This window comes from Trachemys scripta, chromosome 1 (assembly GCF_013100865.1).
Source record: "Trachemys scripta elegans isolate TJP31775 chromosome 1, CAS_Tse_1.0, whole genome shotgun sequence".
NCBI lineage: Eukaryota > Metazoa > Chordata > Testudines > Emydidae > Trachemys > Trachemys scripta.
In genome coordinates this window covers 292,081,733-292,153,391 of record NC_048298.1, presented here as the reverse complement: position 1 = coordinate 292,153,391, position 71,659 = coordinate 292,081,733, and the positions used below count along the sequence as shown (strand labels likewise).

At 46.1% G+C, this 71,659-nt stretch overlaps 2 protein-coding genes across 3 annotated transcripts in view; one reads left to right on the top strand and one right to left on the bottom strand.

Annotated features, from left to right (window-relative positions):
• VPS36 (vacuolar protein sorting 36 homolog) overlaps positions 1-11,334 on the bottom strand; it is a 26,093-nt gene extending 14,759 nt beyond the window's left edge. Inside the window, exons 1-5 of the mRNA XM_034758552.1 lie at positions 10,981-11,334; positions 9,986-10,054; positions 4,347-4,417; positions 2,328-2,442; positions 1,295-1,384 (exon numbers count right to left, since the gene is read on the bottom strand). Of these exons, the coding sequence (XP_034614443.1) occupies positions 1,295-1,384; positions 2,328-2,442; positions 4,347-4,417; positions 9,986-10,054; positions 10,981-11,076 (441 nt within the window). The 5' untranslated portion in view covers positions 11,077-11,334. The remainder of the gene's footprint in view (positions 1-1,294; positions 1,385-2,327; positions 2,443-4,346; positions 4,418-9,985; positions 10,055-10,980) is intronic.
• Positions 11,335-44,895: 33,561 nt separating this feature from the next.
• On the top strand, positions 44,896-65,567 carry CKAP2 (cytoskeleton associated protein 2). 2 transcript variants are annotated; one of them, XM_034758551.1, is made up of 9 exons: positions 44,896-45,041; positions 49,913-50,000; positions 51,470-51,539; positions 53,418-54,280; positions 55,566-55,785; positions 56,281-56,448; positions 59,689-59,761; positions 63,401-63,749; positions 64,625-65,567. In XM_034758551.1, exons 1-9 carry the CDS (start codon positions 44,981-44,983, stop codon positions 64,875-64,877), a joined length of 2,145 nt encoding a protein of 714 aa, XP_034614442.1. In that variant the 5' UTR covers positions 44,896-44,980; the 3' UTR covers positions 64,878-65,567. The 2 variants fall into 2 exon arrangements, with proteins under 2 accessions (XP_034614442.1, XP_034614441.1); XM_034758550.1 differs by having other exon boundaries at positions 51,461-51,539.
• Positions 65,568-71,659: the final 6,092 nt, after the last annotated feature.

Below are 71,659 nucleotides of genomic sequence, written 5' to 3'. Positions count from 1 at the left end.
TGATATCCTTTTACTAAATTGGAGAGTCATATGAAATTTATCAGCCTCTTCCTGGCCTAGCCTCCAGGTCTCTAACTCCACCCTCATTCTTCTTGTCCTCCCCATTGATTTTGACACTCAATAGTACTTTCCTTAAAACCTTGCAAACCCTTGAGTTTCCATCCTCTCCTGGTTCTCTCACCATCTCTCTGCTCATTCTTTTAGATTCTCCAACTCTCTGTGTCCCAGAAGTCTCAGTCCTTGATCCCCTCCTTTTCTTGGTCTACATCTTTTCTTTGGGCAATCTCAGCCGCACACGTGGCTTCAACTACCACCTTTACATAGATATGTGCAAATCTACCATTCCATTCCTGACCTATTTCCATCCAATCTGTATTTCAGCCAGTCTCAACATCTTCTCATAGATGTCTCATGGGCAACTTAAACTTAACATTGTCAAATTCAACTCTCTCTGTCCCCTCCTATTCTCTGTCACCTTTGAAAACAGCATCATCCTCCCTGCTGTAACTCATTTATATGATGGCTGTACCCAAAATGTCACCAGCAGTTTCCAAATACAGATATTCCCAAAGAGTTTATAATTTCAAAATACAGAAACAGATGAAGGAAAGCAATTAATAGGCACACATCTTGAAGATATTCCCAATAATCAAAACTGTCCATTTAAATCATAGCTACTCACACATATGACGCACACAGGCTCCAAACAACTATATTAAAGCAATGTCAAGAGTCTAGAACCCACCAAACCAAGAAAGGGTAAAATTAAGGCTGAAACTCCATCCTTCATCTTCCTTGTGTGTCTCATATTGTAGAAGTTTCTACACAAAATGTGATTATTTTACATCATGAGTTTCAATACATAGGCATAATTAAAAGACTACAAATGGCACATCAAACCAAACATCATACTCACTCATAAATTAGAATTTCCTCGCTTCTGTGCCATTCCAAGAATACCATTAACTCTATTTTGAATGCATTTAACTACATAATCTAAGGGGCAGGTTCCCAATTGTGTTGGAGCTCTTCTCAGATGCAGTGAGGACACCCAGCTACTCAGCCCCAGCACAAGGGAGAACTGCAGGAGAACAGCTCCAGCTTATGCCAGTGGAAAAGCAGCCATGGTGGAGTTCCACTCTGCCATGCCCCCTTTCTGACCTCAGAATGCCAGAGGTGGGGGGGAGCTGATGTAGGCGATGGCTATGTTGACAGCACAAAATGGACACAATAGACTGGAGATCTGAGCCTAAGTCTAACATACAGAAAAGAGTATCAAGGATTTAATAAGTACCTGTGGACCTCTGTTAATTTGAATGGTCTGAGACACAGGCATGTTCTCCCATCTCCTCTGTGTCATTTCTTCCGACAACCGTCTATAGAACTGCATATGTTTTAAAAAAAGTCAATCTAAGTTTTGTAGAATATTTTTGAGTATTTTTAATATCAGTGATCAACAAAACAAATTCCACTGAATATCAAATGCCATAACGTCACATTTATGCTGGACTTTTCATTTTTTAGGATAAAAAATGTTACAGACCATGCAATCATATACATTTCAATGGTAGCTGTAACAATTGTTAGTTAAACGTGCATGATTACTTATTTCCATTCTAAACACATTTCCAGACAGTCATAACGTTCCAAAACTTTCACTTAATGAGGCTGAAATTTCCAGGCTCAGTATCTGTCCAAAGGTGATTTTTTAAAAATAAATTTGAGCAATCCAGTTATTATAGATAATCTCATGATAACAGTTATTTACTGTTATCATGAGATTTTGTTAATCCAGCCAGGTGGTTGGAATTGCAATGGAGTAATTCCATTAATTTAGTTTGGGTTAATGCTAGCTGGTTGTGATGGTTTATTACACGGGTAGGCAACCTATGGCACGGGTGCCGAAGGCAACACGCGAGCTGATTTTCAGTGGCACTCACACTGCCCGGGTCCTGGCCACCAGTCCGGGGGGCTCTGCATTTTAATTTAATTTTAAATGAAGCTTCTTAAACATTTTAAAAACCTTATTTACTTTACATACAACAATAGTTTAGTTATATATTATAGACTTATAGAAAGAGACCTTCTAAAAACATTAAAATGTATTATTGGCACGCGAAACCTTAAATTAGAATGAATAAATGAAGACTCAGCACACCGCTTCTGAAAGGTTGCCGACTCCTGGTTTATTAATTGACAACAGGGCCTCCTACACACACAGTTCCACAGCAAATACTGCAAGTTTAATAGTATCACTAATACAGGGAGAGCAGAAATATTTGTGACAAAACATCACACCTATATGGTTGCACTGTATGTACACATACCTCAATCTGACCATGTTCTTTGAAAGAAAGTTTGATGTAGGAATATTTGCTGCTCTGGAACGGGCCAGGCTCTTTGTTTGAAGGAGCTGGATGAAGATGAACCACTATTTTGGCACTAAGGAAAGGTGTAGGGAGAGAGCAAGGAGGAGAAAAAAAGATATATCCCTTATTTATAAAATAATATTTCTTAATTGAGCAAGTCAGGTTTAAAAGCTTAACCTAGTTCTATATTACCTAAGCCCCCAGAAAACTAATGGTTATTTTACATTCAGAACATTTCAGATAATCCTTCAGGATTTTCATAAAAGTCAAGTACGTTAAATAATGTTAATGATAGAATAATATAATATAAAAGAGAATATTTTATCTCTATACTAGAATTTTCATATTAAAAATACTGTAACCCATAAAAAATGTAAAACCGCACTAATAATAAAACACAGGTACAATCAACTCTCAGAAAGGTGATCTAGCATAAATATTAGAAGTTCAAACAAAGATTTCTGAAAAATAAATTGAACTACAAACTGTCAGGTGGTACCTTTGATTAAGGCTTCCAACCTGCAACATAACCCCCAAAGGCTTTACAGTGATTCATAGCTGCTGCCCAAACACACTACCTTTCTCATGGAAATAAAAAGGTCTCGATATTATGTTTAACCTATCTCACCATCAGAGGGGTAGCCGTATTAGTCTGAATCTGTAAAAAGCAACAGAGGGTCCCGTGGCACAGGACCCTCTGTTGCTATCTCACCATGTGTGCCAGCAGAAGAATTTGCATATGAATTCATCCAAAACCAACATCCTAGGCTAACATATGCATGAAAGCAACATGGTCTAAAATGAAGCCCAACAGCAAAACAACTCATGAACGAGCACAGTTTCAGCAAATATAATAGCCCATCTCACTTCATCACAATAATGCTATTATTCTTGTCCAGCTTTAATAATATATCTATTTTGTCAATACTCTTATTTAGTCACATCCTCTAGCACGAGATCTCGCAAGCCCCAGTGTATGGTTCTACTGGGATAATGTCTCCCCGCAGGCTGCAGCAATTTGATCTGCTTATAACATCCAGGACACAGACATAAGCAGATATAGACCAGACAAACTTCTTCATAAAAGCTTTATTTTTCCTTCCGTGTTAACTTCTCTCTTATTGCATACGTATCATACAGCTCTAATTATCTGTCAAGTGAGAGGGCCCCAGTTATTGGTCTCTCCTTCAGTATCAATTAGATGGTGGTGTAAGTTACATCTGCTGAGAACTGAGCAGTATGGTCCTCTGCTGGGTTCCTATCCCCAACCAGCCTTGCAGAGCACGAGACCTGGTCTGAGACCTAAATTTGAACATTAGCCTATCACCACGGCACTGCTGATTAAGTGAGATAAAACCAATTATTCATTGCTACGAAGCAGAAGACTGAATCACAAACTTAATCACAGGGTAATTATTTAGCAAATCAAGTAACACATATACAATTTTTCATAATGACCCTCTCCCCTATTTCAGTGTTTCCCAAACTTGGGATGCCACTTGTGTAGGAAAGCCCCTGGCGGGCCAGGCCAGTTTGTTTACCTGCCGCGTCCGCAGGTCCAGCCGATCGCGGCTCCCACTGGCCGTGGTTCGCTGCTCCAGGCCAATGGGAGCTGCTAAAAGCAGCAGTCAGTACGTCCCTCGTCCCATGCCGCTTCCAGCAGCTCCCATTGGCCTGGAGCAGCGAACCGCGGCCAGTGGGAGCCGCGATCGGCCAGACCTGTGGACGCGGCAGGTAAAGAAACCGGCCCAGCCTGTCAGGGGCTTTCCCTACACAAGCGGCGTCCCAAGTGTGGGAAACACTGCCCTATTTGATCCTTGTATCTTATTGTAAGAGAGGAAGAATGGTCTCATGGATTGTGAATCAGGACATCTATGTTACATTCCTGGGCTCTACCACAGACTTCTTGTGTGATCTTGAGAACGGCACATAACCTATGTGCCTAAGCTTCCAAAGTGATAGAGACACACACCTTACCTTTTTCCTATCCCAGCTGCTTGCTCTTCAATGAAGACAATCTGCGAAAGAGGGATAGCAATGCAGCATTCCTAGAATAAGCAACACAAAATAACTGGAAATTAAAAGCTATTTTCTTGAATGGTTTGTTAAAAAACAAACCAAAAACACATTTTTGTCCTCTTAATAAATAACAAAAGTCAACAGTGCTAATTTTTGTAGGAGGTTCTCCCAAAAGCCATTTCATATAGAAGATGATGCTGGTTGCAATAGAAAATTATCCTTACACTACTATTTAAAAAGGAATTTAAACTGAAAACTAAAAAGTGAACATGAAGTTATAATTGTTAAATAATCAGACAAGAAAGGGACTTAGGACTGACACAATGTCCTTATCTTAGCCACTGGGTTTCTAGGCATTTTAGGTAGTATACAAATTGATTATTATTTGTAGAGTGGTCAGAAAGAATTAGATGCTTCACATACAGGTAAGTCAAGGACCCAACTACAAAGATCTTACACACTGGCATCATGCAGACAAAGACAATGACAAAAGGTAACAATTGCTTCTTGTAGATAACCCATTTTTTAACTTCCTAAATCCAAAAACAGTTGAACTGACTAGAAGTGTAAAGGTCTCCTTGCAGGTTACACCCCACTGATAAGATATTCTGATAAAGAAGCAAAAGGAGGCGATACAGACAGACAGCTGGGTTAAGCATGCAGTGGGAGTCTGAGATCACAGAATTTATTTGTACTTATTTTCTAATGCCCAACATTCTCATTAACACCAGCTTAGAACAACACAGCTATGCACCAAACTAGGAAGAATTCAGTATTTAGTATTTTGGAAATCACAGCGTTTTCCTGTACTGACCAAATACATATGGTACGTGACCATATAGCAGCTATAAAATGCTGCTGCTGTTTGTCACAGTTTTGTTTTCACAGAAGATGCAGTATCTAAAAATAATGATCAGTGGGGATATTACTAAAGTAGCCTGACATTTCCCATTATGAGACCCTGTTTTCTGCTTATAACTTTGCCAAACTTTAACCATTTGGGCTGAAATGTTCTGTGCTGTCTCACTCAGGTTGAATTACTTTGGAAAATTTCAGCCAAAACAGTTTAGCTGTTTCTTAAAACAAGGTTATGGAAAAAATATATTGTTTTGCCCATGTTAAAAAATTCTGGAACCTTTCCTTTAAACAGCTCTAGGACCCCTATCTTTTGGAACAGGGACTTGAAATTTGGGTCGGAGATATGCCGTTTGCCATCCTTGTGAAAATCCACCCATACTTAGTTAAGTTACAAGCTTTTGAAGAATCGCAGTTTGCAGATGCTTAGTAGAGACTGTGGAAAAAATAGTATGTCATCATGTATTTAAAGACTATCATAATGCATACCCACAAGGGGGTCAAATTAAGATTGCACAGACAACCTTAATTCTGGCTTTCCTAACTGAGTGCTTGACTTTGTAACCTTAATAATGTTCTTTTGACAGTTATTTTTGTGGGTAATACTTGTATAAATTTTACAAGTAACATTACTTTGATACCATGTGAAAAAGAACCAACAGAGATAGGGCATGAACAGAACTCAGGACTTCATCAGCTCTGTTTAACTTTCATTTCTGTCAGCATTTTGACTAGTTTTAGGGAGTTTTGTTGCTCCATCCCCCATTGTTCTCATGCTTTTTAAGGTGAGAAAAAGGAAATGGGAAAGGAATTTATGGCATAAGATCCCCTTCCTTGGTAATACCCTGTTCTCAGGGACATTTCAAGGCTGTGACCCAAAGCCTTGCAAACTTGTATGGTTTACAACAGAATTCTAGTCACAACTCCAAAATAAGGATTTTTTTTTTTGGTGGCCTCAAAACTTCTTGTTATCCTGTCTTTTAGGGCTTTGTTAAAGAAGATGCTTGCAGTGACAATGGGCTTTTGGGACAGGGATTTCCATCATGATGTTTCTGTTTGATTTTGATCTTCAGGAGTTGTGGATTTCTACTAACTTGAACAATTGGGGATCAGTCTCAAGGATAACAGTTTCTAGTACACAGCCTCAGATTCTCTCTTGCTTTGTATGCTGGGGAAGAGAATAAATCTTACTACCCATCCTTGCCCTTTTCAGCCGTGAGTGTTGATAGTAGAAAAGCAGAATGTGCTTGAACAATAAGAGTAAAGCAGTTGGTATATACCACCGACCAGGATGGTGATTGTGAAATGCTCAGGGAGAAAACACAATAATAATGAGAGATTTCAACTATCCCCATACTGACTGGGTGGGTATATGGCACCTCAGAAAATGATACAGATATAAAATTGCTAGAAACATTAAATGACTGCATCTTGGAGTAGCTTGTCCTGAAACCCACAAGGGAAGAGGAAATTCTTGATTTAGTCCTAAGTTGGAATGCAGGATTTGGTCTAAGAGGTGAAGACAGCTGAACCGCTCAGTAATAGCGACCAAAACGTAATTGAATTTAACATTTTTGTAGGGGGGAAAATGCCAAAGAAACCCAACTTCTAAAAGGGGAACTACACAAAAATGAGGAATCTAGTCAAACAGAAATGAAAAGGAACAGTCACAAGAGGGAAATGCCTGCAACCAGCATGGAGACTATTAAAACACCATAATAGAGGCTCAAACTAAATGTACACAGCAAATCAATAAAATAGAGAGACCAAAAAATGCCACCATGGCTAAACATCAGAGTAAAAAAAGGTGGTTAGAGGCAAAAAGGAGTCCTTTAACAACTGGAAGTCAAATCCTAATGAGGAAAATAGAAAGGAGCATAAACTATGGTAACTCAAGTATAAAAGTATAATAAAACAGGCCAAGAAAGAATTTGAAGAGCAGATAGCTAAGTTACTAAGTGGGCTATGAACATGTTGGTAAATTATCTTAAAATTTCCAACCCCAGTTAATCATACAGTGGAGTCGCATCATACGCGCATTTAACTTACACGAATTCAACTATACGCACTCGGCAAAAAAAGAAAAGAAAAATAACAACTTAAATACAGTAGTGCAGGCGATTCCACCCACCATTCCACTCAATGAGCGTATGCCCCGGAATGAGCATGAGATGGGAGACGTGAATCTGCTGTTCCCTCAGTCACTCTCAGTTCCTGCATGCCTCTCATAGTGTGAGCATCTCGCCGCGCTGAGTGTGATTCTAGTGTTTAAAGATAGGTATTTTTCGTACAACATGGCCCCTATACGCAAGCCAACTACTTCATCTGGTGCTCAACTGAAGAAACAGCGATCTGTTCCAGTGCTGGAGAAAAAATTGGCTATGTTGGATTTATTGAGAGACGGTATATCGGTCTCCAACGTGGCGCGTAAATATGGCCGCAATGAATCTAGCATCCGTGCCATCAAGATTCGAGAGAGAGAAATTCGTCAAGCCATGGCATCAATTGCTCCAATAACTGCTAAGGTGACGAGCCAGGTGCGTGATAAGACTTTAGTGAAGACTGAAAAGGCATTAAACTTATGGCTAGAAGACAATGGCAACACGTTGCGAGAAAAGGCTCTTAGCCTACGCGCTGTTCAAACCTCCTGTTGAAGAGGGACAGCCTGATGATGAGAAGGAATTCAAAGCCAGCCAAGGTTGGCTTAACGGTTTTAGGAACCGCTTCAACCTCAAAAACACGCAGACTACTGGTGAAGCTGCATCTGCCAATGAAGAGGCAGCAAAAGCCTACCCTGAACAATTAAAGAAAATCACAGAAGAAAAGGGCTATCTTCCGGAACAAGTTTTTAATGCTGACGAGACTGGGCTCTTCTGGAAAAAAATGCCCAACCGCACTTACACTTCGAAACCAGAAAGACAAGCCCCTGGCTTCAAAGCAGCTAAAGACCATGTGATTGTGTTGTTTTGTGGCAATGCGTATGGGCATTTATAAAGCCAGGCTTGCTCTACAGGGCTGCAAATCCCCGTGCCCTAAAAGGCAAGAACAAAAATCTCCTGCCTGTGTTCCACCAATCAAATAAAAAGGCTTGAGTGACGACAGCCTTATTTCTGGATTGGTTCCACAAGTGTTTCATTCCGAAGGTCAAGCGGTACCTAGAAGAGAAAGGAATTGACTTTAAAGCGTTGCTGATCGTAAACAATGCTCCTTGCCACCCTGAGGCACTCTGGTTTGTGCATAACAATGTTGAAGTCGTCTTTCTCCCTCGCAATACTACCTCCATCCTCCAACCTCTCAACCAAGGCGTGATTCGCTGTTTCAAGGCCACATACACGAGGCTTACATTCTCATGGATACGTAGCACTATGGATGCTGATCCCAATCTTAATGTGATGGAGTGTTGGAAGTCCTTTAACATTGCCGATTGCATCACTTATATTAAACAGGCAATGGATGCAATCAAGCCTGAAACAGACAATGCATGTTGGCAAAACCTATGGAAAGAATGTGTGAATGATTTTAAGGGTTTCCTGACCATTGACAAAGAAGTGACACGCGTTGTTCTGGTGGCTAGGCAAGTGGGCGGTGATGGCTTCGTCGACATCCTTGAGGAAGAAATTGAAGAATTAATTGAGGGCCATAGAGAAACATTGACTAACGAAGAGTTAGAGGAACTGATAAAATTGTCTACAGAAGACAAAGATGATGACGACGAACAGGAAGAGCCAGCAAGTTGAAAGCTTCATAAATTTGCTGAAGTGTTCCAAGCAGCGAAACTCTTGAATGATTTAATTTCTGAATACGATTCCTCTATGGAACGAAGCCTCAAAATCACACACAGTATTATGAACAATTTGAGACCATAACAAGAAATGTTTGAGCAGGTCAAGAGACAACAGCGACAGTTGCCGATCACTATGTTTTTCAAGAAAAAACAACCAACAGCAGATGAGCCTACACAATCAACTTCTCGAGCTGAACCAGAGCCAACCACTTCGTCTACGACTCACTCTCCGTCATCCAAGCTCTCCATCACCTCCATCTCCTGGATCAACATCAAGCCCTGACGACCCCCCCCAATAGTGTTGTCAGGGGAAAAGGAAGACTAGTCATTGGAGTGTGTACAGTGCCCATCTTCATCGTCTCATCGTTCATTATACAGGCGCTGTACTAATCATCATCGTTATCATTCATCGTCATCGCATCACCATTGTCATAGTCGTCATATCACCATGATCATTGTCGTCGTAGACTAGCAAGAATATCCAGGATGAATGGTTAGGTTTACTGTTTTTCTTTTTTATTCTTTCATTTTTTCCGTTTCTCTCTCTTTTATGTAATTAAAAATACTGTAAAATTATATTTTGCATATGTACTCTTTATTATATGCTGTACATTACTGTATACATTTATACATATTACTGTACAGAGTTGTATACACAAAACCATGTACAGTATACTGTACTTTATGGGCAATTTAAGGGATTTTCAAGGGTAATTTTGACTATACATGATTTTCGGCTTATGCGCTGACTTTAGAACCTAACCCCCGCGTAAGATGCGACTCCCCTGTATTATATTGCCTCTCCATGTTGTGAGCATAAGGCGCTTACACAGGGAGGAAAAAAGTTTAGTCTCGGAAAAATTAGTTCTTTCTTGCACAGTCGCATCACTAAAAGTTACCTATGGTTTATTATGGAATTTATAGCCAACCCATGTACAAGAACGGATTGGGTACTTACATGATTTTTCAGATCTCTCCAGATCAGTCGGTGTGTGCTAAGTAGCAATACCCCAGTATCAAACTTTACCTAGACCAGAAAAAACAGATACTAAATTAACAACAAATTTAACAAACAAGCTGGGTAAACATTGATGTTTGAAGCATTACACATTGTCATAATATATCACCCTGATTAATCAAATATTTTTTTGATATTTTATTACCCTGTTTTTGCTGGTAGCACAGCGAGCCAAGTTGATGAAGCAACAAAAAGAATTATTACAAAAGGATAACACAGATATGGACAAACTTCCTTTTCAGCTGTATAAACTCTCCCCCAGGAAACCCGGCAGGATCCTCCCTTCCCTATGGTACCAACGCCCTAGAATATCATTACGTTTCTAACAAGGTTATTGGAGTTTCAGGGTTTTTTGCCCCGCTGGGAGTGCAGACATGCAGCATGCGACAGAGGACTAACGTGGGGTCCCTTCCTGCCCTACATTTCTGTGATTAGGGAAAGGAGTTAAAAACTAAAGCAGCACGTTGTGTGTCCAGTCCGAACCCCTCCCTGACCCACCAGGTGGTTCCATTTCGTCTAGGCACTTTACAGGCTAAAGGAAGAGGGGTTTTGTTCCTGGTCTACCACAAAGCAACCCTCGCATCAAAAACACCCGGCAGGACCTAGCTTCCTGCCCGTAAAAGCGGGGCAGGTACCGCCAGCTTCATCCACTGAGCCGCTGGGGCTGGAAAGGGGGCAGGCGCTGACAGCCCGACCGGCAGAGAGAAGCACCGGGGTGTCCAGGGCTGGCTCCGGGGCACTCAGCTGGGGGACTCGGCCCATCCCAGAGGCCCTGCGCAGCCAGCGCCAGAGCGGCGCCCAGCTGAGCGGCGGGGGCTCCTGGGCGGGGTGCCCCGGCTGCCCCTCCCCGGGGTACCGGTGGTGATCGCTGGGCCGGGGGGAGGAGGTCAGGATCTCGCCGCCGCCGTTAGGCCCGAGCCGGGCGCTCCCTTTACCTTCTCCTCCCCGTCGTAGAGCCGCACCCCGCGCTGCTGGATCACCAGGGTCTCGTTCATCTCCAGCAGGCCGCTGGCCCACGCGAACCGGTCCATGGCGGCGCCTCACAGTGGCCGGGGACCCCCCGCCACCACCAGGCCACAGCCGCCGCCTCCCCGCCCTCTAGTCCGGCTGCAGCTTCCTCCGGAGTCCTAACCCAGCGCGCTGCGCCCTCTGCTGGCCACCATCTGCCCCGCCAGGCCTCGGCGTGTGGGGCCCCAAACCACCCTGTCGCCCCCGCGGCCCAGTGCGGGTGTGACTGTCAGAGCCGCCCCCGAGAGCGCCGGGCAGCGAGGCGACCGCGGGAGAGATGGGCCCGGGAGCCAAGCCGGGCCCCGCAACGGGATAGGCACTTCCCTAATGCGGGGGAGGGAGTCACCCCCACACACACTCTTGAGAGAGGCTGGATGCCACAGTGCCTCTCTGGGTCTGAATGTGCCCAAAATTCAGGCACTTGGGCTCCAGGGTCCTGGCTCAATTTCTAGTGCAAGAGCTGTAGATATTAATTAGAGATTGGGCCAAACCAGCCACTTGGAGTCAGAATCTGATATCCTAAAGAAGTTCAGACCCAGATCCAAATTATTCAGCTGGGCAGATTCTCCATCACACTCCCTCAACTGTGTAGAAATCAACATACAGTAACTCCTTGCTTAACGTTGTAGTTATGTTCCTGAAAAATGCTACTTTAAGCAAAACGATGTTAAGCGAATCCAATTGCCCCATAAGAGTTAATGTAAATAGCGGGGGTTAGGTTCCAGGGACATTTTTTTCGCCAGACAAAAGACTCTATACACACACACATATATATATATATATATATATATACACACACACACACGCAGTTTTAAACATATATGTTTTAAACACATATATGTTTTAAACAATTTAATACTGTACACAGCAATGATGATTGTGTAGCTTAGTTGAGGTGGTGGAGTCAGAGGGTGGAATATTTCCCAGGGAATGCCTTACTGCTAAATGATGAATTAGCACTCAGCTGAGCCCTCCAGGGTTAACACGTTGTTAATGTAGCCTCACACTCTACAAGGCAGCACGAATGGAGGGAGGGGAGACAGCATGGCAGACAGAGACAGAGCCACACACATTAACCGGGACGACTTTAAGTGAGGAGTTACTGTACAAATCCAAACTTAGCAGCTGGTGAATGGAATGGACCAACCATTGAAGCAGCTGCTGGACACCTGAAACTCTGGGGAAGATCAAACCTAGGTCCAGGTCTATTTTATAAGAAAATGATATGTATGGATACATGAATGAATATGTATGAATAATATATAAGGTATTAAATAACACCAGCAGATCGTGGTGAGTAGTAGGGCATAGATGTGGAGCATAAATGGGTGTTTTTTCCCACAAACAGTTCATATTGCCCATTTCATCTCCAAAGCATTTTACAATAAATAAATATAATCCAACTGTGGCATTGTGATCTGTATATGCAGACTACTGTGCCTATATACCACCCTGGGAAAGACAATGGGGTTGCATGTGGGCACAGCAGTTTGCAGAATTGGAACCTATCAGATAAACATTCCATATGACCCTGATCCTGCAAACACTTATGCCATGCTTAAACTTGCTCCTGTGACTACTCAGGGTAGTAAAATTAAGCACACATGTAGGTGTTTGCATTGGGGCCTCTCATTCCAATCCAATCCCCAGTGTGAAAGTGTCCACAGAATTGTCACAGTGTGAACGGTCCTTTTTAAAGGGAAATAGGACCAGCCCCATCTCTGCCATAATTAGTTAGTATGAACACTTGGACCTCATCACAAAAGAACTGAAGTGCTCAGCTGATGGAGTAGAATGACAGGGAATGGGGATGCAGGCTTGTTCCTGTGGAAGGTATTAGATTGAGATTTGCTTACTCAGAAAATGAGTCTAACAAATCTTTATTACAAGGCAAAATACTCAGCAAGCAGGGCCGGTGCAAGGAAGTTTCGTGCCCTAGGCGAAACTTCCACCTTGCACCCCACCCCCCCCCCTCTGCCCTGAGGCGCCCCCCCGCGGCAACTTCCCCCCGTGCCCTGAGCCCCCCACGGCAGCTCCCCCCTCCAGGGAGCCGTGCGGCAGCTCCCCAACCCAGCTCACTTCTGCTCTGCCTCCTCCCCGAGCACGCCGCCCCCGCTCTAATTCTCCTCCCAGGCTTGCGGATTGGCGCCGCAAGCCTGGGAGGCGGGAGAAGTGGAGCAGCGACGGCGTGCTTGGGGAGGGGGCGTAGGAACGCTGTAAAAAAAATTGGGGACACTGCTTTTTGGCGCCCGAAATCTTGGCGCCCTAGGCAACCGCCTAGTTCGCCTTAATGGTAGCACCGGCCCTGTCAGCAAGTAGTGATGAATTACACACAAATGGAAAACTCATCTGGACAATCTCATCATAGTCGCCTCCAGCGCTGGACAATACAACTTCAACCTCCCTTCATTACACAAACTTATTTACAATTGCTGTAGGAAACTTTGCCGTGCCAAGTGGCAATTACTTCTGCAGAGACCAAAGCGACACCCAGGAGAGCTGCATACAGACCCAGTCTGAAGCCACTCGCATGCAGGAGATGCAGCCTTGCATCTTGAGTTAACCTCAGGAGTGAGATATCAGGTTCAATTACCCCCAGCCTGTGGAAAAGGGTGCCAACATTCAGAATACCATCCTTAGGTGCATGTAGTGACCCTCTTTGCAAACCACCCAGACCCTGTGTCTCTTCTTACCCATCCTCCCTTCCCAGCTCCCCCACCCCACCGCTCTCACCCTATTTGGGACTCTTACCTAGCTATATGCTAGCAAAGGGATAGTGAGAAAGAGGTGTATGTGACTTTTGTGATTCATGGCTTTGAGTGCACTCAATACTGTCTCAGTTCATTGTTTCTTTGGTTTATGCAGATGTGTCCTTAAGGACCAACCTCTACACACTGGCAGAGCACTTCTGTCAGATAAGGAGGCGAACCAGGAGGATATGTTTAGAGAAGTGTTGCAATCAATAGATGCAGCACATAGCTAAACAAGAGCATAGAGGGAGACAATTAATGAAAAACTCAGGCTGGATGGCCTGGAAAGGAGACATGGGCAGGAGTGGATGATAAAGCTACTGGAGGGACAGCTAGAGATGCTCAAGTCCCTCATAGAGCTGCAGTCTAAGCATGTGTGCATGATTCCCACTGCAGCCCATACCGAATGCTGTTCCATGCCTTCCCCAAACTCCCCCAACACATTCCTCACCTGTTCCCACCCCTTTCAATCCACCCCAGAGACCAGTTTTCATCATGAAACCAGCATTATACACAGCTGTGAGAGCGTGAACCAAGAGACTGCTCCTCGTTTCCATGTCCCCCTTTTTTTTGGGGGGGGGGGGAGTGTTTTTTTCTTTAGTTAAAGTCTGGTATTTGAAACAAAATGAGTCTTTATTTGTGTCATGCATATGGTAGTTGCTGAACAGTGGCTAGAGACAGGAACTTTTGCTCACTACAATTAAAACTCAGGAAGCAAGCATTACAGGGTCATTTAAGGCGGCAAGTAAACATTGCCTGACCAAATGCATCAGATAAAGATGCATTACCAGTGCTCGTTATCAAAATGCTCCTTCAGACCCTCCCTGATTCCAATAGCCTCCCACTGAGCCACTCTAATTGCCCTGGTATCTGGCTGTTCAAAAATCAGCAACCAGATGACCCACCTCAGCGCTCCACCCCTGCGGAAACTTTTCACCCTTCACTTCACAAGTGTTTTTCAGAGCACTACAGCCTGCCATGACCATTGGAATATTTTCCTCATTGAGGTCAAAAAGGCAGTGACAGTGACCTATTAATCTGCCAAAGGCACATTCAACAGTCATTTGGCACCTGCTGAGCCTGTTGTTGAACCACTCCTTGCTGCTGTCTAGGTTCCCAGTGTAAGACTTCATGAGCTACAGGAGGATGGGGAAGGGGTAGGGGACTCCCAGGATCATTATGGGCATTTGCACATCCCCACTGGAATCTTCTGGTCTGGAAAGAAAGTCCCAGCATGCAGCTTTCTGTACAGTCCAGTGTTCTGAAAGATGCATGCATCATGAACTTTCTTTGACCAACCCGCATTGATGTCAGTGAAACGGCCCTGGTGATCCACCAGCACCTGCAAGACTATGGAAAAGTAGCCCTTTTGGTTGATGTATTCTGTTGCAAGATGGTCTAGGGCCAAAATTGGGATATTCATTCCATCTATTGCCCTGCCATAGTTCGGGAATCCCATTGCTGCAAAACCATCCTGCACCTTACCCAGAGTCACAATCCTTCATAGCAGGAGGCAATTAATGGCCCTGCACACTTGCGTCACTGCAACCCCCACAGTGGACTTTCCAACTCCAAACTGATTTACGACTAACTGGTAGTGTTCTGGATTTGCCAGTTTCTACACAGCAATCTCCACTCGCTTTTTCACAGTGAGGACAGCTCTCCTTCTGGTGTCCTTGCACCTCAGAGCAACGGCAAGCTCTGCACACAGTTCTAGGAAGATGGTTTTGCACTTCCGAAAGTTCTGCAGCCACTGTTCATCTTCCATATATGCATCACAATGCAATCCCATCACTCAGTGCTTGTTTCCCTAGCCCAGTACCAACCACCCACCATGTGCAGCTGTTCCATGAATGCCAGCAGCAATCTTTCATTGTTTCTTTCCATTGCACACAGCAGGGCAGGCACCGCAGATTCAGTTTCTGCTTCCTAGCTCACGAAATACTGCAGGACCAGCCGTGTTGTGTTCCTAAGGCTCATCCACAGACTGGTCAGCAGTTCAGGATCCCTGCTTTAAGGCAGAGATGGTGGGCACACAGTTTAGAAGGGCACAAAAAAAAACAGCACAAAATGAAGTCAGAAACCCATGGAATGATGGGACAGAAAGAACTGCATCATGGGATAGTGATCATAGTGATGTGCTCACCATGATCCATTCCCAGATCTCCCAGCAGCAGAAGGTGGTGAGTTGCACAGTGGGCTAGTTACCCATGATGCTTTCTCTGTGGATGCAAAAGCACCAACTGTGGATGTGCTTTGCCGACACTAGGAGCATTGTATGGACATGCATAAGCAATGTAATTAAAAAGAACAGGAGTACTTGTGTGCCCCTTAGAGACTAACAAATTTATTTGAGCATAAGCTTTCATGAGCTACAGCCCACTTCATCAGATGCATAGAACGGAACATATAGTAAGAAGATATATACACATACAGAGAACATGAAAAGGTGGAAGTTGCCATACCAACTCTAAGAGGCTAATTAATTGAGATGAGCTATTATCAGCAGGAGAAAAAAAAACTTTTGTAGTGATAATCAAGATGGCCCATTCCAGACAGTTGACAAGAAGGTGTGAGGATACTTAACATGGGGAAATAGATTCAATTTGTGCAATGACCCAGCCACTCCCAGTCTCTATTCAAGCCCAAGTTAATGGTATCTAGTTTGCAAATTAATTCTAGTTCAGCAGTTTCTCGTTGGAGTCTGTTTTTGAAGCTTTTCTGTTGCAAAATTGCCACCTTTAAGTCTGTCACTCAGTGACCAGAGAGGTTGATGTATTCTCCTACTGGTTGGCTGACATGCTCCTGAAACAGTCTAAGGCCTTGGCTACACTTGCGAGTTACAGCGCAATAAAGCAGCCCTGGGCGCACTAGCTCATTCCCCGTCCACGTTGGCAAGGCACGTAGAGCACTCTGACTCTGCAGCTACAGCACTGCTGGTACTCTTCCTTGGCGAGTGGAATAATGTTTGTGTGCCCCCGCTGGAACGCCGCAGCGCCAGTGTGAATGAGGTGTTGCGTTACTGCGCTGTGATCAGCTTCCAGAAACGTCCCATAATTCCCTTAAGTCAAGTGGCCACTCTTGTCATTGTTGTGAAATCGGCTGCAGGAATGAGGAAATGCCCTTTCAAAGCTCCTGTTTCGGAGAAGCCGGCTGCTTATCAGCTCACAGAAAAAGCAAACATTTACTGTTTGTTTTGAGTGAGTGAGAGAGAGGGGGTGGAGGGAGAGGAGGGGTCTGAACTTACAAGACAGCATGCTGACACACTCAGCACCCCAAAAACCCACTCTCCCCCCACATACACACAACACACTCCCTGCTGGGATAGCTGCCCATAATGCACCGCTCCCAATGCCGCTTCAAGTGCCGCAAATGTGGCCACTCCAGTGCGCTTGAAGCTGTCAAGGTGGACAGACTGTAGCGCTTTCCCTACTGTGCTTTACGAAGGCTGGTTTAGCTCACAGCGCTCTACATTTGCAAGTTAGCCATGCCCTAAGTAAAGGGGGAAATTAGCAGTCTCTGGCTCCAACCCTTCGGCAGGGTAGAGCCATGAATAGTTCAGGGGCCCAGACCCTTAGCCAGGGCAGGGAACCAGACAGTCTAAGACTTTAACCCTCAGGCACAGTAGCCACAAGTAGTTCAGGGGCCCAGGCCCTCAGCCAGGGCAGGGCACCCAGCAAACAGTCTAGGGGGCTCAGGCAGGGGTTGAGCACCCAGCAAACAGTCTAGCATCCCAGCTCAGTGGGTGGTAGACTCACACAGGCCTCCTGGACAAAGGTGGGGAAGCTACCACCCCAGGGGTGGAGTGGCAGGGGATAGTGAGACACAGGCCTACCCAATTCCACCACATCCCAGCCCAGGGCCTTAACAGTGGCAGAGTGTTCTGCCACTGGGTCAGCAGGCAGGGGCGGCTCTATGTTTTTTGCTGCCCCAAGCATGGCAGTCAGGTGGCCTTTTGTGGCATGCCTGCGGGCGGTCCGCGGTCATGCGGATTCGGCGGTGTTTCTGTGGGTGATCTGCCAGTCACACGGCTTCGGCATACCCACCGCCAAATTGCCGCTGAAACCGCAGGACCGGCTGACCTCCTGCAGGCATGCCGCCGAAGGCTACCTGACTGCTGCCCTCACAGTGACCGGCAGGCCGCCCCTCACGGCTTACCACCCAAGGCACACACTTGTTGTGCTGGTGCCTGGAGCTGCCCCTGTCAGCAGGGATCCAACCACAACACACTGACCCAGACTCAGGCAGCAACCCAGCCAGATTGTAGTCAGCTGTCCCTGGGCCACTTCCTACCCTTGCCTGGGGTTGTACCTGGATCTCAGGGTTGTCCTCCATCTCCCCTGGGTACACTGCAAGCACTAGAGCCCTTTTAAAATATTGGCATTACATTAGCTATCTTCCAGTTGTTGGGCACAGAAGCCGATTTAAAGGACAGGTTACAAACCCTAGTTAATAGTTCTGCAATTTCACATTTGACTTCTTTCAGAACTCCTGGGTAAATGCCATCTGGTCCCGGTGACTTGTTAATATTAAGTTTATCAATTAATTCCAAAACCTCCTCTAGTGACACTTCAATCTGTGACAGTTCCTCAGATTTGTCACCTACAAAAGCCGGCTCAGGTTTGGGAATCTCCCCAACATCCTCAGCTGTGAAGACTGAAGCAAAGAATTAGTGTAGTTTCTCCGCAATGACTTTATCATCTTTACGCGCTCCTTTTCTAGCTCGATCATTGAGGGGCCCCACTGGTTGTTTACAGGCTTCCTGCTTCTGATGTACTTAAACATATTACCACCTTTTGAATTTTTGGCTAGCCGTTCTTCAAACTCCTCTTTCGCTTTTCTTATTATATTTTTACACCTAATTTGACAGTGTTTATGCTCCTTTCTATTTACCTCGCTAGGATTTGACTTCCACTTTTTAAAGGAAGTCTTTCTCTCTCACTGCTTCTTTTACATGGTTGTTAAGCCATGGTGGCTCTTTTTTAGTTTTTACTGTGTTTCTTAATTTGGGGTATACATTTAAGTTGGGCCTCTATTATGGTGTCTTTGAAAAGTGTCCATGCAGTTTGCAGGGATTTCACTTCAGTCACTGTACCTTTTAATTTCTGTTTAACTAACTCCCTCATTTTTGCATAGTTCCCCTTTTTGAAATTAAATGCCACAGTGTTGGGCTGTTGAGATGTTCTTCCCACCAAATGGATGTAAAATGTTATTACATTATGGTCACTATTTCCAAACGGTCCTGTTATAGTCACCTCTTGGACCAACTCCTGCGTTCCACTCAGCACTAAATTTAGAGTTGCCTCTCCCCATGTGGGTTCCCGTACCAGCTGCTCCAAGAAGCAGTGATTTCGTCCCAAGGTGACATGTTCCCAGTCAATATGGGGATAATTGAAATCCCCCACTATTATTGAGTTCTTTATTTTCATAGCCTCTCTAATTTCCCTAAGCATTTCATCATCACTATCATGGTCAGTTAAATTCTTATTAGAGCATGAAATTACTGTCCATAGAGATTCTATGGAACATGTGGATTCACTTAAAATTTTTACTTCATTTGATTCTACATTTTCTTTCACATATAGTGCCACTCCCCCCCCCCCCACGTACAATCTGTTCTGTCCTTCCGATATATTTTGTACCCCATAATGATTGTGTCCCATTGATTGTCCTCAGTCCACCAGGTTTCTGAGATAACTATTATATCAATATCCTCCTTTATCACGAGGCACTCTAGTTCACCCATCTTATTATTTAGACTTCTAGCATTTGTGTACAAGCACTTTAAAAACTTGTCACTGTTTATTTGTTTGCCCTTTTCTGATGTGTCCGATTCTTTATGTGAATGTTTCTCGTCTGATCTGGCCCTTGCATTATCCTTTTCCATCCTCGGCTCCTGACTAGAACCTAGAGAATCTCTATCAATAGACTCTCCTCTAAGAGAAGTCTCTGTCCGATCCACATGCTCCTCTGCAGCAGTTGGCTTTCCCCGTCTCCTAGTTTAAAAACTGCTCTACAACCTTTTTAATGTTAAGTGCCAGCAGTCTGATTCCACTTTGGTTTAGGTGGAGCCCATCCTTCCTGTATAGGCTCCCCCTATCCCTAAAGTTTCCCCAATTCCTAATGAATCTAAACCCCCTCCTCTCTACACCCTCGTCTCATCCACGCATTAAGATTCTGAAGCTCTGCCTGCCTACCTGGCCCTGCTCGTGGAACTAGGAGCATTTCTGAGAATACCACCATCAAGGTCCTGGATTTCAGCCTCTTCCCTAGCAGCCTAAATTGGGCCTCCAGGATGTCTCTCCTACCCTTCCCTATGTCATTGGTACCTACCTGTGCCACAACCACCGGCTCCTCCCCAGTATTACACAAGTCTATCCAGATGCCCCGAGAGATCCGCAACCTTCACACCAGGCAGGCAAGTCACCATACGGTTCTCCCGGTCATCACAAATCCAGCTATCTATGTTTCTAATGTTCGAATCTCCCATTACTAACACCTGCTTTTTCCTAGTGACTGGAGTTCCCTTCCCTGGAGAGGTAGCCTCAGTGCGAGAGGATACCCTAACACCATCTGGAAGGAGGGTCCCAACTATGGGAAGGTTTCCCTCTGCTCCCGTTGACTGCTCTGCTTCCCTGGGTCTTTCATCCTTCTCAACAACGTAGGGGCTGTCTGACCGGAGGTGGGACAATTCTACAGTGTCCCGGAAAGCCTCATCAACATACCTCTCTGCCTCCCTTAGCTCCTCCAGTTACACCACTCTGGCCTCCAAAGCCCGTACGCGGTCTGAGGGCCAGGAGCTCCTTGCACCAAATGCACACATACGCCACCTGCCCACAGGGCAGGTAATCATACATGCTGCACTCAGCGCAATAAATTGGATAGCCCCCACTCTGCTGCTGGGCTTTTTCCAGGAGAAGCTGGGGCGGGTGTCAAACTAGGAAACAAAGGACTCCCGCCTTATGCAAATACTATTTAAGGGTGGAGAGTGAGGTAATCCAGGTTGTGAGTTCTCCCCTGCTACCCCACCCAAGATGACTGCTGGAAACAATAAGGCTGAACTAGGGGAAAGAGCTGGACCCAGGCTGGAAGGGCAGCTGGCCTGTGAAGAAGATTATTAGAACCACATTTAAGGTGAGAACTTACATGTAACCAGTTTCTTTTGTGTATTAAGATTAGTTTGCATGCTCTGTTTTATTTTCTTAGTAATCTGCTTTGTTCTGTCTGCTACCTCCTTAAAATACACCTGTTATAATTAATACATTTATAATATAACCCAGTTTGTGTGATTTCTAACTGAGGGGCTGAGAAGTTGTGTACACCCTCCTCCACATTGAGGGAAGAGGTGAATTTCATATAATTTTGGGTTTGTACCCCCAATGGGGGTGGATATCTGGGTGCTGTGGCAAGCCCATTAAGCTGAGCCTTCCCAGAGTGGATCTCTGTCTCTCTGTGCAGCTGGGTGTGGCCCTGTGTGTGCTTGGCTGGAAAAGGCTGGGGAGCCGAGCACAGCAAGACCAGGTAAAAGGGGTCCCAGGCTGGCAGAATAGTCTTGTTGGGGTCCACTAGGCATAGCTACCAGGTAACTCGGGAGAGTGGAAGGCCACAAGTGCCGATGAAGCTCATTTGCTCTGGGTCTGTGAACCACAGTGACTCCATCTTGGGAACTCTCACCTACTTCTAGGCTAACTGCTTACATGCTCTGAAGTAGGTTGAAGCAGAAATGTAATGTCAGCTTTTTAGCAGATGGCTGCAGTTTCACTCACACTAGCAGAAATAATAGAGATAAGAAGCAGGGTAGTTAGTTTGCAGGCGTCTAACTCAAGGTCGCAAAGACTGAGAAAGTTTTCTCACAAGCTTATGTAGAGCTTATTGTAACAGTTGTCTGGAAGGGAGGGGTAAGGGGGAACAGCCAGACAAAGAGATGTATGCAAACAGTTGGGAGTATAAAAGGTAAAATTTGTTTGTATTTGTTGCACTGGATTTGAGACATGCTGGTCTCCTAGTGCCATTTCAGAGCTCTGAAATAAACTTGGCTTGCTTTCTCCCCTCGGTGTCTTTATTGGTGCCAAGCATACCGGGCGACGGACCATTGTTGTCCCCTTGAGCCTTTAGGGCGGGCAACAGTCTGACTCAGTGGCATCCCAGCACACCAGGTGACATTCCAGGGGTCCAGCCCATCACAGTTGGTTAGCCATTACCATCCCATTTAAACACCCTGCATCCTCTAGGTCCTCCAGTCCAAGTCCTGGCTCCTGAGAGTTTCTTGTGTTGCAGGATCCTCCCCCTTAGCTGTGGTCCATCAGCACCAGAACACTATAGGCTTTCCTGCATGATTATCCAGGAACCATAAGGGTTGGGTGGCATTCTCCCCCTCATGGGCACCGTCACTGCTGCCTCACCAATTTCATGGATCCTGGTGCAATTAATTTTATGCCTCCCACAGTGATCAACATCTGAAAGAAAACAAATATTCTCACTCCCCTCTTTTTGAATCATACTCTGCTAGGAGCTCATTAGGTTTCTGCTTAACAGCTAAGACAACGTGATTACTGCATCAGACACGAATAAAATTCAGATAATCTCTGAACACAGGAACTGCCACTGTCCACGACTTCTATAGCTCTATGGAACACACAGCCAAACCCCAGAGCCAATTCCTTCCTGCAAAAGTCTCTCCCAGTCTCTTCTAGTCAGATCACAAAATTAAACCTGCTCTCTAGATTTCATAAGCCACTTTAACATTTCCTCTACACCCCTGCCTCTGAGACAAGGACCTATTTCTTTCATTATGGCTGATAGATCCTCTGGTGAAAGATTAACCTTCACCTGTGTATAGGGTGACCAGACAGCAAGTGAGAAAAATTGGGACGGGGTGGGGGGTAATAGGAGCCTGTATAAGAAAAACTGGGACTGTTCCTATAAAATCGGGACATCTGGTCACCCTACCTGTGTATGTGTACCACCCTGATTGTTTTGGACTGTGGATGTGATTATAGGCTCCACAGGGAGACGAACCATAGGGGCAGTTTTAGAATCCAGATTGGTCAAGGAAAGAAAAAGAGGATTATAAGGAGGTGGAGCCTCCTACAACACTGTCCAGATTAATCAGACAGTGAAACTTTTGGAAGGAGAAAGCATTAAAGTGCCTGTTCGTTCTGTATTCTCCAATTACACTGCTTCTAGCTGGGCTTGTAGAATGCTGTTCTGCTGCTTAAAAGGCTCACATTCCTGGGCGCGCTCAGTCAAAGCCTCAGAACTTGTAACAGGCTGTGCCTGTAGCTCAGTGACCTTGTCTCTCAGTTCTTGTATCTCACCCTTCTGCATTTCTTTAACATGAGTTACATATTTTCTGCATTCCAGTTTCAAATGCTTCATTTTGTTTCACAAAAGCTCTGGTTGTCATTATTAAATCCTGAACAACCGCAGCGTTTACCCTTTTCTTGTTGCCCAAAAAGTTGGTTTCCAGAAGTTCCACTGCTTTAAGCAGATTCTGGCTTATGAGGATGCCCACCTCCTTAAGGTGACCCCCACCATGTCTGGCCAGATACCTATTTACATATCTCCCCAACAACTCCATTAAAAATGCCTTATATCCCTCAATATCCTTTGGTTGTAGTCCCTGGGATACTGGCAGCTGGCCCAATCTGCAAACTGCCTGGTTTACCAGAATGCTGGATTGAGAATCACTTGTTTAGCAGATGGGTCTAATTTTTATTAAGGCAGAACACTCAGCAAATTACTCATGAATAGAAAGATCATGAGGATGATCTCATCAGTCGCCTCCAGCATCAAACAATGCAGCTTCAACCTCCCTTTGTAATACAAAGATATTTATCATTTTTAAATCTTTTCCTATACATAAGTATTAGTCTCATTTCCATGTTAACTCTCCTCCCATCATTACATGTTTAGTGTTAGCTCAACATTTTTCTAGCTTTTTGTTTATCTTTTATTTTTCTCACATGCATGATTACTCTGCAATTTCTTACACATATTGTACACCAGGGGTAGGCAACCTATGGCACCCATGCTAAAGCTGGCACGCAAGCTGATTTTCAGTGGCACTCACACTGCCCGGGTCCTGGCCACCGGCCCAGGGGGGCTCTGCATTTTAATTTAATTTTAAATGAAGTTTCTTAAACATTTAAAAAACCTTATTTACTTTACATACAACAATAATTTAGTTATGCATTATAGACTTATAGAACAAGACCTTCTAAAAACGTTAAAATGTATGACTGGCACGCGAAGCCTTAAATTAGAGTGAATAAACGAAGATTCGGCACACCACTTCTGAAAGGTTGCCGACCCGTGCTGTACACAGTTCTACTTATGCTGTTAAATGTTATCAGGGCAAAGTATAGTTTGTGTCCTGGCCACTTGGAGCTTCACAGCAGCAGGGGGGCTAACCCTCGGATGTAGAGCAAGGTGAGAATTTCTTGATGAAAGGAAAATGCGGATTTGTGGAAACCGAAATTGTTCATAGGAAAAGAATGGTTGTGACAAATTTCCTGCTTCAACAAAAAAAATTAAAAAAATATTTTCAAAATTATCATAAGACCCTCCTCTACTTTCAACATTTTCTAAACACAGAAGCTGTAATTTTTTGGAGTTGATGCAACTTTGGTTTGAAATTTAAGTTAATTTATAGTAAAAAAAAATGATTAATTGTTTACATTCAATTTCCTGTTTTACAATGAAGCCCATCATAGAGGTGTCTAAACTCCAGAATCCTTCGCTTCTCTGGCTGGCCTGAAATCCATTCCAGACATAACCAAGGGATCTTCAGAACGCTGATAAATGCCTTACCATAGGATTAACCTTTATACTAGGCTCTTCTTATACAAAGAACCTCTTGGAAAGGTCTGATCAGGTTATGATATAATAAGGCTGTCCTTAATGCCTATAGGACCTGCACCAATGCTCCCTCCAAGACCCTGCACCCCCCCCTGCACCCCAACCCCCTGTTCCAGCCCTGAGCCCCCTCCTGCACTCCAACTCCCACCCAAAGCCTGCACCCCAACCCCGCTGTCCTGTTCCTGCCCCCCCAGAATCCCCTTGAGCTGGAGCTGCACCCCCTCCCACATCCCAATCCCCTGCTCCAGCCCTGAGCCCACTTCCCAACTCCAAACCTCCAGGGGCCCCACAAAATCTAATAGCCCCGGGAGAGTTAATCCAGCCCCGCAGAGTAGTCAGTAGCATTGTTTTCCATCTCTTCCAAAAAGCTGCATGTCCAGCAGCACCCTGCTGGGATGTTGATTCCCAACTGACTCAAACAGAAGTGCTTCCTACTAAAACATCCACAGTACTCCCAACAGCACACTGTTTTCTTTAGAGGTCACTTATCGATGCACCAACCAACCCTGACGCTGCTAATCTTGTGAAATATTAGAACACTTTTCTATGAATGCAGACAACATGTAATGGCTTTTCCAGTGCTAAATATATGCACCCCTCTCTGAGGTTGTTCATTAATAAAGATAATCTGTGTGTATCTGCTACTAACTCACCCTGTCTCTCACACGCTCTTTATATATCTCTGCCTGTTTCTACACTGTATTACTGCAAATTACTGGTAGCTTGTTAGAAGAGAGAGTGGGGGAGGAGGTGGGAAAGGAGGCAAGATAAAACATGCTCAGAGAAGGAAGAAGGCTAATTTGGAGTTATGGATTGGGAGCTGTAACAGGGTTCATGACCCACCCCTCCTCCTGGAGCTCACTTGCCCTCCCCAAAAAGGCTCACAGGCTTCAGGGTTGTGCAACACCCATGTCAATGTAAGGGGACTGTTGCCCCTTACTAACATTCAGTGGGGGTGTTTTGGTTGGCTAGCTCCCAGCACTAAAAGGGGAGGGGTCGATGGGAAATCACGCCCCTGAGACTGACAGTCCCCAGCAACAATGGCAAGAGGCCAATGCTCCAGGTCAGCCTGATTAGCTTGCCCGCCCTGTCAATCAGCATGACAGGAGGCCAGGGTGGGTCCCGTCCTCCGTGTGAGTTGGAATTGCCTGGGTCAGATTGAGTGGGGCCGAGCTAAGGAGAAAGCAGGGGCCCAGGCTGAGCTGGAGAGCAGAGCTGCAGCCACAGAGCCAGAGACGCAGCCCAGGGAGAGCAGATCCTGTGCTAGGAGCAGAGCTGCAGCCACAGAGCCAGGTGTCGTGAGCAAGTGGGGCCAGCCAAGGGGGGACCTTGGGCAAAGGGCCCAGCACAGACCATGACCAAAACTGGAAGGACTCTCGTGATTCTCGGACAGTAGAGCTCAACGTTTGCAGGTCTTTAACAACTGAGGACAAATTAGGAGAAATAGAAGGCAAAGAAATGCAGCATTTATCAGCAAAGTCGGGATATACCTCAGCAAATTTAGTACAAAATGAGGAAGATTGTAACAAATATTGAATCATTAATCTATTTTGAATACTATACTGAACAAGGGAATTTAACTGCTGATTAATTAAGGAGAGGCCCTTGCCCTTAGTATTAGCAAGCATTTCAATAACAAGGGATTGAAACAGCACTTGGTCACGTAACATCATATAACCAACAGGATTAAAACTAACAATAGAGGAGGCGAGGGAGGAAGCTGCTGTTTGCAAACGAGTCCAAAAAGAGTGGGTACTACGATGGTGTTGGTGGCTAGATGGCAAGGTATAAATACCTCCGCCCTGTAGATACAGGGTGCCAATGGTGCATATACCCCGGGGATTGGGAGGAAGCACAGCAAATGCACCATTACCGCAAATCCAAAAATGACCAGGTCTGAAGGAAGAAACTGTGGTATGGCTCCACCCATTATTGGTTACAGAATAAAAGCTGGATGCACGACTGATACATGCAGCCTCAGCATGATGCATATGCTGGGCATGAAACAGATACGTATGTGTTATGGAGGTATAGAAGGTTCCAAAAAAAATATTATAATTAAGACAATAAGAACAATTAATGGGAGGGGGATAGGTAAAATTAAGAGTGGGTTTAGTTAGGGAGGTATTAGCATAAGAGAAACTCCACATAGAACAATTAGAATAAGTATCAACCCAAGTAGGAGCTGGGGTTAAACTATTACCAACAAAAACCCAACAATGAGATGCTGGAACTCTAATACTCTCAATTAAAGGAAAGCTATGATCACTTCGACCTGAAGCATTAAGAACAGGAAACACATAAGAATTAAATTGTGAAGAACAATTATTCCAAACACTAGAAGCAGCCCACTGCACATAGGGGGAAGGACAATTCACACTAGAAATATTAAATGAAGAAAAATTATAAACTATTGGTACAAATTGAAAGGGTAATGGATATTTAGGTGAGAACTGAGTGGAGCAAACAAGACAATCTTCTGGACTCAGCGCTGACAGGGACTGGTTTCCGCTGACCTCCTGCACCCAGTAGGCAGCGAACCAGGTTTGTAGTCCACCTTCTCCTAAGGGCTCCGTGGGCAAAGATGTTGTGAGGGAGAGCAGCATAACCTGTAAAACGGGCTGCTACTCTGAAACCTGTAAAACAGAATAATACGAGCCCTGCTCAGGGGCATTAGTTTGTTTATTAAGAACTACATTTGCTGAGCCAGTTATGATGAACTAGCTTGTCACCGGGGGTACCTGTAGCCACTAAGTAGGTGCTAGGGTACTTGCCGACCCAGAGAATGGTGGCTTTTATAGGTTCTCGATGGCCGGAGGCTTGGGGTTCTGTAAGCCAAACCAGTTGGCCGGTGTTAAACATGGGGGACCAAGGCGGCTTAGTTGTAGGTGAAATGTGAGGCCAGCGAGAGTAACTTTTGTTGAGTGCGATAAGTACCTGGGGTAAAAATGAGCTCCAGTTTTAAAATCAGGGTTGGGGTTTGCTGTTCGCAGCATAGTCTTAAGGACTGCGATTTTTCACTCCACCACACCATTGCTTTGAGGATGATATTTAGTATGGATGTGAAGGGAAGCCCCCCATCCAAAAATGAGCTGTCCAATGCTTTTGCTGGTAAAGGGTGGCCCACCATCTGCTGTTGAACAGTTAAATTAAGTGGGTCTTGTAGTGGATCCCACAGGGCTATGGAAGCTCCTGCGATTGCCCATATTAAATCGTGTGGAGTATAAGGGGGATATACAATCCTTTAAAACTGCCTTGCATTGCTAAAATGGCAGCTGCTGGGGTGGTAAGTGGCCAAATGCGATTATTTAATAAAGCATGACCCGGGAAGCCTCGTGCCCAATTGGCCGTTTTGGCTAAGATGCCAGCCTCCTCACGGTCCACCAATTCTGCTCCGTGTTCTAAGGCTAGCCGCCCGACCCAAACCATTGGTGCCTCATCGGCTTTTCGTTGCGTTTCCTTTAATAACTCCTTAAATTAGTTTTTCTTTCTCCTCTCCCTGCCTGCACATGGCAGGCAGGCCCATAAAGTACCAACTATGACATCATAGAAGTGTCATAGGGGACGGGGCCCAAAACCTGTTTGTGTTTGTTTCTGATTGGCACAAGCAAAGTTTACACCAAGTAGGGGAGCAGGTGCCTCAAAGTCTGGCTTTGCCCCCAAAAGGTGAGGAAATGCATATTGTTTTAGAATGCGTGCAACACTGAATGACAAAAGAAGAGGCCAGGGCAATACCGGTATGGGCAAGTTTTACAGGATGCAGACAGGAACTCATCTCAACACTTGCAGCCCCCAAAGAAGTAATTGGGTGGACTAAATGGACAGTGCACCTCTCTATCTGAAGCCTTGCAAGGGAGGTATGTGGATCCCTCTAGAATTTAAAATGAAAAGTAAGGCTCTACTGGACCTGGCAGCTTTAGATACAGTACAAGGCACGTAGGAGGATTTCCACTTCTGAGCCATGGAAACAGAAATTGACTTTTCCTTTCCAGATTTAGCTAATATTCAGAAAGGGAATCTAGTACCTGCCTTCCAGATTTGAACATCTCAAAATTCAGGAGTATTCAAGCTCAATTTGGGCAGCTGTTACTTCATTTCTCCCAAATCAAATATACTGATCCACTGTAACTTGCTGTAGAAAAAGTAGGATAAAAATTGAGCAAGAAATGCTTCCCAGTGGTTATTAGGACTGGAATTGCTATTTTCAACAGCCATTGCTTTTTTTATTTATTTTAGTTTTATTTGTTTAAAAGGAAGACAGTGATATTGCATTGGCAAATTCCCCATAGAAACAAAGAGTGGAACAAAAGAATAATAAAGGCACCTCAACTTTTCCTCATTTATGGAGGACAGTCTTATAACATGCATCCAGATATCCTTCAATCACACAAGCTGAAAATTGTTCCACTTTACTGCAGTTCTGTAACCATATGGGAACCAATCCTGTCTGTGTTCTGCGCACATCCAAAATTCCTGCTGAATGACCTGCCCTGGGAGTGAGTTACCAGTGACCCAGGGCTGGGGCAGAAGGAGGGTGCGGAGGGGGGGGAGCCCAGGGCTGGGGCAGCAGGGGGTGCAGGTGGAGGGGGGAGAGCCCAGGGCTGGGACAGCAGGGGGGGTGGGGGGGGGGGGGGACAGCCCGGGGCGGGGGGGGCAGGGGAGTGCAGGGGGTAGCCAAACATTTTTTGCTTGGGGCGGCAAAAAACCTAGAGCTGGCCCTGGTAGTGAGTAGCATAAGGAGGTGACACAGCATCAGTGAGACTGAGATTGGAATACTGCAGACAGTTTTGGTGTCCACATTTTAAAAAGATGTTGAAAAATTGGAGATGGTGTAGCAAAGAGCCATAAAATGTTTTGAGGGCTGGAGAAAAATGCCTTCTGAGCTATTGAAAGAGCTCAATCTGTTTAGCTTACAAAAAAGAAGGTTGAGACGTGACTTCATTGAACTGTCTAAGTGCCTTCTTGGAGAGAAAATGTCAGGTATTAAAGGGCTCTTTAATCTCGTAGAGAAAGGCATAACAAGGCCTAGTGGCTGGAAGATGAAAACAGACAAATATTCATATTTCATGTTTTGCCAGAAGCTGGGAGTGGGCAACAGGGGATGGGTCATTTGATGATTACCTTTTCTGTTCCTTCCCTCTGAAGCACCTGGCATTGGCCACTGTTGGAAGACAGGATATCAGGCTAGATGGACCTTTGGTCTGACCCAGTATGGCTGTTCTTATGTTCTTATATTCTTATATTAGAAATAAGGCACAAATATTTAACAGCGAGGATGATACACCATTGGAACAAACTACCAAAGAAAACGGTGGATTCTCCATCTCCTGATGTCTTCTAATGAAGACTAAATGCCTTTCTGGTACGTGTTTTGTTCAAAACCTAGCTATTGTGATATACAGGGAGGGCTGGGATATGCCGGGAGTCAGATTAGATGCTCTAATGCAGGGGTAGGCAACCTATGGCATGCATGCCAAAGACGGCACACGAGCTGATTCTCAGTGGTACTCACAATGCCCGGGTCCTGGCCACTGGTCTGGGGACTCTGCATTATAATTTAATTTTAAATGAAGCCTCTTAAACATTTTAAAAACCTTATTTACTTTACATACAACACTAGTTTCGTTATATATCATAGACTTATAGAAAGAGACCTTCTAAAAATGTTAAAATGTATTACTGGCACGCAAAACCTTAAATCAGAGTGAATAAATGAAGACTTGGCACACCACTTCTGAAAGGTTGCCGACCCCTGCTCTAATATTCCCTTCTGGCCATACAGTCTACTAATTTATAAAAAAATGAGTGTGGCATGGGGAGCAGCCTCTGGTGCTTTACTGCTTGATCTCCAGACTCAATAGTCATTGAGGGGAGTGATCCAGCGGAAAATAAAAATAAATATATGGAGAGATACCTATCTCATAGAACTGGAGGGGACCTCAAAAGGTTATCAAGTCTAGCCCCCTGCCTTTGCTAGCAGGACCAAGTACTGATTTTGCCCCAGATCCCTAAGTGGCCCCTCCAGGATTGAACTCATGACTTTGGGTTTAAGAGGCTAATGCTCAAACTACTGAGCTATCCCTTCCCCCTCAGCCTATTGGGCAAAGGGAGTGGGGAGGTGGTGACCTCACAAAGAAACCCTGACATCATCCAGGCAGGACAGAGGTGCAGGGGAGGGGCAACCTCAGAGACCTCTGTGGCTTTGCTGCAGCAAGTCACCTCGAAGTCTCTCTTGAGGACTGAGAGAGAATTAGGATTCATGTACTAGAGCGTGAGGGGGGACCTCTTCGGAGTTTTCTCCTTTCTTACTACTCATTTTGTAGTCTCCTTTTAGAAGGTAAGAGCTTCAGAGAGATTTGGAACCTGTTCAGTCTGATCTACCTGCTGCTCGCTGAATTCTAGGCATAAAAATCACTGTGTTAAGGTGGCAGAATTTGATTTCCTGCCAAGGACTTTGTCCCTTAGAATCACTAGGGACATAGGGGTTTGTCCTTTTAGGTTTCCCTTTTACTCTTTCCCTCCCTCTTTCTCTTCTTCTCTTGCTTCTTTTTTTCCCTTTTCCCTGCTTCCCTCCCATCATCAAGGAGGAGTGTGTGTGTGGGTGGGTGGCAGGGGGTGCTCTCATTGTGGGAGGCCCTGACAAAGAGGTGGGGCTGGACAAATGCTCCGAGAGTGATCCCCTCTGGTGGTGACTTGGGCCATCCTTTTGGGACATCTGGTGACACCTCTTAGCCTTCCAGCTCTCAGAGTTTCAATGCTGATTGAAACGAGCAGGGGGCTATTGACAGGGAGGACTCAGGTCCTTTTGTTCTCTTTTACGACCAAGCAAATAAGTCATAATAACCAATCATGTATTTGATTAATCTTCCTGCTTCTCTCCAATAATTGTCTCTGAGCAGTTCATGATTCTCTCTAATGTTCTAGTTCTTCTAAAATACTTGCTAAATAATGACTATGAACAATTGTTGGTCTGTAGCTCATTTGAGAGCACTTTATTCTGATCAGTTTCAGAGTAACAGCCGTGTTAGTCTGTATCCGCAAAAAGAAGAACAGGAGTACTTGTGGCACCTTAGAGACTAACAAATTTATTAGAGCATAAGCTTTCGTGGACTACAGCCCACTTCTTCGGCTGCATATAGAATGGAACATATAATGAGGAGATATATATACACACATACAGAGAGCATAAACAGGTGGGAGTTGTCTTACCAATTAGACATTAGACATTAGACATTAGAATTGATATGCAAACTAGACACAATCAACTCCGGTTTGAATAAGGACTGGGAATGGCTGAGCCATTACAAACGTTGACTCTATCTCCCCTTGTAAGTACTCTCACACTTCTTATCACACTGTCTGTACTCGGCTAGCTTGATTATCACTTCAAAAGTTTTTTTTCTCTTAATTAATTGGCCTCTAGAGTTGGTAAGACAACTCCCACCTGTTTATGCTCTCTGTATGTGTGTATATATATCTCCTCATTATATGTTCCATTCTATATGCATCCGAAGAAGTGGGCTGTAGTCCACGAAAGCTTATGCTCTAATAAATTTGTTAGTCTCTAAGGTGCCACAAGTACTCCTGTTCTTCTTTATTCTGATCAGTCGTTGTATCCAAAGGGGCTGGCCAGGGGCAGGATATCAGCCTTGCAGGAGAGGGGTGAGTGTGATAGTGGCATCACAAAGGCCTTTTGCAGGATCTCAGCCTATTGGGCAAAGGTGGTGTGGAGGCAGTGACCTCACAGAGAGACCCTGACATCAGCCAGGCAGGGCAGGGGCAACCTCAGAGACTCCTGTGGTTTTGCTGCAACAAGTCTCCTTCTCGGGGGTCTTCTCTCTTGAGGACTGAGAGAGAATTAAGATTCATGTATATGAGCATGAGGAGGAACTTCTTTGGAGTTTTTTCCTTTCCTATTACTCCTTTTGCTAGAAAACGAACATCCCTTTTTAGAAGGTAAGAGCCTCAGAGAAGTTTGGAATCTGTTCAGTCTGATCCACCTGGTGCTGGCTGAATTCTAGGCATAGGAATCACTAGGTTAAGGTGGCAGAAACTGATTTCGTACCTAGGACTTTGTCCCGTAGAATCACTGGGGACATGGGGGTTTATCCCCTTAGGTTTCCCTTTTCCTTTTTCCCTCACTCCTTTCTGTTCTTGTCTTGCTTCTTTTCTCCCTTTTCCGTGCTTCCCTCCCTGCACCAAGGAGGTGTGTGTGTATGGGGTGGGAGGGTGTTTGCTTTCATTGTGGGAGGCCCTGACAAACTGGTGGGGCTGGACTAGTGCTCTGAGAGTTATCCCCTCCAGTGGTGAGCTGGGACATCCTTTGGGACATCTGCTGAGACCCTTCAGCCTCCCACCTCTCAGGGTCTGAATGCTGATTGGCCAAGGAAGTGGTTATTGACAGGGAGGAGAAGTTTCCCTAAATGACTCATGGCTTTCCCTTCCATTGCAGTCTCTGCACAAGGTCTTGGCAGACCTCCTGGATGCCATGCTGGGGAACCTGCTGGCAGTGTCCCCAGACACAGGCTGCAATACATCTTGGAGGTGAGCATGACGAGGAGGGGCAGTGGGCAATTTTACCTTAGTGCTGGGGAGTACTGGCAAGGAGAGACTGGAAGATCCATTTTCCAATCTGTCCTCCTAGCCTGCACCCCAGTGGTCCATCCTTGGTCAGGGCAGTCAGTGCAATGCTATGTTGGGTGCTTCCTACTTCAGGGACAGTGGAAGGAATTTGGACTTCAAGCCAGGGCTCTGTCTGGTTCTATTGATCAGTAACCACAGGGCCCCTGGTTGGCTTGGGGAGTGAGATCCTCAATCCCCCCTCCCCCCCTGTGAGATCCAGGAGATGGTCTTCACAGAAAAGTCACAGGCTCCTTCCTAGAGAACCAGGAGGGCCCCAGGGAATCAGCCCACCTCTCCTACAGGCACTGAGATGGGGGTGGGGGGCTTGTCCTCACAGTCACCCCCTTCATCTGACCAAGGATTTTAGAGCTGGGAATGGCAAGGAATCTGTCTCCATTCTGATGAGCTGTTCATGAATGGAGTACGGAGAGGATGGGACATAGCATGTCAACTTCTGCATCAGGTCCAGAGTGTCCCAGGAGAGAACCAGTGCCATAAGGAGCAGCACAGCCCCGCTCTGAATCACCATCACCCTCTGTGAATTTGATGTGAGTGACCTCTTACCTAGCTTCCTGACTCCAGGCATAGGTGGGCTGGCTCTGATATGCTGTAGGATCAGCTGCCACAGGGGCTGTGGGTTGGGAGTGTTCTCCTTGGGAAGGCAGAATCAAAGCAGGGAATGAGTTTGAACTTCACTAATCCTTCTTCTCCTGGTTCACTGGTGATCCTGGGCCTTTAAGGGGACTATGCTCCAGGCCCTGCTCCAGCCAGGTTCGTGCCTGGCCTTAGGCCCCTTTTTGTCATCCTGGAGCAGCTGGTGGTGCAAATTGTCATGGAGGACCCTGCCCACATCCCTTTGCTCTAGGATCCCTTGGGGGCAGAAGGAAATAAGGGGCTAGCTCTAGCTGCTCTCCCACAGTGTCTCCTGCAGAGGGACTCGGGGGAGAGAGACTCCTGGCCCAGGGGAGACTGGGAGCTGATGGTAGAATGCTGATGGAGCCCCCTCTCATTCCCTTCCATTAGAACTTAACACAGTCCCCCAAAATAGGGAACCGTGTGACTCAACTGGGTGTATACATCAGTGACCCAGCCAAGGACATCAGCTGGCAGGCCACGGAGGGTATTTACCAGCTCTATGAACTGCTGCTACACCAGAGAGGTAAATAAAACCATCTGGAAATGGGACTCAATAGAAGAGTGACATTGACAGAGAAGCTGGGTGACGGGACCCCTGAAGAAATGAGCCCCATCCCATCTGAGACTGACCCCTGTTGGGCAATGGGACCCCAGCCGAAACTCACCAAATCCTCTGAGATTGTCCCCAACTGGATGATGAGTCTGTCTCTCTCCACCCAATTTAGGATCAACCCCCTGTGACGGCACCCCATATAAGGCTTTATGGAAATATGCTTATGAATAAATATAACATAACTGGAATATGTTCTGTGCTACATATGCCATGTAACATATCTATGTAAAGGTTATGATCTACTGAATTTATTAATTCTATTTGTATGCATGTATCATTTTTGTACTCAAAGTTATGAATATTGGCCATGTACTGGCTTGATTTCTAAATAACCTTAGTAGAGCATTTGGTCAGTTCCTGGAGAAAGGAATTCGCAAAGTTAAGTGCTCTATCAGGAAGCACTTAAGGAACAATGCACCTTGGAATGCTCCAATCCACATAAGAAATCTTCCTGGAGACATTCAAGATACCATGTGTGCAATGGTTTTTGCCTGTAAAAACTGAGAGTCATGCATGGACATGTGACTTGCCCAGGTGACTCCAGAACTTCATCTTGGAGCTGGACTTTGCATAGGAGAGAGGAGGGGGTCTCCACCCACAAGAGAGAGTCTATTTAAGCCCGTGGGAAACCCCTCCATTTTGTCTTCAGCTGGCTAAAGAGAGAGCATCTCCACCCGCAAAGATACCGGAAAGAAACTGGAACAAAGGACAGTGACTGCAAGGGGTGTGAGTGATTGCTGGACCCAGACTAAAAGAAGATTAGTCTGTAAAAGGAAGCATTCTGGAACTAGTGAGGATCTTATCGATATTCAGTTTCTTACTGTATTAGATATAGACTTGCATGTTTTATTTTATTTTGCTTGGTAATTCACTTTGTTCTGTCTGTTACTACTTGGAGCCACTTAAATCCTACTTTCTGTATTTAATAAAATCACTTTTTATTTATTAATTAACTCAGAGTATGTATTAATATGGGGGGGGGGGACAGCTGTGCATGTCTCTCTATCAGTGTTATAGAGGGTGAACAATTTATGAGTTTACCCTGTATAAGCTTATACAGGGTAAAACGGATTTGAGTTTAGAACCCACTGGGAGTTGGGCATCTGAGTGTTAAAGACAAGAACACTTCTGTAAGCTGCTTTCAGGTAAGCCTACAACTGTTAGGGGATGTGATTCTGACCTTGGTCTGGGTTTGCAGCAGGCTAGTGAGTCTGGCTCGAACCAGGCAGGGCACTGAAGTCCTAAGCTGACAGGGCAGGAAAGAAGGGGCAGAAGTAGTCTTGGCATATCAGGTGGCAGCTCCCAAGAGGGTTTCTGGGATCCATATATATATTCATAAGCATATTTCCATAAAGCCTTATGGGGGGGTGCCATCACATCCCCCTCCCCAACTCCCACGATACTCACCCACTGGAGTGAGCCCTGCTATTCTATTGGGCCAGGGATGCAGCGAGGGCTCCTCCCACTGTGTAGCCACCAATGGAAATGGAAGAATACAGGCACCAAAACCGGAAAGAGAAATCTGAGAAAGAAAAGCTGCCAACAAACATCTGTCATAGGAAGACTGAGGGAATGGAGGCAGGCGCTCACCCTACAATGGGGTGGGGAGTGTTTGGCACTGGTGATCACTAAAGAGGAAGACAAGAGTCCATCCCAGGTTCCAGTTGCCATTAATCCCCCCTGATTCCTGGGGGCATTCAAGACTCTGACAGGTTCTTGTTCTCTTGAGACAGGAGGACATCACAGCCAAGGTGATACACCAGCTCCACACAGTCTGATCCTTTCACCAGGTGGCCAAGGCTCTGCAGGAGCTACAACTTTTAGGATGGTGTGTATAACCCCACACTGTACCAGGAGGGGTCAGAGAGCAGTCCTGGGCTGTTGTGACCCTGCCCCACCACACCTGCAGAATCTGCTCAAGCTGGAGGAAGTGTTTAAAATGGAGCCTGTCCTGGGGTGTATGTACCCCCATGTTATCCCAGCGACCAAAAGGTTAATACAGGCACGGCCAGCCACTGCTGATTGCCAGGCTAACAGCAGCTGAGAGGACAAAAGGGCTGAGAAGCAGAGGAGTGAGCAGGCAGGAGAAAGGAACTCTGATCAGCAGACTGCTAGAGAGCCGCCCAGGGACAACACTCCAGAAAGGGGTGAACAGGCCAACAGACTGAAGAGCCTACAGAGGCCTGAGGGAAGATAAGAAAGAACTCAGGGCACTGTCAGAGTCAGCAAACCCTTGAGGTCCCTGAGCTGGTACCCGGTGGAGAGGGCAGGCCTGGGTTCCCCTACCAACCCCCTTGATGGACCAGAGAACAGAGAGGATGTCCAGATTATTGGACACCAGGAGTGGATGGATAGCCCCACTGAGCTGAATGAACTGCAGCCATGCCCCTCCCCCTCCCCCATTTGGCTAGGGGAGGAACCTTTGCACTGATGCACCACCTCACAGAGCCATACAGCTCAGAAGGGGGAGAGACAGCAGAAAACAAGAGACTTATCTGGGAAGATCTGCAGCAAGAGTCCGGGCTGCAGAAGAGATTCTGCTAGCAGTAGCTACCTCAGGCCTGAGAGGAGAGGATAGCTTTTCCCTAAGACTACAGAACCCTTTGATCTAACTTCCGGAGGATCACGGGTGAGGCATTTGACCATCTGCCCAGTGGAAAGGGAGGGCCCAGGCTCCCGTACTAGCCACCCATTCCATGGAATGGATATAGACTCCTTTTCCTTCCCATGGAGAGGAGGAGAGGATAGAGAGACACATTATAAACCATGAGCCAAAGGTATGCCACTCACAGGCATCCAGAGGTGCGCTGAAGACACTTTCTTTGTGAGAACATTGGACTGTATACATCTTGCTGGACTCTTTTAACCCGGAAATCAATTGGTGAACCAGCCAGAGGGCCAAGGACACAGATCCCCAGTACTGACCCTGGTTGATCCCACACCTACTATTTTCCCCATTTGAGCTACTATATGGGAGGTAGCCCCACAGGATCCTAGATCTACTCCACAAGACATGGGAGGAACCAGACCCAAGAACAATCAACATGGTACAATACGTGTCCTGTCTGAGGGAAAACTTGGAGACACTGAGGGCTTTCTTGAGAGAGAACCTGCTGTAATCTCAGTAGAACCAGGAATGGACCTACAATAATGGGGCCAGGATGTGAAAATTTAAGCCCAGCGGTAGGGTTTATTGTTGCTGCCAACCTTGAAGTCAAAACTGCTGGCCAAGTGGCAAGGGTTCCCCACAGGGTGCCACCTGGAACTGGGCCCCCCTGACCCACCAGCCTGGGCTCCTTTTACACTATAGTGCTGTGACCAGCCTGCCAAGCCTTCTCCTAGGCTTGAGCGTGACCATATAGTGTCATAGTAGCCTTCAGGAATGCTCCCTGGTGGAAGATAAGCTCCTTCAAAGGCCTATTGTTTTCGCCTACTGGTTCATTAACCTGAATCGGCTCTTCCCGGCCAGCCATCTAGATGGAGACTTTTGCCTAGTGGGCATTCCCCAAGTGTAAACACATTTGTAATACTGATATATAGTCCATATTCCTAACTTCAGATACAAAAATCATACATGCATACAAATAAGATAATCATATTCAGTAAATTATAACCTTTTCAATGACACCTCACATGACTTATCTTGCATAGAATACATTATAATGATGCCATAATCATATCATAAGAATATAATTGAAGAATATGGGGTGCAGTATCACAGCAGGGATCATTCAAGGTCGTAAAAAGGGCAAAGGCAGTTAATTATGAAATCCACCACACAGGGAAGAGAAAAGAGACAAAGAGTGTACCATCTGAACCTACTGAAGGTTTGGAAGGACCAAGAGGGCCTCTCATAATTCTTTTTCCATCAGAGTCTGAGCTTGACCCACAAGCGCCCTTAATCCATGATTCTGGCCTGAATAGAAACAGCAAATACGACGACCTCCACTTGGTGTTCTTAGCATTGCCAGAATAAACCTACCTAGCCTACAATCAAGTGGATACCAACATGGGGGAAAAAGTTCCTGAAAATCTACAACCTATTCGGCAGAATTTGTGGGAAACAGTCCTCCAGAAACTTTTGGCTGTGTTGGACCTCAGGGTCATTGGGGAATCCCCTAGTGCAGCCTTTCTCAAACTTGGGGTCCAAACCCAAAAGGGGGTCACAAGCCTAGTGTAGGGAGTTTGCAGATAGGGTCACCACAGGTCCAGGTTTTCCCAGACATGACCTCTTTTTTGTTCCTCCGATCTCCCTCCGGGTAGATTTTGGAAATATGAAAAAATGTCTGATTTTTCCTTGCCTTCCAAGCTGGGCAGCAGGAGAGTGGCGGCTGCTGGCCGGGTGCCCAGCTCGTATGGCAGCGTGACCACCAGCAGCAATGTAGAAAGAAGGGTGGCATGTATGGTATTACCAGTCTTCCTTCCGCACCACATAGGCACTGACTCCGTGGGTGCTCCGCGGCTGGAGCACCCACGGGGAAAAATTAGTGGGTGATTAGCACCACTGGCACCAGTCAACTGTTTATGGGGCCTGTGGGGGCCCCATCAGCTGTTCAGTGGGGCTGTCGGGAGGCCGATCAGCAGTTTTTTGCAGAGCCGGGAGCTGCCTCCGATCAGCTGTTTCTGGCTCTGAGCTGCTGCACTGATCAGCGTGGCCAAAACAGCTCTTTCCAGCAGGGCTGTTTAGCTGTTTTTTGGCCACCAGCCAATCAATGAAGGGGACTCTCCTCCTGGGGCAGGGTCTGAGTGACCCCACCACCACCAGTGCCGCCCTGCCTCCTTCTCCTACCTACTTCTTGTGGGCAGCAGGCTGCTTTCTGTGGTTCTGCAGCTCCCAGCCTCCCTTCAACCTCTCACCCAACTAAAGGCAGTAGTAGCAGCAGCAGCAGGTAAGTATACTTCAAAGGGGGTCTTGGGGCGAGGGTGGCTCAGGGCGGGGACTGAAACCCCTTCCCAGGTGGCTGTGCTGAGAGCCAGCACCTGGCTGCTGGCGGGATGGCCGTCTGTATGGTGGTGGTGGTGGGGCACCGGCTGCCGCCCAGCTCTCTGCATCTGGCAGGGGGCTCAGTCAGAGGCGTCTCCAAAAACATCCCCTGGACCTCCGGAGCACAGAGAAACTGAGAATACCAGCCCCTGCCGGGCAGGTGGACCGGGACGGGCATGGTGGGGTGGGGGACATCTCTTGGGCTCCTGCAGGGTGCGGTGCCCCCCTGCTTGTCCTCCCTGCCCAGGCAGAGATGCCCGCCTCTTGGAGACAGTGGCCATGTCCATGCAGTGTGCTTGGTTCCCCTCCCTGGCATCTGGGTGACTGCCTCTTATGCGGGTGGGGAGGTGGAAGGGAAGAGGCATTGGGGAAGGGATAGGACCCGGGGAGGAGTGGGGGAAGGGGAGAGGGAAACTCAAGCTATCAGGGGAAACCTTCCAAGCAGTGCAATCTCTGCCTTTGGGTCTGGATGAAATAGTCTCTCAAGGGAAGGGCTAGTGTGTGACCCCTGGGGTACAACCTGGGCTGGAACTATCTCCTGTTTATTCCCTGTGCTCTGGAAAATACAAGTCCAAGCATCATGTTCGGGGGAGGAGGGCATTGCTGAGTCCCAGGGTTGAGTAATTCTCTGGTGATGGTCATTGAATTTCTAAAAAAAAACAGGAGTACTTGTGGCACCTTAGAGACTAACAAATTTATTTGAGCATAAGCTTTCGTGGGCTTCTTCGGATCCGAAGAAGTGGGATGTAGCCCACGAAAGCTTATGCTCAAATAAATTTGTTAGTCTCTAAGGTGCCACAAGTACTCCTGTTCTTTTTGCGGATACAGACTAACACGGCTGCTACTCTGAAACCTGTCATTGAATTTCTAATTGTCATTCATTTGCTGCACAATGTCTGGTGATGGTTGTGTAACATCCACCCAGCCATTTGGTCAAGTGCCTTGTTGTTTCTGGGGAGTTGCCGTCTGGGCTACTCCCAAATTTGCAGCATATTTCATTAACACCATACAATACAATCTCATAACTTTATACACTTTAACGATATACATATTTTGACAGAACGGTGGGTTTCAGCAAATCATAACCTTTTCCATGATACCTTACATGGCATGCTTTATATGAAATATAAAGAATAAATACAAATTATGAATATGGGATTTACAGAGCACAGCACGCCACTCCCCCAAGGTATAAAGCAGTGGCTCTCAAACTTTTGTAGTGGTGACCTTTTTCACATAGCAAGCCTCTGAGTGCGACCCCCACCCCTTATAAATTAAAAACACTTTTTATATATTTAACACCATTATAAATCCTGGAGGCAAAGCGGGGTTTGGGGTGGAGGTTGACAGCTCATGACCCCCCATGTAATAACCTCGCAACCCCCTGAGGGGTCCCAACCCCCAGTTTGAGAACCCCTGGTATAGAATGTCACAGCTAGAAACTCCAAGGGTTTGGACTTTTAAAAGGAGACTGGACAAAACATGCAGTAAGGATCAGCCCTGCATTGGCAGGGAGATGGACCGAGCCAGGATGATCACAGAAGGCTTTTTCCCCTGTAACTTCTATAATTCCATCCCACTCTCCTGGGAGTACAATTCTGGTATTAAAGACCTGGTGCCTGGATCCCATATTGCCTTGCACTGGGATTGGGAATTAGTGTCCTGACGTGCAACTCCTCCTATTGGGCCAGTGTAGATCCTGCTGTTAGTACAGCTATTTGCAGCTGCCCTTGTGTTTAGCTGAACCCTTGGACTCAGTTCCTGAGTGTATCCCCACTAAACTGAGAATAAAACTGACACTACTATCCTGCTGTGTGGATCCCAGTGTGCTTGTACTGTGAATTTTTGGCATGCACATGTGGCTATATTTATCTCATTGTGCTGGTAGTGCTACTTCCTTGGTGTAATGATGACATTATGCTAAGATTAATCCTGAAAATAGTACCCTGGTGTGATGGTCACTCTGTGCTGTTCATGTGAAACCTGCATTTTTGTATGCTGTGTTGTTGTAGCCCTGTTGTTCTCAGGAAATTAGAGAGACAAGGTGAGTGAGGTAATATCTTTTATTGGAGCAACTTTTGTTGGTGAGAGAGAGAGACAGGCTTCGGAGCTGTCACAGTGTTCTTCTTCCTGAAGAAGAGTTCTGTGAAAGCTCAAAAGCTTGTCTCTCTCACCAACAGAAGCTGGTCCAATAAAAGATATTATCTCACCCACCTTTTTTCTCTAATGTGAATCCTGTCATTATGGCCATGTTGGGTGCATCCTAATATACAGAGAGGGGGTGGAGAGGAGCGAGTGGTGGGCAGGTGGGGGAAAGGAGCGGAGTGGGGTGGGGTCTAAGGAGGGGGCGGAGCGGAGGTGGGGCCTAGGAAGGGCACCCACCGGCAAAACCAAAAGTCAGCACCTATGCCGCACTACAGCTGGCAGCTGGGCTGCCTTCCAAGATGGGTGGCTGGGGAGTGGCGGCCACTGGCTGGGCGCCCAGCTCATAAGGCAGTGCCACCATCAGCAGCTGCATAGAAGGTAGGGTGGCAATGTATGGTATTGGCACCCCTCCTTCTGTGCCGCTGCAGATGGCGGTGCTGAATACCAAACTGGGTGGCTGCAGAGCGGCGGCCAGTGGCCAGGCACCTAGCTCAGAAGGCAGTACTGCCACCAGCAGCAGCGCAGAACAAAGGGTGGCATTGTATGGTATTGCCACCCTTTCTTCTGTGCCAGTGCTGGTGATGGCTTTACCTTCCAAGCTGAGTGGCCGGAGAGCAGCGGTCACTGGCAGGTCACCCAGCTCAGAAGTCAGCACCACCACTAGCAACAGCACAGAAGGACGGGAGGCATGGTATGGTATTGCCACCCAGGGCCGTCCCTACCCATACGCAAAGTATGCAGCTGCGTAGGGCACTAGGATATTTGGGGCAAATTTCCTGGTGCCCTGCACAGCTGCGTGCTGCTCCAGCCCCCTGCCCCGTGTCTTCCCATCTCTACCCCGCCCCTTCCCTGCCCCAGCCCTGCCTCTTTCCATCCCTGCCCCAGCCCCACCCCTGAGGAGTGCAGCAGGTGAGTGCTGGGGGGTGGTTCCCCCGTCCCTCAAGCCAGCTCCGCCCCCCCCCACGGAGGCCTGGAGCCAGCCCCTGTCCCACAGGGAGGCTGCGTAGGGCCCTAGATTAGCTAGGGACGGTCCTGTTGCCACCCTTCCTTCTACGCCACTGCTGGAGGCGGCACTACCTGCCAAGCTGGGCAGCAGAGAGTAGCTGCCTCTCTCCAATGGCCCATCTGTGAAGGCAAGGAAAAACCATGGACCAACAAAAGTTTTACCAACAAAAAGAGCTACCGCCGCTTGTTGGGGCTAGTTTTATTTTGCCAGCAAGAGAGCTGTCTCCTGCCAGCAAAGAACGGCTACACAGGAACGGCTACCTGTGCCACTGTAAGGTATGCAGTGTAGACATAGCCTTAGTGGAAAAAAGAACATAGAAAGCCATTACATCAGATTAAAGAAATAGATCATCATCTCTATTGTGCTGTCTCTCTAATGTTTCATCCTACTCAAAGCAACTGGCCATCCAAAAGGTGGGAGGACGTTAACAGGACTCAAAAGTAGCTGAAGACTAAGCAGAACCATGTAAAAATAACTATTGAGAAAGAGCAGGGGAGAGAACGCTTGCAAGATGTGAACGTGCACAAATAGGCCAATGTGTGTAATATGCATGCTAGGGTATTAATTTAATTAGCTCAAAAACTTACTCTCTGCTGTTGGTACAATTATTTATGAAAGAAGCATGGACACTTGAGAAAGCAGTACCAGGTGAAAGGAGAAAAGCAAATGGGGTCATAGGCACCAACTTTCTCCAGCGCCGGTGGGTGCCCATGCCCCTGACCCCTTTCCCCGCCCTGACTCCCCTTTCCCCGCCAATAGGCCCTACCCCCATTCCAACCCCCTCCCCCACCCTAACTCCGCCCCCTCCCTGCCCCTATTGGATCCCTTCCCCAAATCCCTGCCTCTTCCCCCAGCGTGCTGCGTTCCCCTTCCTCCCGCTCCCTCCCTGTCCCGCGAATCAGCTGTTTTGCGGCGCAAGCGCTGGGAGGGAGGGGAGAGAAGCAGGACGCAGTGGCGCACTCACAGAGGAGGCGGAGGTAAGCTGGAGCAGGGGCGGCGGGGTGGGGAGCTGCCGGTGGGTGCTGAGCACCCACCAATTTTTTTCCGTAGGTGCTCCAGCCCCGGAGCACACACTGAGTCGGCACCTATGGGATAATGATCTTCCCAAAAGGCTTCTTTGTGTACATAGTTGCCCATTCATTTAAGTTAAGTAGCCTGTTGCTTTTCTTTAAGTAGCTTTGTCACTGAAGTATGTGGCTTGGTGATTGGCAGTGCCTCCGAAATGGGGTTGGCTCGGTTTGGACATGCTATGAAAGGCAGTGCAGGTTTTTTATCTTACATAATGACACATTTCAGAGTAGCAGCCATGTTAGTCTGTATCCGCAAAAAGAACAGGAGTACTTGTGGCACCTTAGAGACTAACACAGTTATTTGAGCATAAGCTTTCATAGGCTACAGCCCACTTCATCAGATGCATAGAATGGAACATATAGTAAGGAGATATCTATAAATACAGAGAACATGAAAAAGTGGAAGTAGCCATACCAACTGTAAGAGGCTAATTAATTAAGATTAGGTATTATCAGCAGGAGAAAAAAAATTTGTAGTGATAATCAAGATGGCCCGTTTTGGACAGTTGACAAGGTGTGAGGATACTTAACATGGGGAAATTGATTCAATATGTGTAATAACCCAGCCACTCGCAGTCTCTATTCAAACCCAAGTTAATGGGCTCTAGTTTGCATATTAATTCAAGCTTAGCAGTTTCTGGTTGGAGTCTGTTTTTGAAGCTTTTTTGTTGCAAAATTGCCACCTTTAAGTCTGTTACTGAGTGACCAGAGAGATTGAAGTGTTCTCCTACTGGTTTTTGAATGTTATAATTCCTGATGTCAGATTTGTGTCCATTTATACTTTTGCTAGAGACTGTCCAGTTTGGCCAATGTACATAGCAGAGGGGCATTGCTGGATATATCTATCTATCTATCTTCTTACTATATGTTCCACTACATGCCGCTGATGAAGTGGGCTATAGCCCATGAAAGCTTATGCTCAAATTTGTTAGACTCTAAGAGGCCACAAGTACTCCTCCTTCTGTTTTATCTTGCGGATCTGTGAGTAACCCACAACCCAGCAGCTGTTTAGTTTCAAACCTCTCTCAAGTAGCCCCCCTCCTCCCTGCGCCCGCTGGCGGTGGTACTGCCCATGCGCGCTGCGTCCGGCAGCCTCTCCCAGGGAGCTAGCCCATTGGCCAATTCAAGTCCCGCGGCCGGGCCAATCCAGGAGGCGGTACCGTACCGGCCGCCTCATTCAAACGGCGGAGCGGGTGGTCGCGGCGGTTCTGTGGCTCCCTCCCTTTATATTGTCCGCGGCTATGAGCGGCCGCCTCCCTCCGCAACTCCCGGCCACCCGGAGAGCCGAGCCGGCCTACAGAGGTAAGCGCCGCGCCCCCGGGGCCCTTCTCACGGGACGCAGCTGGAAGGCGCCCGGCGGGGCCCGTGGAGCCGCCCCTGAGCCGGGCTCGCCCGCCGGTGCTGCTGGCCCAGGGCCCCCGCCAGCGGGAGGGAGCCCCAGCCACTCCCTCGGCCCCTGCCCGGGGACCCGTCCCGCCCGGAGCTGGCCCTGAAACCCCTCCAGCTTCAAGCAGCCGGTGTGTCGCATAGCGGGCGGGTCCGGGTCTGAAATCCGCCCGGCTGCCGAGGCGAGACAAGGTGGGTGAGACGCAGTGTCTTTTACTGGATTACTTCACCCAGCGTGTGTGTCTCATGTCCCCAAGCCCATAGTCCCGCCAGGCCCCACAACCCAGAGAAACGAGCCACGGGGGAAGGGGCAGGGGCAGTCAACTGTGGCTGAAAAGGCGGGGTAGCCTGTTTGTTCCCATGAAAACATCTGGTTAGTTTACACTGAATCAACTTCTTAACGCTCTTTTCTAGCAAGTATGAACATGTGACCGTTCCAGGGACAGCACAATTCGACTTGTCTTTAATATACACAACTATCACTACTGTTGTGCCTTAAAGATACTTTCTTAAAGAAGCTGATTCTGCGACCCTTGATGGGGAAAAAATAGCTAAATTCATCCCAGTTGCTTCCTTCTTTTAATCAAAAAGGGCCTTGAGAAAGTATGCCTTGAAGATGATCTAATTTGGGGTACTGTCAGATTTAAGTGGGGGAAGCAAATTCTACAGTAAGGATGCTCTGAGATCAGTCTGCTGCAGACTTCTGCTTTCCAAGTCTGTGGACTGCACCAGATTATTTCACCTGTCTGGCTGGGAGAGGCTTTTTCTTGGTTCCCCTGGAGTCCTAGCATAATGGGCTTTATGTAACAAAACCAACAACCTGAATAGCACCTGTCAGCAAAGTGGGATCCAGCACAGTCTCTGGAGTAAAAGTATAATGTGCTCTTGTATAAAATCCTAGTAAGTGACTGATCAGCTGCAATCATCATCATTAGCTGATGTTTCTCTGTCTTCAAGTGTAGCCTCATTTACAGCAGTTTGCAGGAATCCAGTCTAGAGATAAGAGACATGGATGATATTGGTAAGATCAGTATCTGAAAGGAAAGATCAGAACTTGTTAAGCAGGAAGATACAAAATTGCTCTTGACCAATGCTGCTATCTGGTCATCGCAGACAATTCAGGTTTTGAGAACCCCAAGATTGGAAACAAGTAGCAAAAGGAGGGCCTACTTGGTCAACAAGGGAAATGTTCTCAATAGGGCAGGTAAAAATGTGACTTAAAAAACCCACACATTTTATAAAACTTAAGTAGAATGTTTTATTTACATGTTGGTAGGGTTTTTTCTTCCCACTTTATAGTCTGTAATTGCTAGGGTGGATGATTTTTGTACTTGTTTGGTCAATTGTTAATAGCATTTCAGATTTATGTAGAGAATTTTCACATTTAAAATGCTGAAAAAGACAATTTTGAGGCCTTACTAATGACTTGACTATGAGAATAAAACAAATTCAAATAAAATTGATAAGCAAATAGCCCATTTTGTAATTACAGCCAGTATTGCCTTTTGATATGTTGAGTTTCCACAAGTCAAGACAGCTGAAACGCTTTGATTGGGCTATAGTCCATCAGGATTTGCACTTTGAGGTTAATGGGACTCTTGCTCCTAAGTCACAAGTGCTTTTGAATATACGACTCCTATGTACCAAAGGGTTATAAGGAATAGCCAGCATGCATTTGTCAAGAACAAATCATGCCAAACCAACCTAATTTCTTTCTTTTGACAGGCTTACTGGCCTAGTGGATGTGGGGAAGTAGTAGACTTAATATAACTTGATTTTTAGTAAGGCTTTTGACACTGTCCCACATGACATTCTCATAAGCAAACTAAACTAGAAAGTTTTCCTGCTTTAAAATTAGCAACCCCACCCCCAGTGTGGATGCAGTTATATCAATATACGAGTGGTTATGCCAGTATAGCTTTATTCTGGTTTGGGAAAAATAAGCTATACAGTGCAGACTGATGAGTGGCTGTGTCACCCCTGCCCTGTATCCTGGGGTGCCCTTTACAACGCCTTGCTTCTGTAGCCACCAGCCTGGACTGTCCACAAAAAACCTCCAGCATGTAAATCACTTCCAGCCATGTCTGTGTGTGCTGCAGCGAGCCAGCCAGATATACCTTGGCTCTTACCAGCCTCGGTTATGCTGCAGGGTGACCCAAACATACCCCGAGTCCTAGATTTTCCCCCAATAGATCCTGTACTGCCCAGCCCTGTCCTGAATAGCTCAAATATATTGAGCCCCATCTTGCTTTAAGGGAGTAATGTGTGCACAACTTGTTACCCCAAATGGAGTTACCCAGGCACTTCAACTTGAACACGCTGGATTAGATAAAGCAATAAAACATGTTTAATTACAAAGAGATTTTAAGTGAGTAGAAATGAAGAATAAAAGTCAGAAGTGGTTACAAGAAAAATTAAAAATAAAATGCTTACTGATGCCCAACTTTAACAAACAATTGGCTTCAAAACAAAGCTTTTCACCATATGCTTTCCACAGTCTTATTGACAAAACTCTTTTAGGTCAGGACCCCTCCCCCAGAATCCAATGGCTGCTGCCTTTGTCTTTTCAGATGCAGTAAATGTGATAGGCAGGGTAGAAAGAGTAGTGCCTTGTGGTGTGACTGTCACAACGGGTATAAAGGCACTTTTATTCCGATATAAAAGTCCTAGTGTGGACTCAGTTACAAAAACCTCATACCCCCCAACTGCCATAATTACACTGGTATAACTTTTCTAGTATAGACCAATCCTGGGTCTAATGAAACACTGGCATAGTGTTATCAGCATACTGGTGACAGTGCAATCCCAAATCTTCCTTAATGCCTTTCCTTTCCTCTGTCACAGTACTATTTTCAACGGACTTTTTAAACACATTGGACAGGAGGTGAGAAGGAAGCAAATAGAAAAGCAGGTGGAGACAGAATGGAACTTTTCTCTGGAACTTATACCTTAGAAAAATCTTTGCTAGTTCTGTGAAAAGCAGATTTTTAACCTTTCACCTGAAGTCACAGTGGGGAACAAGCTGAACCTTCCTTCACATTGCCTCTAACAGCTGGTATCAACCAAAGTCCTCCACTGATAGAGGCAACCAAATAAATGTATATATTATATAGTATAAACATTCTTCCAAAACCGCACCAAGAGGTGAAATATTAACAATGAATGTTAGTTGTTAAAACAGTAATCCTAGATTAAAGGTTTAACACATCACACTATTGTATAGAATTCAGATTTAAAAACTGAACACTGCATCCTTAACTTCTGACATGGGGACCAAAAAAGGGGCCAGGGAACTAAAGCGCAGCAGCGTAATTGTGTCACCAGCGCTGTAAAAAACCCACCTGCATGAGGGGTGTAGCTTTCAGCGCTGGTGCACTATCTACACTGCCACTTCACAGCGCTGAAACTTGCGGCACTTAGGGGTTTTTTCATACCCCTGAACCAGAAAGTTTCAGTGCTGCAAAGTGGCAGTATAGATGAGGCCTAGATTTGTTCTCCCTCACACTTTATGGTAGATTTGTGAAATGCCTGAAAGGTTTTTAGCACCCCCGCCATCCACCCCCCAAAAAAATTCTACTTGTTTTTGTTCACCTTTCTCTTACTGAATGACTCTGACAATAACTGGAGAACTACTAGTCTTATGACACTAGAAAAACTGGGGGGGGGGGGGGAAAACTGATTGAGATAGGAAGTGACTTCCACTGAGACCCTTAATACTGAATTGTGTGTGGAGAGGGGAAGCTTGGCTGAAGATTCAACACCCTGCCCCTTCAGTTAGGGGGCTGAGAGAATTCTCTGTCTACATCAGTTGTCCAACTCCTTCAGTAAAAACAGGGAAATTAAGGCTTCACATTCCTGAGTGTCTCACTGATGTGTAAAAAAACAGGTTTGTGTTTTTATTATTATTATTATTAACCCCCCCAAAAAACAAACAAACAAACAAAACCCATCAGGCCTTTTTACATGGTAAGACTATATCTAAATAAACATTTCTCCATGCTTGTTCTACTGTTGGTTCTGCATCTGGGTGGTGACAAAAAAGCACAAATATAAAATGAAGATCAGGTTCTGATAGCATTTACCAGTGTTGTCTATCTGTAGATTCAGTGCTGGCATAAGCTCCTCTGTGCCCTTTATGATAGCATTTCATTGTTGCTGCTGTTGCAAATGGAACTGCACCAATGCTAGACCCACAGTAGAAGAGGTGAAAAGTCCCTGTAGAGGCAGCCACAGAGAACAAAAGACCACCACTGTGACTTGGGAGTGGTTCTTGTTCAATGGTTAATTTAGCAGAACACCAACTGTGAAAATTGTTTAAATAAGCCACACTTCAATACACCTCTACCCCGATATAACGCGACCTGCTATAACACGAATTCAGATATAACATGGTAAAGCAGCGCTCCAGGAGGGCGGGGTTGCATGCTCCAGCGGATCAAAGCAAGTTCGATATAATGCGCTTTCACCTATAACGCAGTAAGATTTTTTTTTTTGGCTCCCGAGGACAGTGTTATATCGGGTAGAGGTGTATGTACAAAGTGTTAAATGAAAATCAAGATAAAATTGCTGTGTGGTGTGTGGCTATTAAAATTCTGACTATACATAAAAATCTTTTCTTCAAATCTCTGTCCAGAGGCTTTATTTATTTATTTTGTCTTTTGAGTCTTGGTAAAAATGAAATACATTTAGGCCAATTCGATTCTTATAAATTTGTTAGAAATGGGTTGAGCTGGAAATAAGGATTTTGTGTAACACTAAAAAAGTTAAACTTTCTTTTAATCCATTAGAACAAAGAAGACAAAAGGTTGAAGAGTACTTGTTAAGAAAAAAGGCCATTTCTGGATTGCTCATACAGGAGAAGTGGACAAATATTAGGTGGAGTCAATACCTTTGTCTGTTTAAATCTGTCTACCATGAAGGTGCCAGTTTACCCCTTTACGCTCTTGCTGTGGGAAACTGAATTACCAATCAATAGCACTTAACCAAATTTTAAGAAGTTACATTATTTAAATCTCTTTAGTTTTATATCATGCTCCTGGCTAAAAGCCTCTGAGTAACAAATACTGCTTAACAGCACATATTTCCTAGAAGTATAAGTGATAGCAAATCTCTGTAAACTGGAGATAGTGTGGTAAGAAGGACTGAGTAAGAGAACCCTGAGTTCTAATCCTGGCTCTGCTATTGATTTGTTGCATGACTTTTGCAGATCATTTCCCTTCTGTGCCTCAAATTTCCCATCTATAAAACCAGGAATAAGATTGCTTTCCTCCTTAAGGGTGTTGTGAGAATTAGCATTTGTGCTACACTTTGAATGTATAACATGAAATGTCAAATATTTGCCATATTCCTACAGCTAATTTGTAGCAGGTCAGGATGTTCAATGGAAACATCATGCTATCTTAGTACAATGATTTGTAATCCTAACTATCAATGCAGCGGCAATATTGCTCATCCTAATTGAGTACTTCGATCTGTCCTTTCACTTTCTTACTCTTTTTTTGGTTGGGGCTGGGGATGAGGTGTTTGGGGTGCATGAAGGGGCTCCGGATTTGGGGGGGCTTAGGGCAGGGGATTGGGACCTAGGCTTACCTTGGGCAGCTTACCTTGGATAGCTCCCGGTCAGTGGTGCAGCGAGGGTGCGAAGGCAGGCTTCCTGCCTGTCCTGGCACCGTGGACCGTGCTGCGTCCTGGAAGTGGCCAGCAGCAGATCTGGCTTCTAGGCGGAGGCGCACAAGCAGCTCCGTGTGGCTCTCGCTTGCAGGCACCATCCCCCGTTGGGAAATGGCCAATGGAAGTGTGGAGCTGGTGCTTGGGCAGTGGCAGTGCATGGAGCCCCGTGGGGGGGGCCCCCCCACCTAGGAGCCGGACCTGCTGCTGGCTGCTTCTGGGGTGCAGCGCGGTGTCAGAGCAGGTAGGGACTAGCCTGCCTTAGCCAGGCAGCACTGCTGACGGGACTTCCAATGGCCCGGTTGATGATGCTGACCAGAGCCGCCACAACCCAGTACTGGGTCGCGATCTGCAGTTTGAAAACCACTGTTCTAAAGCAAAAATAATAGCTACTAGCTCTGTTTCTCTTCTGTGTTGGCAAGAGGAACTGGTATATGTGTCTTATGCTTGTGGCATGAAATATTTCTATGCAGTGGTTTTGATTTGTAAATTCAAACTGAAATAGATTTCCTTTTGGGACAAAGTTACTATTGTGCTATCTTGTGGAAACCACGAATGCTAGATCTTGGTGGTTTCCCTGCTTAACATACAGAAATGTTACTATAGTGTATATTATGCAAAATATATTTTTAGCTATTCTTAACTCTTCGCTTTTGACTTTTTAAAAGCAATAACAGAACTGGGAAAGCAGCTAGTGATAAACTGGAAGACAAAATAAAGGTCTTAAAATCTGCTAAGCAGAAAATGGTAAGTTGTATGAGGGTTTTTTCCTTTACATAACTGATAGACACTGGTAAAACTGCTTGTTTTAGCATTAACATAAGTGTCTTCCACAACATGGAAGAAATCGTACACATGTAGCAGTAAATGATTAAGATTTCATTCACATTAACCAGTTAATCTGTGCTCCTGCAGAGCCTTAGGAAGTGCTATCTTTATGAATATACTGTATCCCAATATTTTTTCTCCAGTACAGAATAAGTCTTCTGAACTGACTACTAAGAGACTGAAAGGACTGATTAATGGAATTATTTTACTGTGACACCTATAGTTCACAGTTCCATTCTGATATCCTGTCTTCACATACTCATAACTTCAGGAAATAATTTTTGGCTGAAATTTTCCATGTTCAGTCTTTGTATTCTTTTTTTTAAAGTTTGAGAAAAATCGTGCCCCTCTGTGATGGGATCCCTGGGGTACAGCCTGGGACCCCGGTGCCCTCTTAACTCTCCAGCCTGGGCTGTCTCTTTCAATGCTTTGCTAGTGACAAGCAGCAACCCCCTCCAAGTGCTGTTATCACTCAGAACAATTGCATGTGCAGCCCCCCCACCCAGCTAGACTGGATGAATGCTCCCAGAGCCCACTCATGAATCACATGGAGAAAGGCACCAGCCAAATCCCCCCAGCTCCTAGCCTTGTACCTCAGGAATATACCCTCGTGCTTTGCTCAAGACAAGCGGTGCATGTTTATTAATTGGTTCACCACTTCATCAATGGAAAGTTGATATACACCAGCCTTTGTGAACCTGAGCAAATTTACCAAATACTTCAGGCAAACTCACTGGTAAAGATAAACAGTAAAACCAGTTTGACTACAAAAGATAGATTTTAAGTGATGAGCAAAAAGTCAGTTAGTTACCAACATAAAATAAAATATAAGCATGCGGTCTAAACTCTCAACCCTATTAGACTGGGCAACATTCTAGGTTAAGCAGTTTTTCTCACCCCACTGGACATTGCAGTTCATAGTACACAGGTTTCACCCTTGAAACCTGGGCCAGTCTTCTCTGTTGGAGTCTTCTGGATGTCCTTGTTGCTTGCACCATAGATGAGGCGAGGAGAAAAGGCCAAGCATGAGGCCACTGTGTTCTGTTTTATACCCTCAGTGCATGTGCTTGGAGAACACAAGTCCAGGCATATCTGATGGGCATTGCTGAGTCACCAGGCAAGGTTGAGCAATTCCCCTGGTGTGGCTTGTGCAAGTGAGTCATTGCATTCTAGCTTCCTTGCTGGACAATGGCTGTTGATGGTTGTTTGACACCGGCCTCGGTGTTGGTTAGCTCCCTTGTCCTTGTATCTAGGGATCTAATATCTGGGCAATTCCCCAACTCTCAGCAGGTTTTAGTACCAACCATTCAACACAATTTCATAACTTCATATGCACCAATGATATACATATTTAGATAGAACCATGGCTTTCAGCAGATCATAACCTTTCCCCTGATCCCTCACATGGCATACTTTATATAAAATATCACAATTGTATATAAATGATGAATATGGGGATTACAGGGCACTCCCCCTGAGGCATAGTGTCACACCCTGGTTGAGAACCACAGCTTTAGATTCTAGAAACAGTTGCCTCTCTTATCCTTATTCAATGCTTGGGTGAAGATTTTGCAGTGGCAAGTAGAAATAACAGTTCATATTCCCCTTGTTTGACTCCCTTGTAGGTGTGATGGATCCCCACTTTCTTCAAGGCCAACTTACAGTATTATTAATTTCCCCCAAAGTCTTATAAGCCTACCACTGTTTGGAAGGCTTATAAATTGCTGAAATGAAATGCAGATTATTGCCATATGTTACGCATTTTTAATATTTTTTTCATGTTACTTCCAATTTCAGGAAGATAAAGAAAATGCTAATAGACCTCCATGGACTCAATCAAACAACACTCTGAAAAAAAACACTGCTTCTTCAAAGGATGAAACCTTGAAAACTACTACCATATTGACAAACTCAACTGTAGGAACAAATTGCAGTCCTGAAGATTTTAGTTCAGCTATTAACACTTCCAAAGATGAAGCTGTTGAAATAAAAACTTATCATGTGTCATTTAGCCAGTCCTTCCTGCACAAAAGAAACATCAAAGAGAAGCAACTGATTGCAGACAAGCAGAACTCTGATGCCAGCCTGCCAAAGAAACATGTGCCTGGCTCATATTGTGGCAAGGTTATCCCATCGAAGATAAACTCCTTCCGAAAAACACTAGAAAATGAGGATGCAAAGAGTTCTTTGGCAAACAAGAAACCTATAGCTCCTGCCACCAAACCAGCAGTGAGACCATCATCCACCAGCAGCAATAATGCAGTCATAAATAATATTAGAGCCACAAATTTGGCTAGTGCTGCTAAACCTATACATGCCACCCCCTTTCAGAAGAGACCACCTGTGAGGGCTTCTCATAGCACCCACTCAAAGTCCATCCAGAACAAGGAGAAACAAATAGTCACAAGTGTGTCTGTAAATAATATGACTGTCCAAAAAAAGCCTGATAAAAGTGGGCCACCATCATTAAAGACAGCTCTTCACAATGCTAAGCCCCCTTCTGTGCCTGGGGCAAAGAGAACTGAGGTTCCACTCAGAGATGTCAGATTAGGAACTTCAGCAAAGTCTATTTCTGTAACCTGTGGTACCAAGGCCACCCAGGATTCAAAAGCTGGCAACAGAAAATATGTTCTGCCAAAAGAGTCAACAGAAGAGAGAAGGTAACTGGATTAATCAAATTGTGTGTGTGGCCTTTTTTCTTTAAAAAGGTGACTCCCTCTCCTGCCCCTCCCCCCCAACAGATCTCAATAGACTTGTTTCAGCTGTGAGTGGATGTGCTCATATTGTTTTTAGGTCCACTAGTAAGTTTATATATAGACATTCTTGTGCTCAGAACTGCAAACTACCTTTTTCTGGTTGAAAGCCATCAGACTCTAAAGAAACCAAGATTTAAAACTGAGGAGTAGAATTCAGATATTGCAGCAGCATTTTAGGCTCTCAACTTGTCCTGCTTCGTTGTAGTTTATGCAGCATCAGAGAAACACATCTCCAGTGTTTCAGGCCTTCTTGTGTTGTGTTGGCCTTGGCAAACCTGATGCTGGTGTACATGTAATCAAACCACAGACAAACAGCAACTTGCAAAAAATAGCTTAGTGCATGATGTACGTAGAAGGTAATATTTATTAGAAACTGTGTAATAGGGGAGGAGAACTAGATTGCTTCATTCACTAATAGAATAGTGTTTTTCAGCTCTAGATCAGAGATCTGAATCCAGTCTAGATAATTAGAGACAGTTGTTACCAGCTTATGGCTGGTGGCCTGTATGAAATGAATTGGTATTCTTGGTGCAGTTATCCCAGTAGATATCTGTAACTTAGCAATAATTGGCAGTTTCAGTATGAAGCCAAAGGATTCAAATGGGGGTAGAATCTGGTGTATACTCTTAAGAAATGGCCCTTTTGGAATAGGACCCAGGTCTGCTATGGTAGGGTGCTTGCACTGCCATACCCTATGTTCTGCCTGTTCTGTGGATAAAGGGATTCTGTCTTTAGGACTCAGTCTAGTGCTTCTCATAAGTATAAACTCAGTTCAGATTTTTGTTCTCTAAACTTATGGGGCCATCCCAGTAGCTTAGAAGCAGTTCTCTGCACTATGTAGGAAAAACAGGGTTGGTGGTGGGTTTTTGTTTGTTTTTTATACCCTCAATTTTTTGCTTCTGTTAGACACTTCTATCTTCTCTTGTCCCAACTTGCTGATCATAAACATCTCTAGCGGATGGAAGTAGTGGCATCAAGGTTTCAAAGGCTTCCATGCACAGGTGATATCTGCATGGCTTGATTAGAGAGAGGTGATAATTAAAAATTCTCTAAGGACTTTCCTCATCTACCCTCAAAGTGTTTTTACGTGATTTGTGTTGACTGGCCCTAATCTTAATCTTTGTGTATATATGGTGAAAAATAAGCTATTCTACAACAGATACTAATATACTGATTTACTTAAATGCAGAATTCGTCTGGCTGAATGGAAGGCAACCAAAGGAAAAGTGATAAAGAGGCCATCATCTACTGTGCTACAAGTAGCCCAGTCTGAGACACAGACATCAGAAGAAACTCCAAAAGAACCAGTTGAGTCTTTCTGGGCTACCATAGTAGAAGAGGATGAGCAAGGATTATTCAGTGAAAATGTCAACAAAACTCTTGTGGAATGTCTACATTTAACAGAACAGGTATTCATTTTGTTGTATACTAACATCATGATCCTGTATGCCCTTAATGCATGGAACTCCCATTGACTTCAGTAGTAATTTCATGCTCTGAGGGCTCATGTGATTCAGCCCCAAGTAACCAACCACCTGGTTTAGGAAGCAAGATGCACACTAGAATTGACTTTTATGTGGTGCCCAGTATGAAAGGAAAGGAAGTAATTCCATAGTCCACTTGTTACTTCATTAATTTTATTGAACCTTTTTACAAAAGTTACCTAAAAAGTGACGCTTCTAGAACTTGGAGAAGAGAAATTATCTCCTATTTCCTAACACTCTGTACAGACAATTTCATTTTGAAGACTAGGTGAATGTAAATATTTTTCATTACTACCAATTTATTCAGGGTCACTAGAAAAAACAGAAGCAAATACAAGTTTTCAGTAACAACTGTATAGTCACTACCTTGGAATATGTTTATTAGGATTCAGTCTTCCTGTCATTTTATGTAAATATTAGGGTTTTCCTGGGGATGAAGTACATGCAATGCTGGAAAAGCTGATTCAAAGTGTTCCAGATGCGAAAAAACTTGCAAAATACTGGGTGTGTCGCATGCGTCTGGAACAGCTGGGCCCAATTGAAAAGATCATTGCTGTTTATGAGGAGGCTATTCTGGCAGGAGCACAGGTGAGAAGCGGAATCTTGGGGTTTTTGCAGTGAAAGAGTGGTGGATGTAAAAACCGGTGCATGCAGAAGAACTTCTACATCAGAGGTCAATAGGCTGACCAGGGGCCAAATCCAGAACACAAGATGCTTTTTAATGGACCCTGAAATCTTTTTTATTTATCGATGTTGTTTATAAAAATCATTTTCTCTGGAGTTTGGACCTTGACTATACCTTGACCAAGAAATTTGGACCTTGACCAAAAATAGACTATCCCTGTTCTATATCGGGGATCGGCAACCTTTGGCATGCAGCTCGCCAGAGTAAGGCCCCTGGCGAGCGGGGCCGGTTTGTTTACCAGCCGCGTCCGCAGGTTCAGCCGATTGCAGCTCTCACTGGCTGTGGTTCACCGTCCCAGGCCAACGGGGGCGGCGGGAAGCAGCGGCCAGCACATCCCTCGGCCCATGCCGCTTCCCACCGCCCCCATTGGCCTGGAGTGGCGAACTGTGGCCAGTGGGAGCCGTGATCGGCCAAACCTGCGGACGCAGCAGGTAAACAAACCGGCTTGGCCTGCCAGGGGGCTTACCCTGGCGAGCTGCGTGCCAAAGGTTGCCGATCCCTGTTCTATATATTAACACTGGCTGCTTCTAGTAAAAAGGGGTGGCTCACTTATATTGAGTTAATTAATTAAACATATAAGCTTTATAAACTTGTTGCAACTGTGAATCTTTGCATTTATGCTGCAACTTCAGTAAACAGCAACTATTACTTTTCAAGGGGAGAAAAATGAGCATCAAAATTACTTCTAGGAAAAATGATGAAAAACTAGAACTTCTAATGTATGCAATATTGATGTAGCTGTGTTGATCCCAGGATATTAGAGAGACAAGGGGGGTGAAGTAATATCTTTTTATTGGACCAACTTCTGTGGGTGAGAAAGGCAAGCTTTCAAGCTACACAGAGGTCGTCTTCAGGGCTGGGAAGGGCACTCTGAGTCACAGGAAAATACAAGATCAAACAGATGGAATATGTGCAACTACTTATGGTTCTCAACCCCTTAGACCAGTGGTCCCCAAACTTGAGGGCTGCGCCTCCCTGCTTACTCCTAGAGTGAAGGGTGGGTGGGGATGGCATGGACGGCGTAAGGGGGCCAAAGCTGGGGCTGCAGGGATGGGGTCTGGTGACTGAGCCGCTGCTAGGGGCCAAGGTTGGGGGTGATGGCAGGAGTGAAGTTGCAACTGAGCCTCAGTGAGGGCTAGCAGTGGAGCCATGCTGAGGCTGCAGGTGGGGCCAAGCACGAGGATGGGAGCTGAGGCTGTGGCTGGGGAGGGGTGGGGTGGTGCTCCCTCCCTGCCCCCCATGGGGGCTGGCCCAGACTCGCCACATCCCCTTGAAGGCCCCTGGGGGGTGCACCCCACACTTTGGGGACCTCTGCCTTTGACATAGGCCACAAAAGATTTAGACTGAAAACTGACTGAACAGAAGTCAACTATATATACAGACAATAGATTTCCAAAGAGGTTTTCACCCCCATTCAAAATTTTAGGGGTTTGCAAATGAAAAAGGTTGAGAACCACTGTTTGAAGAGATGATTTAATGTGAAGCGGCCTGCTAAGGCACCTGTAGTCATATGACAAGGGGGGGGGGGGGGGGGTTAGTGGGTTCCAAATGTAAGCCTGGGAGCTTAAATTCATAACTTTGCTAGACACTAAAAAGAATGGTCTTAATAAAGACACTGGTTTTATGGCTCATTACAACAATCTGTAACACACTAGCCCTCCCTCTTTGCCGTATGACTACAGGAGTGTTTATGGGCCACTTTACCTTGAATGATCCCTTAGAACAGTGGTTTTTAAATGTTTTTTTTTTTTTTTCTGGTGACCCAGTTGAAGAAAATTGGTGCCTGCTACCTAGCAGAGCTGGGGATAATGGGTTTGAGGTGCAGGAGGGGGCTGTGGGTAGGTGGGGCTCAGGGCTGGGGCAGAGGGTTGGGGTGTGGGCTTACCTCTGGCGGCACCCAGTCAGTGGCACAGCCGGGGTGCAGAGGCAGGCTTCCCGCCTGTTCTGGTACAACAGACCGCGCTGCGCCCCGGAAGCAGCCAGCAGCATGTGCGGCTCCTAGGCGGGGCTGGACCTGCTGCTGGTCGCTTCCAGGGCGCAACGTGGTGTAGAAACAGGTAGGGACTAGCCTGCCTTAGCCAAGCAGCACCATTGACAGGACATTTAACGGCCTCATCAGCGGTGCTGACCGGAGCCGTCACAACCCAGTCCCTTCTGTTCCGTGACCCAGTTCTGGGTCGCGACCCATGGTTTGAAAACCACTGCCTTAGAATATTTATCAGATTGATCTTGTATTTAGCTGTGACACTGAAGACCCGAAGAGCACTGTGTAGCTCAAAAGCTTCTCTCTCTCTCTCTCTCTCTCTCCAACAGAAGTTGTCCCAATAACAATTTTACTTAACCCACCTTGTCTCTAACTTCTAATGTTACTTAGATGTTCTTGTTACTTTTATTTATAGGATTTGCTAACATTAAGGTTGCAAAAGAAACACAAGACTTGTATGCAAAAATTCAGGTTCTAGCAGGAACAATAATGCTACCACATTGTACAGGATGAATCATATGCAGTGTGGCAAAGTTGATATTGCAATCTTTGCACACTTTGACTCATGTTCATACTGCATTAACATAAGGATTTATAATTAGGCTTAGCAGAATTTGATTTGTTTGTACAATTTTGATGGATAATATCAATGTTTAAGCATTTTTTCAGTTTTTATCCCTTACATTTTCAGTTGTTTTGTTTTGGGTTTAAATTTTCAGGTTGCAGGAAATTGCGGGGAGAATTATTTAATGACCATAGATGCTTAGATTCAAAAAGTTTAACGCTTTGTAATTGTTTAAAAATACAAATTGTCAGTTGCATATCAAAATATATACACTAAATATCCTTAAATCAAACTAAGTTCTCAACCAGCATGTTTCTGACTTTGCCTATCTGTAAATTTTGATTGTGATTGATGGAAATATTTTTCATCATTTTGTATCCGGGTGTGCAAGCGCACATGTTGAAATCAACATTTACCAATAAAAATCTAATCTTTCTAAGTCTGTTTATAATACAGTTAATCAATTGTAATGTTCATAATATAACTTATTTTTAATTTCCACATTAAACTCTAGAATAACTAAGTAGGGACTATAAAAATCAATCTCACAGAGCTGACTTTATGGGCCATTAATGGAAGCAACTTTTCTTCCAGCCTAAGGATGAGTTACGACACACAGTAGCAGATATTATGAAGAATACTGAAAATCTTCGGAAGTCAGTTGTTGGTAAGATTGAATACTCTTTCTTTCAGTTAACCTTAAATTATCGGACTCCGTGAATAAAATGTTAAACCAGGGGTTCTCAAACTGGGGGTCGGGACCACTCAGGGGGTTGCGAGGTTATTACATGGGGGGGGAGGAAGGGGGGTGTCACAAGCTGTCAGCCTCCACCTCAAACCCTGCTTTGCATCCAGTATTTATAATGGTGTTAAATGTATAAAAAAAGTTTTTAATTTATAAGGGGGGGGGGAGTCACATTCAGAGGCTTGCTATGTGAAAGGGGTCACCAGTACAAAAGTTTGAGAACTACTGTGTAAAACTTTTTAAAAAAACAGGGTGCACTCTGTTAGCCATATGGTATGGAAGCTGATCTATTTAGTGTCTAAACTTCAAGTTGTCTGAAACGTAATGCAAAGTTTGATTAAAACTTACTGATTCCTCCTCAGCTGCTAGCATGTTGCCAATAGTGACAAGTGACACTGGCAGACAGGGAGCCCCAATCATATGTAGATTTTTTTTTTTTTTTTCCCAATTTTTATTCTTCATTGACTGTCAGTGGTGTCCAGCCTTTTCAGCCTTAGGTTCAAATGTTTCAAAAAGGTCAGGGGCTAAAATCAGTAACTGGGGCAGATTCTCTTGATGGCACAAAAGTATCAGCAACCACCTGCAAATTCCTGCTGAGGAATCATCCAGTATGATGAATTAAAGGTGCCTATGTGACGGGTTGGATCACAGAAACCCTCTTGGGAGCTGCCACCTGATGTGCCAAGACTACTTCTACCCCTGCTTTCCCTGCCAGCTCAGGACTCCAGCACCTTGTCTTGCTGAGCCAGACACGCCCATCTGCTCCAACAAAGACCCAGGGTCTGAATTACTTACCCCAAAGCTGCAGGTTTACCTGAAAGCAGCTAACAGAAGTCAACACTCAGATGCCCAACTCCCAATGGGGTCTAAACCCAAATAAAACCGTTTTACCCTGTAAAAGCTTATATAGGGTAAACTCATAAATTGTTCGCCTCTATAACACTGATAGAGGGATATGCACAGTTGTTTGCTCCCCCAGGTATTAATACATACTCTGAGTTAAGTAAAAAGTGATTATATTAAATACAGAAAGTAGGATTTAAGTGATTCCAAGTAGTAACAGACAGAACAAAGTAAGTCACCAAGCAAAATAAAATAAGATGCGCAAATCTATGTCTAATCAAACTGAGTACAGATAAGATCCTTGCCAGTTCCAGAATGCTCCCTTTTACTGACTAATCTCCTTTTAGCATGGGTCCAGCAATCACTCACACCCCTTGCAGTCACTGCCCTGTGTTCCAGTTTCTTCCAAGTATCCTGGGGGGGTGGAGATGCTCTCTTTAGCCAGCTGAAGACAAAATGGAGGGGTCTCCCAGGGGTTTAAATAGACTTTCTCCTGTGGGTGGAGACCCCCTCCTCACTCCTATGCAAAGTCCAGCTCCAAGATGAAGTTTAGGAGGCACCTGGGCAAGTGAGTCATGCGTGGACATGTGACAGTTTTTACAGGTAGCATCCATTGTTTACATGCTACCTTGAACGTCCTCAAGTAGACTTCTTATGTGGATTGGAGCATTCCAAGATCCATTGTCCTTTAAGTGTTTCTTGATTAGGTATTTAACTTCAACATCATAGGCGTGCACAGGGAGTGTGCCTGGGCACACCCTAATGCAGGGCAGGCAGAGCTGTGGGGGGTGGGGTTACGTGCTCCCGCAGGGCAGCATGTATGGCGCTGCACTGAGCCAGATGCTGCTAGGAGCCTCCCTCGTGGTTTTGGGGTGGGGGGGGCTGGAAGTGGNTGCATCCAGGGGAGAGTTGACAGAAGCAGGGCAACTCTGTACGCTGCCTCCCTCCCCCCTTCCAGTGCTGACCTAGTTCCTAGCCCATTGGTCAGGAACCCTGGCCAATGGGAGCTGTGGGGGGGCGGTGCCAGAGCTGCCTGACCACACCTCCCCTGCAGGCAGGGGGAGGGAGCTGCAGGCAGAGAGAGCCTCAGGATATTCCTCAGGGGGACAAGGAGTCCAGGGCAGCCTGAGGGGTTAGTAGGGGGTCTGGCGCTGGCAGCAGCAAGTGGCCTGGCGCCAGCCCGCTCTGCTCCACCCCACCGGCTCCCAGCATTGCTCAGTGGAGGGGGTTTGGGGGAAGGGGTGGGGCATGCTGGGGCCGGGTTGCTCGCTGGTGCCAGGCTCCCCGCTAAGCCCCCAGGCTGCTCTGGACCTGTGTCCCCCTGAAGCACAAGACCCCCCAAAGCACAGGGTCCAGGGCGGTTGCCCCGATCCGTCCTATGGTTGGGACAGCTCTGCTTGGGCACTACCAAAAATCATACAAACTTGCAGCCCCTGATTGAATAGGGGGTGGGATTATGGCGTGGTGGTCTCTTGAGGGGGCGGTCAGGGAGCATGGGGGGTTGGATGGGGCATGGGAGTCCCGGGGTCTGTCAGGAGGTGGGGGATGGATAGGGGTTAGGGGACAGGGAGCAAGGAGGGTCGTGGGGGGAGGTCTTTGGAGGCAGTGGTCAGGGGACAAGGAGCTGGGGGGGTTGGATGAGTTGGGAGTTCTGCGGGGGCTGTCAGGAGGCAAGGGTGTGGAGAGGGGTTGGGGGAGGCAGGGAGCAGGAGGGGTTGTATGGGTCAGGAGTTCTGGGGGTCCTGTCAGGGGGTGGGGAGCAGTTGGATAGGCATGGGAGTTCTGGGGGTCTGTCTGGGGGTGGGGGTGTGGATAAGGGTCGGGGCAGTCGGGACAGGTAGAGTCCTAGGGGGGGCAGTCAGGGGACAAGGAGCAGGGAAGCTTAGGTAGGGGATGGGGTCGTGGGAGGCAGTTTGGGGCAGGGGTCCCAGGAGGGGGTAGTCAGGGGACAAGGAGCAGGGGGGTTGGGGGTTCTGAGGGGGGAAGTCAGGGCGTGGGAAGTAGGAGGGAGTGGATGGGGGCAGGGCTAGGGCATGGCAGGGGCGGGGCTCCCTGGGTGCACACCCTCATGAAATGGGCTGCGCACGCCTGTGTTCAACATTCCTTTCTCCAGGAACTGACCAAATGCTCTATGAAGGTTATTTAGAAATCAAGCCAGTACACAGCTAACATTCATAACTTCAAATACAAAAATGATACATGCATACAAATAGGATTAATACATTCAGTAGATCATAACCTTTACGGAGATATGTTACATGGCATATTTCCATAAAACACATTCTAAGCATATTTCTATAAAGCCTTATGGGAGGTACTGTCACAGCCTAGTGTGGTGTTTTTTTCCTCAAAAAGTACTATACACCTGCCACCTGAAAATCGGGCTGCTTTCAGGTATGTCAAGTTGACCATTCCAAATCATTTGCCTTTGAAAATTTAGGCCATTGTGGTTTGTGATAATTCACGTTGCTTGTGGAGAAAATGTGGTTTTAGCAATGTAGGTGAAACTAAGGTCTATGAAACACTATTGTGCAATAGATTGTTGTTGTAAAAATGGTTTGGTGTGCAGAAGCTCTAGAATTTCAAAGATACCCCTTACTGGTTACTGAAGAACATGGTGAAACCACTGACCTTTGCATCTTGTTTTACACTCTGCCGCTAGTTACTAGATCCTTAATTGCAACTAATCATGACTTTGTCCCTATTTCTAACTTTTAGAGGAATGTGTGAAGGAAGAAGTTATCAGCAAAGAAGCTAACTCTTTGGTAGAGAATGTAGAGGAAGTCTTCAAAGAGCTCAACTTGAATGATGAAGAGAAGGCAGAGACTAGCAATGAAGTGATCAAGAAAGAGGAAACAGATTCATCCTTGAAGTCAAGACAAGAGACCTTACCTAAAGAAAGTAAAAAGCACAGAACAAAGTACAAAGAACACACTAAGAAGTCTGAAAACTACAAAACTGAAGATATAATAAAAGATGCAAACTTAGAATTTAAGACTCCTGAAAAAGAAAAGGAGGGGTCTTATTTAATTAAATACAATTTGTCAACCACTCCATACTTAGAAAGGTACGATCACTTATGGTAATCTTAAAAGTTCCTGCACTTTCACAGTGTCTGGGGAAACTGTGATATGTATTTGCATCACAACTGCAACAAATCAAACATCCTAGACTAGTGAACATCCAGTTTGGAACTGGAATTCCAAGAGTCTAATCTTTTGAGGGCTGCTTCTCCTTTCACCATTGGGGTGAATGGGTGGAGAAGAGCTTTACATCTAAAGGAAAGACTCTCTTTATAGGCCTGTCACAACTCAAATCTTTCAAATTGACACAAGCCATCGGTCTTGGCTTTTCTTTTGGCATAAATATCAATTGTCTCCACACCTTTAAGAGTCACCTTATTAGTCACAAAATTTAATTCTTTGCATCTGGGGGTTAACACTGAAGAGCCTAGGATACTTACCCTGAACACTACAAAGCAGAGCTTCCCCTGCTCAGGAATACATTATGTATTTTGGGTAAGTCCTGCCCAGCTTTGGAACCTGAATTGCTGCATGCCTGGTGTAGAAGGCTGTACGCTCTGTGGAGGATCTAGGAAAAAGTCAGGTGGATATGTTTTTTTGCCTGGAGCAACTCTTGACTAGCAAACGTAGTGGAAAAGAACTCTGTCCTTGGGCAAAATGAATGTAATGCTTAAAACGTACTTACCACTTCTCTGGTTTTAGCTTCTGGGGGCATTGTATGTGGTCATTATCTTCTCTTTTTGCTGGGGAGGGGGGAATGGGAGGGTACAATTGGCTAAGGCAGGAAGCATGGCTTGTTGTTTGTATGGTCTTTGACAGACTTTCACATGGATGTTTCCATAGAAAGACAGTAAGACTAAATGTGGCTCAATATACATCTTTAATCCACAAATGTGTCTGTTTTTTTTCTTTTCTGAAGTGTGAAGAAGAAGATGCAGTGTGAGGCAAATGACTCTGCTGTTAAAGATATAAAATTCTTGACCCCTGTGAGGCGTTCTCGTCGCCTTCAGGAGAAGTTGTGCAAGTTACCAGATATGTTAAAGGATCATGATCCCTGTGTTTCTTCGCTTGAACAGCTGGGAGAACTCGGAGCTGTAAACAATGCCTTTATCTACAGGCAGAACAGTGCACTACAAGAACCCATTACTCATCTGGAAGAGCAAGAAGAGTAGTAACTTTAGTAGGGAAGATTTACAAATCCTCTTAGATAAGTTTGATTCATTCCTGGTTTTGCAATTGGTGTATTCTGTTTTAGATATACAGAGCTGGCTTAGTAACTTAAAGGTTTTAAGATGGTTCAAGCAAATTCCATATTGCTTATTTTGGAGTACAGCAGTTGCAGAATCAAGTATAGTGCAAACTTCTGTTTTATTTGAGGAAGAACTTCAAATATTTAAACTCACTTTTATTTCATAAGGTTTTTTCTTAAGCTTTGTAGCAAATATGTAGTGTTGGTTTGTTTTGCCTTGTAAATATTTGTCTGTCTTGTTTAAATGTTACATTGAATACTAATTAGGGAATGGATTTAACATGCTAATAACCTTGTAATGGATGTCTAGCCATGATGACCCCCTCTCCCCCATTATAAGCTAAATAGTTTAAAAATTCACACAATTTACATTCTTGCTCTTAAAAGAAAACATAAAAATGATGATCAATGAGGGGTATGTATTGATGTGTAACTGATTTGCTGAATTGGAAAACTGAAACCAAATACTAAATTAATTTTTTTCTATGAGTGGAGCAAATGGTGAACTTCAAAATAGCTAGCCCCCTTGATTAGTGTATTGAAACTTTAATATAGGCTTGTGTTAAGCAATCTGTAACATAAGACTTTCTATTAAACTTACCAATTCACATTACATTTGTTTTATTTATACTGTTTACATCTTAAATTCAGGGGACTAGAATTGCGGAAAGTGGTAGGTTTTTTTGTTTGGTTTGGTTTTTTTTTTTTTGTCCGCCCTCTTTTCTCCCCAACCCCCCCCCCCCCCCCCCAAGCTGATGCTTGGAAGATGTCCTCAATCCAAGAGATGTCACCAGTATCTTTCAAATTCAGGGTGGACAATGGATTTTGCATACATATCTGCTTACTTCCCTCCTTCCTCCCATAGTTTAAAAAAACCATTGGGCAAAGTGATCTCTTAATAGCCAACATGATTAGTTACAAGCTACCATTTTGAATGTTCATTTACAATCTTTCTACATCATTAGCTCAAATAGTTAACAAGCTTGTTCACTTGTTGGTAACTTCAGCTGAAAAATAGAATTTGAGTATTGGAGCTGAATTATTCTTTTTCACTACAGAATTCTCCATGTTAGAGAGAGAGCAGTACAAGCTTCTCCACACACCTCTGGCTGTGCAGGCAGTGCATAGTATCTCCTCTTATGCACTAACTGAACTGAACTGAAAATACCAGCTGTCCGCTAATTCCTTAAGACCATACTGGAACTCCACAAAGAGGACGTACACTTTAGAAGAACCATGTTAGGTAGGTATCTATCTATCCACCCTCACTTCACTCTAAGGCCTGGTTTATAGATAAGTTTTTGCTAGCATATAGATTGGTTAGGAGTGTGGAGAAAAGTGTCACTTCCATAACCAACGTAACCATGCTCCTAAAAGCCTCAGTGTAGGTGTGGTTATGCAAGTAAAGTCCTCTTGCTGCTGTACCTTTATTTTGTTTGGGAAACTTGTATAAACTACTGCTATATAAGCTGAGACTCCATTAAGAGGATTTGCAGGTGTAGCTAAATATGACTAGCAATAAAAGCACCATAACCCCTGCTGTTCTTCCACTGTAGAAAATATATGGTATTCTCACCCTGGTGTGAATTTCTTGGGTCTTTGTGGCTATCACCTATAAAGTAGGAGCAGTCCAAACATGAAATCTTGTAATCTCTTCAAATCAGGGAGTTCAGACTGACTTAACTGAAACTAGTAAATCTGGGATCAGCAACCTTTGGCACACAGCCCATCAGGGAAATCCACTGGTGGGCTGGGCCGGTTTGTTTACCAGTGTCCGCAGGTTTGGCCGATCACAGCTCCCAACTGGGCCATCATGCATTCACTAGGCATGCATACCCCGGTGATGGAACGTAGGCCCTTCTGACCCCAACCTCAGCGCACCTACCCTAATCCCTGGCTACGTCGTCTACAGAAGTCCTGTCTTGGCCGGGGTGGTAGGCGGAGACAGTCTGGTTCTCAGACGGACCAGAACCAGGGCCTTCCCCCCCCCCCCCCCAACCATCGGCGGGGTCCAAACAAAATTTTTGAAGGTGTGCCCAAGGGCGGAGCACTAGTCTCTTTCCAGGATCCTTCCCTGCCTTTCAACAACTACCTCCTATTTCTTCCCTGCATGGTCCCATATAACGTCAGACTGGTGGGTCCTACATACGGTGGAAAGTGGATTCCGCAATTTGTTTTCCCCTCCCACACACAGTCTTAACCTCCCTGGTCTGGTGGCTGAACCCCAGCTTGGTATGCGAAGGGGTACCATTCCATGCCCTGCAGCCCTCCCTGGTCCTAACCATGGACGCATCATCTTTGGGTTGGGGTGCTCACCTTGCAGACCTTTGCACACAGGGCCTTTGGTCCACACAAGAGAGATCCCTGCACATCAACGTATGGGAGCTGAGAGCAGAGCGCCTGGCGTGTCAAGTGTTCCGCAAGCACCTTCAGGGCCATTGTGTTGCAATTTTTACAGACAACACAACTGCTGTTTTATATCAACAAACCAGGGGGAGCACGATCGTCACCCCTGTCAGGAAGCCATTCACTTGTGGGAATTCTGCATAGCCCACTTGATCGACCTGGTGGCGTCATTTCTCCTAGGAGTCCAGAACACCTTGGCAGACCACCTCAGCAGATCCTTCCAGGCTCACAAGTAGTCGATTCGCCCGGATGTCATCCCACTCTGTTTTCCGGAAGTGGGGGCTTCCCAGATAGACCTATTGGCCTCTCGTGAGAATTGGAAGTGCCAGGTGTTCTTCTCTCTCCAGGGATGCTCCCCGAGTTCCGTGTCGAACGCCTTCCTGATACCATGGAAAAACCGCCTGTATTACACCTTTCCTCCATTCCCATTAGTCCACAGGGTCCTTCTCAAGTTGCACAGAGACAGGGCCCGCTTAATTCTGATTGCCCCGGCGTGTTCCATAAGGACAAGGTATAGCTGCGACCACACCCTGCCTTCCTTCCTAAGGTGGTGTCTACTTTCCATGTCAACTAAGGCATCTTCCTTCTGGTCTTCTAGCCGAAGCCGCACGCTTCTCGGCGAGAACAACAGCTGAACTCCCTAGATGTTCGCAGGGCCCTCGCTTTTTACATCGAACAAACGAAACCTTTTAGGAGGACAACCCAGCTGTTCGTAGCTGTGGCAGACTGGATGAAGGGCCTTCCGGTCTCCACCCAGTGCATCTCGTCCTGGATCACATCATGCATCTGTGTGTGCTATGACTTATCTGATGTCCCAACTATGCACCTTACCACCCACTCCACTCGGGCTAAAGCATCGTCCTCTGCCTTCCTGGCTCATGTACCCATACAGGAGATATGTAGGGCAGCAACGTTGTCATCGGTGCATACCTTTGCTTCCCACTATGCAATCTGCCAGCAGTCAAGGGGTGACATGCGGCATTTGGCTCAGTGGTTCTGCACTCCACGACATCTCACTCCGACCCCACCTCCTAGGTAAGGCTTGGGAGTCACCTAATTAGAATCGATATGAGCAAGCACTCGAAGAAGAAAAGACTGTTACAAAGGTGAGTAACTGTTGTTCTTCGAGATGTGTTGCTCGTATCCATTCTAAACCCGCCCTCCTTCCCCTCTGTTGGAGTAGTTGGCAAGAAGGAACTGAGGGAGCGCCATAAGGGTGCCACTCCAGGGGCGCCTCAGCCGACCCACTGAGTGTTGCTAGGGTAAAAAATCTTCCAATGATCGTGCACACGGCGTGCGCACACACCTAATTAGAATGGATATGAGCAACACATCTCGAAGAACACCACTTACAAAGGTGAGTAACTGTCTTTTCTGCTCTTCCCCTCCCTCCTTCCTTGTCCCTCTTCAGGGACCTTACTCACAAGCAGATCCTTATACAGATGGTGCAATCGTTCCTTGCCATAGGGGCAGTGGAGGAGGTTCCTCAGGAACTACGGGGCAAGGGATTCTACTCATGATACTTCCTTATCCCCTAGGCAAAGGGGGGGTCTCAGATGCATTTTAGACCTACGAGGACTCAACGAGTCCATGGTGAAGCTGAAGTTCCGCATGGTCTCCCTGAGCATGATCATGCCTTCCCTGGATGCGGGAGACTTTTACGCTGCCCTCAATATGAAAAATGCGTACTTTCACATTGCCATTCATCTGGCCTACAGGCGTTTCCTGAGGTTTATCAATTCACAGTGCTCCTATTCGGCCTGCCGATAGCCCCCTGAGTGTTCACCAAGTGCATGTCGGTTGTTGCGGCCTTTCTCTGCAAGAGACAGGTACAGGGATATCCCTACCTTGATGGCTGGCTGCTGTGGGGGCGCTCCAGGGAGCAGATGAAGTCCTAAATCCATTTGGTCAGACACACCTTTGAGAGACTAGAACTCCTCCTCAACATGGACAAGTCAACACTGTCTCCAAACCAAAGAATAGAATTAAATTGGGGATGTTGCTGGATTCTGTGCAGCAGAGAGCAATCCTCCTAGGGGAGGAGGGATAGCTCAGTGGTTTGAGCATTGGCCTGCTAAACCCAGGGTTGTGAGTTCAATCCTTGAGGGGGCCACTTAGGGATCTAGGGCAAAATCAGTACTTGGTCCTGCTAGTGAAGGCAGAGGGCTGGACTCGATGACCTTTCAGGGTCCCTTCCAGTTCTATGAGATAGGTTTAGGTTTATCTCCATAGAGTCCAGATTTCAAACCATGATAGGTGCTATCCCACCACCCCCGCAAGGGGATGCCTGAGTCTCCTTGAGCACATGGCAGCCTGCACCTCTGTGGTCAGGCATGCCAGGCTGAGGTAACTCCACCCAGGCTCGCCTCAACTTATCTTCCAGGTCCGGACAGTTTGGCTTTGGTAGTGAAGGTACCAGAGCAAGTTCTAGAATCCCTTCAGTAGGGGCTAGATTCTCGCGTGGTTCGCTAAGGAGTCCCTTTCAGCACCCCTCATCCCTCCATGACCCTGGTAACAGATGCATCAGCTCTCGGCTAGGGGGCCCACCTAGGAGACCTATGGATGCAGGGTCAGTGGTCACAGACCAAGCTCTCACTTCATATCAACATCAAGGAGTTCAGAGCGGTGCAACTAGCCTGCCACGCTTTCCTGACCAGAATGCAGGGGCAGTGTGCGGCGGCAGTGCCGTAACAAGGGCGAGGCGAGTGAGGCACTTGCCTCAGGCACACAAAGCCCGGGGGGGGGGGGCGGAAAAAGGGGGGGGGGGGGGGGGGGGGGGAAGCTGCTGGCAGGCACAGAGATATTTATAACCCAGGTGATCTCCCCTCGGCCCCACCTGCCGCTCCCGAGTGTCTCCCGGCCCCAACTTGCTCTCTTCCCCCCCCCCCCCCCATTCGAGGCCCCAGAGCAGAGCAGCTCCATGCTGCCTCCCTGCAGCAGCAGTTGCTGCAGGGTCCTAGTGCCCCCACCCCCTCATCTCGACTATCAGGGCAGACTGACTGTGAGCCTGCCCTTCCCCCTCAGACCCTTTCATTTTCCAATGGGACCTTCCAGCACCACAGGGGTCCCCCCCCCCCCACCCGCAGTCACTGCTCCTGCCCTACGCTGGGCAAGGAGGCAGCCCCATCTCTCACCCCCAGTGAGGCTACAGTCAGGGGCAATAGCAGGGGAGGAGGTGCACGCAGTGCCCCCTGGCACCCACCACAGGGGAGGTGAGGGTGATTCCTGGACTTCAGAGGGGCCCTAGGAGCACATGCAGTGACAGTGGTGGGGGTGAGTGTGCTGCTGGGGGGATGGGAAAGGGGGGCTCCTCCCCCAGAGCTTGCTGCTACCAGCAGGGAAAGGGCTGGGGGGAGTCCTCCTCTCTGGCCCCTGTCCTGGAGCAGCCTGCCTGCACGCCAAACTCATCCCCAGAGCTTTCACCCCCACACCGCACCCTCGGCCTGATCCCCTCCAGCATCCCAAACACCTTATCCCCAGTCCCAACCAGAAAACCTCATTCCCCCTGCACTCCAACCCTCTGCCTTAGCCCTGAGCCCCTCCAGCACCCCAAATGCCTTATCCCCAGTCCCAGCCAGAGCCCTCACCCACCACACCCCAGCCCTCCCATTCCCAGCCCCAGACAGAGCCCTCACCCCTACTCTTGCCCTGAGCCCCTCCCACACTCCAAACCCCTCATCTGCAGCCACAGCCCACTGCCCTCACCCCTGCACCCCATCCCTCTGCACCCCCTCCCATCCCCAACTCCCTCCCAGAGCCTGCACCCCAGACCTCTTCCCTCACCCAAACTCCCTCCCAGAGCCTTGGGTGGGTGGGAGGGTGGAGTTTGGGCGGAGGCGGGTTCTGGGCACCACCAAAATTTCTACAAACCTGCTACCCCTGATCCTGCCCTCCAAACCTGAACTCCCAGCATTCTCAGGACATATGCTGATCCCTAGTGGCCACTGCTGATATCCAGCATCTTCCTCCTCTTAACCTGAGAGTCCCTCTCTGGATTGGAACTGGACTGGAACCAAAGACCATCTTGGAAGCAACATTACCAGCCCAAGCAGTCAAAAATCATGAGTTGACCTCCCAACGTCACAGACTCTACCACTGCCCCTTCATTCATTCTTCGGTGGCAATTCGGCGTCAGGCCCTTCCCTCCGAGAGGGACTGAGGGACCCGCCGCCGAAGAGCCAGCCCTGGGGGAGGGTGCAATTTTATATTCTTGCCTCGGGTGCAAAAATACCTAGTTAGGCTCTGTGCGGCGGTGATGACCAATAACACCATCGCCATGTTTTACATAAACAAGCAGGG

Excerpts from the sequence above, each read along its gene's own strand:
- CKAP2 (XM_034758550.1), top strand. The coding sequence starts at position 44,981 with ATGAGCGGCCGCCTCCCTCCGCAACTCCCGGCCACCCGGAGAGCCGAG. Across the intron at positions 45,042-49,912 it reads AGCCGAGCCGGCCTACAGAG|AACAAAGAAGACAAAAGGTT; the intron begins GTAAGCGCCGCG and ends TTAATCCATTAG. Across the intron at positions 63,750-64,624 it reads ACCACTCCATACTTAGAAAG|TGTGAAGAAGAAGATGCAGT; the intron begins GTACGATCACTT and ends TCTTTTCTGAAG.